Raw genomic sequence first — 72,089 nt, forward strand, 5'->3', positions numbered from 1 at the left:
AAGCATTCTTACCTGCTGAGCCACCGTGGCCCGCCCAAAAATATGTTTTTTTTTTTGCATGGGCAGGCACTGGGAATCGAACCCAGGTCTCCAGCATGACAGGCGAGAACTCTGCCTGCGGAGGCACTGCGGCCCACCCTTTTGAAATTTTTTTTTAACTTTTTTTTTTTTTTTTAACATGCGCAGGCACCAGGAATCGAACCCGGGTCCTCTGGCATGGCAGGCTAGCATTCTCGCCTGCTGAGCCACCGTGGCCCGCTCCATGGCTTTCCTTTAAGAAGAGAATGCAAAAAGCCTAAATAAGGGAAATATGCAAGGTCTTACTACTTTATCCTTATTAATTTGCGCAAATATGTATAGAAATCAATGACTAAGTCATAAAGTAAGAGTCTAAACTATTATTAATCAAATGTGTTCTTTTCAATTATGTTTTTTTTGTTTTTTGTTATGACCTCATTTATTTTAAGGACTACTTGATGTATTTTTTGGTTCATGGCTTCTGATATACAATTTTAAATACTTCTTTGTGGTGAGAGTAACAGGATTTTTAATTTTCAATAGGTTTCAATGAATTGTGTTAAAACTTTATTAAATGGTTTTCAAAGACAGGTATTCTGATTTTATAGAACCAGTTCAGTTTTATGGACTAAAACTCAGTTGCTATAGGAAGTTTTAACTTCATTATGGTTACTCAAATTTACTGAATCAAGGTCTTCTAATTTGATTGCTCATTATTAGTCACCATATACCAGATGTAGAGCCTAGTAATTCCCCATAGGTCCATGAGGTCATTTATGAAAGGAAACTATTGTTTACTACATTCATCATCTTAGTCTTTATTGCGACATATATTTCAACAACAGCTTTCTAAATTTAGCTTAAAGGAAAATGAAGTCACAAATTTATTCATTTAAAGTTCCTAAACTTAAGTTATTTTCATTTTCACAGGGCATGAAACATTGATTTTCAACATCTGTGCTCTTTGGAGATTATTATACTGGAAATAATCATTAAAGTATCATTTACCTACATTCTGCTTACATTTGTTAACTATGAAGTAACAATTTTATCCCTTTTAATTTCTGAAAAATACACAAATACATTTATGAGAATAAATGAAAACTATTTACACAGGTTCAGAAATCATAAAACCAATCCCAATTTATCCTTAAAGTGTATGAAATAGAAAAAGCAAACATTGTAAGAAATATCACAAGTTTAATTCTCAAGACTAGCTTTATATTCCCAAGTTTAACTGGACTGGCAATTTTTCAAGACACTTTCATATAAATGAGCTACTTTTGAAGACCTTTCACAAATGGGCACAAAATTAATTTTCAGGATAAGACATGACAAATGACAATAAACAATATAACATTCATGTTATTTGTCTTTTGGAATCTGATTAATAAATCACAACAGATAAGAAGGAGATTCTGTTGGTTAATTTTTTTGAATTAATTCTTATGCTACCTGAAAAATAATTAGTAATTATGATACATGTAATTTTTCTCTAGTTTTATGAGTTTGATTTTATTTTCAAAAAATGGTTAAAAATAGTAGGGATTTTTATGGTGGTTATTTTGGTGTCATTTACATTCTTATATATTAAGTTGTAAACTAAATATCTGGTTGATTATGATTAGGAGAAAGAATTTTCCTTTCTTGTATTAGAATGGGAAAAGGTCCTGGCTCAGGTACTTCCCAAACAAACAAGCAAACAAGCAAACAAACAACCAAACAAAATTTCAACAAATGGTACTGCAATAAGGGAATACTTACATGGAAAAAGAACGAAATGTGACCTCTGTATGGCAGAGGTCATACAGCATACAAAAACCAAAAATAAGCAAAGGTGTTAAGGAATTTTACTAAATAGACAAATGAACAAACAAAAAACCATGAAGCCAAAAGAAATATCCAACTGTTATCAATGGATTAAAATGGGAGAATTATATTTTACAATAACAAAAGTTGTTGCCATATACAGGCCTTTATCTTAATATATAGTATTTTTTCTAGAAAAAAGTAAAGTTACAGGATTTTTCACTGAAATGTAGCATAGAATCATATATTTACCTAGTGAAAGAAAAGAATGTTCTTCTCTTTTTGCCTTCCATTAGAAACTACCATCATATATAGCAGATTGGACTGAAATAATAGTAAAGGGAAAATATTGGCTATGGATGACGATAATTTGCAAATAAAAGAGAATGTTGCTATTAATAAAAATATAAATGGACAAGTATGGCCTTTTCTTAACACCACCAGGTAATAGTTTAAATATCTGTTTCACTCTGCTGCTATGTGACTCTTAATGCATATTTCTTCCACCAACTGCCATTCCCAAGGATCACTTAAACAATCTATGACTTCTCCACTTTCTCACAGCCCTGTCCAGCTCTGCGGTTTGGCAAAATAAGTTTTTCCCCAGTGACATCAACCTGGTAGAGCTACTAGATTTGGGAGCAGAACCAAAATGTCAACTGAGATCTCAACTTGAATCAATGAGAACCCCAAATTTCCCCAACAGGTAGCCATTTGTCAAATCAATGTTCTTTCAATCAGGCTACTTTTTTGCAATACTGGGCTGCAAAATTTTAAGTAGTTAACATAGGATGAATGGTGGGTGAAGTAATTTTCAAGACCTTGACTTTTGTCTTTCTTTTTTAAGAGCATGATCATGGATTTGCTGAAAGGTCACTGGAAAATCTTTTCCAGAAGAGTAATCAAAAGATATCTAAAAAATAAAGACTAATGCTTATCTGGAATGAAAAACTGAATAACAGAGATATGAATACTCTCCACAAAGAATGACACCTTAAATGAAAACACTTGACAGTGGGAAGACAAAAGGGGAAAATCAGGCAATGGTTCTTGCATGAATCTAATTGTTAACATAAAAATTAATATTCACTTTAACATTGTTATCTCCTTTTTAAAGGCTCTATATTTTATAAATAGCATTTATATATCACAAGGTTCAGTTTATATTATATTCTGTATACTGCACTCTTTTTGGGAAAAATAATAATTGTACTGCTCGAAGCAGCATTTGGATTTTTTTACTTATTTAAATATCTAAAACTAGGACTCATTTTTTTTCAAAATATTTTTGTTTTCCAAGAACTTTCACACAAACTGGAGAGTTATACTAAAACCACTAACTTTTAAGGATAATTTGGTTAAAGAAAATACTACATTTTATGAGTTAATATATAACTCCTGGGTTTTTAAAACAGAATTGGTATTCTTGCTAAATTCATTTTATATACCATCACGTATACATTAGTTTGCTCTAGAAAAAAAAATCAGAATTATTTTTGTTTTTTTATATTAATAATAAAAATTCTTGTTATTTTTCGACTTGCCAGCTGCAAGTGAACTCAATAAAGAGGTTCTACATAACACACACATTTTGATAAGAAAACTTAAATATCTATGTGTAGTAGCTATCGAAGGGACACCCAGAAGCTATTGCTGTCGTTCTGAATAGATCCATCTGACTTATCACTTGAAAATAAGGTAGTTCCCTAGGATCAAACACAGACAGATGTTTAAGACTTATGGTACATATTAGAGTTCAAAATGTGGTCTTAAAAGAGCCAAACTATTTAAAATGCAAAATTTTCTTTTTAAAATTCTCCTACGGAAACGTGGCTTTTACTGAAGTTTTGTCTACACTGGTAATCATTCTCTATGAGATTTGCCAACGTTTACTGTCTATCCCCACTGGAAAGAAAGAAAATGGATGTTTTCCATCTGCTGCAAAATAGAGTCAAAACAAATGTATTTAAATTAGAAACATTTGTGGCTAAAAGAGCTGTTCTCTATGAAAACATCTGGTTGCACTTTTAAGTCATTGCCAAATAAACGCATGCTGGAAAAACTATTTTGTGCCACACATGGTCACCCATGTAGATGTAGCCTAAACCTGTTTTTGTTTGAGGTCAGCACTTTATTTTACGAGGAAAGGTACAGATTTGTGTGTAGTGTTTGTTTGCTTGTTTGTTTGTTTTAACAGTGCTGCTGGAATAGCATGGAAGTTTGAACACATCTGCTTTCCTCCGGACAGAGAATGCAACCTGACAGGCACTCTTTTTGATAGATGTCAGGTAGACAATGCAAAGCTTGAAGTAATGATGGTTGTGGGACAGATCAAATAGCTACTTGTGAACAAAGACTGCCTGTGGTTTCTGGATCCAGCCGGTTCTGGTTGTAATTTTTATTATTTACACAGACCAGGAGAGATAATTAAATGAAAAGATGTGAAAGATAGAATTTCTGAGTATGTAGTGGACCAAGTTTATTTGCTAGGGTAAGGAACCCCCAAATATAAGTGGCTTAACACGATAGAAACTCATTTTCCCCCTCAAGTCTAATCAGATATTTTGGGTTGGTGGGCACTTTTCCATATTGTCGTTCAGGATCCCGGTCTACAGAGAAAGTTTGAATGATCACGCTGCAGACTTGTATGTCCCAGCCCTGGAAGTGTGTAGATTCCTCCCACATCCCATTGGCTACACTGCATGCAGCAAGGTCTCAGAGATACCTGTTAGCTGTTTTGGTAAATGCAAAGCTGTCTCTGCGTACCCAGGAGAGAGGATAAATAGAAAATTCTTGGAATAGTAAGCACAATATTTTAAGCACAATATATATAATAACATGGAAATTTCAGATGGAGCCATAGCAAACCATTTTATAATAAATGTGACTGGCCTTTGCCTCACCTCTTCACAAAGGATATCAATTACTTATAAAGTATCCTTCTGAAATTGTGTCCCATAGGCACTCAAGAACAAACCTGCTAGTGCCACTTCACCTTTTGTCTGCCAGGTACCACTATTTCTAGACATCATATACCACCTTCTTTTCCACCTATCACCAGCTCCTAATAGATAATCTCCTGTTAAGTATTATTGTATCCAAAACACACTATGCACACTTGAAGGCAAGATAGTATAGCTCTTTGGGGTGTCAAATCTGTATAATGTTCTGTTGCAAAATAGAGAGAAGGCTATAAGAATTATATCCAGGCCTTACTAATGGCATTCCCCCTTATCTCTCAGAGACTCTCATAAGACACTTCCTTCACCTTCTGCCTACAGCCAGTCCCCCTCTATATAAGGTTTAGGTACTGGTCTTAGGCCATTATAAATATCTATACACGTCTCAACCGAGTCTATGTATACATTTTCATATTAAATCTTCAAATCTAAGAGGAAGGTCTGAACTATTTGAGCTATTATTACCTCTTAATTCTCAGATGAGGAAAAGCAACCTCTGAGAAGTTAAGATTGTCCAATCTAGCAAGACCCAGGTCATCTCTCTTTGCATGGTACTATATTGCTCCATTTAAGATTCAGACAAGGCTCTCTACATTCTTTCCATTTTTTATTATATGTGCCTCATCTTAATATATTTCTTAATTCTCCCATTCCCCCTTAAATTTTCTTTCTGTCCTTTTCACTGAGAATTGTGGCATTAACTTAAAACAATCACAGAATAATGCTCTATTAAAATTCGCTGAACCCAATGGTCAAGTTCCTGTACTATTAATGAATGAGACATTCTATATATAAGAATAGATGGATGGGGATTGTGTGTGCCAGTCAAAAGGGACAAGCTACTACTTAAGTTGATCCAGTGGTTGCCATGGAGAAAAGCACAGTATGTGTTCCCAAATATTATGATATCCCAAAGGGACAATAGAAATTTGGATTCTTATGTGTACCTTCCAGATTTTTAGTTTTGGCGTTTTACTCACTGCTAAATAAAAACAAACGAAATGGATTTCTAATGGGCAATGCCATTTAACCCCTTAATTATTTTTATGGATGGAAAATACAAGATTTTACATTCTCTATGGTTGGTTGTGCTCTAGATTTAATTCCAGTGGTTCACTCACTTATTCACTCATTCATTCATGCAATTTATGCATTCCTTGATTATTTTATCACTCACTGAATTCCATCCTGTGTGCAAGGTATTGTACAAATGTTGAGAATACAAAGTAAATGATTCCTGACTTCAAGGTGCATTTTGATACAAGAAAGAGAAACAGAAAGACAATCACAGTTTTTTGATTAGTGTAACAATAATCGAAGGAATAATGAACTATCTGGGGTTGGTATTAATGATAACTGGGAGCTCACCAGGGCAAAAAGATACAGAAAGCACAGCATATTCAAAGTCTATGTGGTTTAGACCAGCACAGTACAGTTGAGAAAACTTCACTAGTTCCATATGCTATGAGTAGAAGATGCTATTGGTAGTAGAGGAAACCAAAAGCTATAGATTTGTGAGAATAAACAAAACCTGATAGAGCACTGCTCTGGTTTGAAAGAATTATGCACCCCAGGAAAGCCATGTTTTAATCCTGATCCAATCTTGTTGGAGCAACCATTTCTTTTACTCCCTATTCAGTACTAAATGTTGGAAACTTGATTAGATGTGACTCACCCAATTGTGGGTATTAACCTTGGATTAGAGGGAGATGTGACTCCACCCATTCCAGGTTGGTCTTGATTAGTTTACTGGAATCTTTTGAAAAATGAAACATTTTGGAGAGAGTATTGAGAGCATCAGAGCTACGAGAACCATAGCACCTACACAGCCAGAGACCTTGGAGATGAAGAAGGAAAATGCCCCCGGGGTAGTTTCATGAAACAAGAATCCTAAAGAGAAAGCTGGCAGACAATGTCAAGTTCACCATGTGCCTTTTCAGTTGAGAAAGAAACCCTGAACATCATCGGTCTTTGTTGAACGAAGGTAATTTCTTGGTGCCTTAATTTGGACATTTTTATAGACTTGCTTTAATTGGACATTTTTCTCAGCCTTACAATTGGGAACTAGCAATTTATTAAATTCCCCTTTTAAAAGCCATTCTGTTTCTGGTATATTACATTCTGGCAGCTAGCAAACTAGAGCAAGCATTTATATTGCAAAATATGAAATGTATAATTGTCATATCTATATTGATTAGCACATTATTTTATATGTGTGTATTTGGCTATTCATCTCAAATGCATATTGGAATTCACAGACTCCATAATAATCATCCTTCTATACAGTGACAACCATCAAAGCATTACTAATATATGCACATACTTACTTAATACTTGTTGAATGGAGATATTTGTGAATAAATTAGGTGGCTGCATACCTAAGAATATCTGTGCTCAAATTAATATATAAATCTACTCTACTTTGAAATCAGGATATTTACGCAACTCAAATAAAAATTCAATGTATGTTCCAAAGATAATGCCAACAATTAGTCCCAAAATTGCATATATTCTTACGGTCACTCTAACCTGATTAAAAATGCCTCATTTGATCATGCTTTTGATAGTATAGAAGACACCCAATATATAACAATTTTTTAAAAGCAGATTGAGGGGTGTACGGGTGGTTCAGTGGTAGAATGCTGCCTTCCATGTGGGAGACCCAGGTTCGATTCCCGGATCATGCACCACCCCACCCCCCACAAAAAAAGCAGATTGATATTCCCAGTAAGAGGACTCTATTATTTATTCTACAAAATGGTATTTTTCTGAGAAATCAAGAAAATATCTACATATAAAAAAAGCCATAGGGGATAAGGAAAACTCTTGGTAAAGGTCTAAGAAGAAGGTGAAAGGAACATACTATGCCAGGTACTCACACAAACGTGTCAGCCATTTAAAACACAAAGTAAGGATGGGTTGAAGGGGAAGCTGAATGATATATCAAAAATATGGATTGCAAGACTGAGTCACAGTCAAGAAGCATTTTTCATGTGGGAATCATATAATTCACATAGCAAATATAAATTTTAATTTACAAAAAGAAGAGCACTTGTGTTTCTTGGAGTTTGCTTGGAGGCTATTTACTCTATATCTGTTTCTTCTCTGATAGAGGCAAAAGAAGGTTAAGGAAATAACTGCACCAACTGCTACTTTGGATTTGAATCTGAAGTAATGAGGATTAAGTAACATTAATATTACTTGGGGGGAAAGGGACCATGTCATTATAATGTATGTGATGGTCAAGGCAGAAAATACTGAGTATGATTAAACCTGTGTCTCTTATACACTAGAAGCATGAATCTTCCAAAGTTCATGGAAAAGCCTTCACAGCTTAAAATGATCATAACTGAGGAGGAGAGGGAACATTTCAAAACTATTGTTCTGAAGATTAGACCATTTTAAGGAGGAAAAGGGCAAAGTGGCCAAAAGGACTTGGCTTATAGAGTACCCTCTATACTGATGATGATACAAATAAAATCATGACCCAATACTTTTCTGCTAATATCTGCTGTAATTAATGAATACACACTATGTGACAGACACCATACTCAACACAACTTAGGACATGGATACTATTATTACAAAGAAGAAAAATGAGGCTTAGACAGTGAGATTTAGACAAAGTTAGCATTTCCCAATATAATATAATAGATACTGTGGGACACATTATAGGCTTTGTGGCTATGTAGCTGGAATCCAGGATTCAAACCTAAGTCTCTCTGAATCTGGATATTAATAGCTATTTTGTTCTCAAATGTAGAAGGACATCAACAAAAATTACTAGAGTACAAAGTATCAATGCTATTTTACCCTGATATAATGCAAGTATAACTCACACTTCACAACAGTTGAACTCTATTTTGAACCACACAACCCTCACTTTCAGGTGTGGAGTCTAGTTCAGGACAATGCATTTCAGAGATGTATAGATATGCCTTTGAAGAATAACTGTATTTGCGAGAATAGTTGAGAGTCTATCACCCATAAAATAATCAGGTTTGGTGATATTCAACCTAGAAAATAGAACATTTGAATTATTAGGAATAACTATGAGGTACCTTTTAAAATTCATGAAACAATAAGGATAATTGGGATGAGGCTTATTTACTGTAACTCCAGAAATATGCAAAAGAGAATCCTGGAGGTGACTACCACAGTTCTGTCCAGCTCCATACAGTACCTTATTGTCTCATATACATCTGCTAGACTCGTCTTCTATTCATATGAAACCAAATTCATCAAGACTGTGTTCATGCATTCAGTTCATATATTTAATTGGCTTAATGAGTTCTTGTGTTACCACCATCTCAGGCAGTTGAGGGACTAGGATTATTAACATTGACTCTTTAAAATTGCCTATTTCAAACCCACCAAAATCTTTTTGAATTTTCATTTTGTGACAGATTACTTGGGTGGAACTTATTTATTGGTTTATAACTTTAAAAAGTTCAAGCCCTTAATATTTCTCCAAAGCTACATTAATAAAGAAACTTTCAAAAGAACAGTTCAGAAAAGCAAAAAGAATAAACATTTTTACTTTTTCTTTGATTTTCCTCTTTCTTCCCACTTGGTTAATATAAACACTCTCTTCAGGAAATAAAGAGGAAGATTGTCTTTCAACTATATACCTTTTCTATCAAAGGTAACTCAGCAGCAATTAATTTTTTAATTAAGACTCTGAAGGGGTTTTGGATATTTCAGAATTAAAGCCATTATAAACCCATTGATCCACCCAATGACAAGCAAAATCCTGAATGACCTTACAGTCCTACCAAAATGAATTATGAGATATGATATAAATATAACAAAGTGGGGAGAGAAGATGCTACTTATTAAATTTATAACCAAATCTGTTGGTTTGATGTCTGATATGAGGGAATTCATATATCAATAGCTTTGTTCCCCTTCTGAAGATTAAATACTAATTCGGAATCTTGTTGTTAACTCCTATTTCCTCCACAAGTTACTTAAGCCTTTGGATCAAAAGAGCTTAGGTTACTCATGAAAGAGCTGTATTTTTTTCAGACATGCAACCAGTGACTCACAGGATGAGTAACGGAGCCAGCCCTCTTCTCTCCTCCCTCCATTCCTCTGGCTCTTCCCTGTTGTGCCAGAACACAAATTGGCTGTTTTCAGCATGCCCTTCTGTTGCTTATCTTAGTTCTGACTTTCAAAGACACTCAAAAAACTTATAATTATATCGTAATTGAGCTATAATCTAGAAGGAGTTAACAGATAATCAAAGAGAAAAAAAATCTTGTTCTGTTGACCTAATGTTTGACTTGGTAATCTCATTTACTTATAAACATTTCCTTTTTCATATGTTAAATATAAATGTTAATATTCACTCAACTTGGTTAAAATATCCAAATATTTCAGAATATGTATATATATATTACATGTACATATGTGTGTATGGGTATATTGTGTGCATGCACATATAGAGAGAATTGGGTGCCCATGCAATCTTACCCTAATATATATATTATATCATGGACTCAACCATGGTATCTATATTTTGAAGCATTCTCAAATCCATTTCAATAACATAAATCAAATCCATGTGCCATTCTTTAAATCAGATTTTATAGAGCCCTGGATTAGGAAGAATGCAATACGAAAATCTTTTCATAGTTTGTTCCTTGTAATTCCCAAATAATCATTGAACCTGGCATTCTTCCAGTTATTGGAAATGCCTCTTTGAAGAAAAGAAAGAAAAACTCTCCTTATGTAGTTTATATTGTAATGAGTAGAAAGAGACACCAGGCATAATAATTTTAAAAATTGCATAGTATGTCAAAGGATGATATGTGCAATAAAAACAAATATGGCAGGGAAAAGTGGATGGGGATAATGAGGTGTTGCTATTTAAGTTGGATGGTCTAGGTAAAACGTCAATGAATAAGTAATATTTGGGCAAAAAAAAATTGAAGGAGATAATAAATTAATGTGAATATCCAGGGGAATAATGTTCCAGGAAGAGGGAATGATCAATTTAGAGCTCTTGTAGTAGCAGTACGTCGGGCAGTCTTTTTATTATTATTATTTTTTTAATTTTAGTAGCATATTAACAATCTTAAATTTCTCCTTTTAACCACATTCAATACATAATTCAGTGTGTTTGTAGCTTTCACAATGTGTGCTACCATTACGACTACCCAATACAAAACATTTCCATCATTTTAAATAGGAACCTAGTGTATTATAAGCCTTAATTTCCCATTCCCTATCCCTACCCTGTTCCCTGGTAATCTATATTCTAGATTCTGAGTCTATGTTTTTGCTTATTCTAATTGTTCAAGTCAGTGAGATCATTCAGTGTTTTTGTCCTTTTCTGGCTGGCTAATTTCACTCAACATGATGCCTTTTCAAAGGTCATCCATGTTGTAACATGTATCATAATTTTATTCCTTTTTTGTGGCCTAATGATATTTCATTCAATGTATATACCACCTTTTATGTATCCACTCATCAGTTGATGGAAACTTGGGTTGCTTCATCCTTCTGGCTACTGTAAATAGTGCCACTGTGAACATTATTGTGCAAATACTTGTTCTATTCCCTGCTTTCAGCTCTTTTGGGTAATGTACCTAGAAGTGGGATGCTGAGTCATATGATAATTCTATAATTAACTTTCTGAGGGGCTACCAAACTGTTTTTCACTGCAGCTGAACCATTTTGCAGTTCCATAATATCATGGCAGACACAGGGTCTATTTTCATTCCATTCATTCAAAGATCAAACTGTTAGTAAGCCTATCATCGTCTTGATCACTGGACATACAACCTAACTATAGGCTAAGCAATAGAAAAGACTCATGAAAAGAAATCATTACACCCCATATTACAATTGGCATAATAGAGGGTGTACAGAAAATACTGGAATAAGAGTAGAGAGTTGACTAATTCTCCCAGGGATGTTATGAATGACTCCATGGAAGAAGTGATGTTTGCAATAGTTCCTGAAGAATAACTAAGAGTTCCAAAGAAGGAAAAGAGAAAGAGGTAGTTCTGGGCATAGAAGTATATCTGTATGGGAAAAGAGATATTGAAGAGAATATTGAAAAACTAGATTTTATTGGGTGGCTGATATATGAGGAGGAAAGGGGAAATTTCAAAATGTGATATACTGCATGCTAAGTAGTGTGCACTTCCCTCTGTAGGGAGAAATTTTAGCAAGAAAATGACTTCATCAGGTTTGTAAATAAGAACTATTTGATGGTGGGTGTGGAGGATGGATTGCATCATGCAGTCAACTATCCAGGGTTGCCAACTGTTCATAAGAGACCCCTGTAGTTACAGGTATAAAGATGCTTTGATTCTTCAGGGAAGGCTTTCTAACATTACATAGGAATCTCACTGTTCATGTTGATGTAAAACAGAATGTAGAATAGGATAGGTTGTTTCCGAAAATATTCAAATCGCAATCCCATGGGTTGTACAATATGAGATTCTACAAAATTCCATTCTAGACTGAGTTATTTAATGAGGTATCCTAAAGTAACTTTAAAAGCAATATAAAATATTTGTTGAGTGCTTCTCAAATATCCTGTTCTGTGCTATTTCCTTTTATGCATTACCTCATATATTCTTCACAACAACTCTGAGGTAGTCACTATTACTTTCCACATATTATAAATGAAGAAAACGATACATAAGGAAGTTAACATCCATGCAAGAAAACCCCCCAGCTTTTATTGGAATTACGTTTGGTTTCAAGCAACTTTGACTGCAAGTGCTATACTATACTACTTCCTTGAGGATTTGGCATATATTACTATCTATGATATTTTGCTGTAAAGGCACCGCAGATATCTGAAATGTCTTTCTCCTACAGATTTTGACCTTATTCTGGTTTATGTACAGAGATCTGTTTTAGTGACTGAAGGTTTCTCATGACAAAAACTGTGAAGAGTAAGAGATTTTACCTTGCATGCAAGCTGAGGTAAGCTTTTCACAGTTTATTGGATGCTGGTAGAAGACATGAGTATCTTGGGTCAGAGAGAAAGGACATTATTACTCTTTGGAACTGCAGAAATCAGAGTGTCAGCATTCACACTGGTTTCTTAAGTCCCACATCCCACGGAGTGAGGCAGAGGACCTGGTGACACAGGTGCATGCAGTTTACTGAGTTAGAGGAGAGGAACTTTGTGCCTGGGGAATCCAAATCACTTTTAAGGGGCAGTAATTTTGCCTAATCTTTGCCTTTAGGGGAGACATTATCTTTATATACTGAACATTAATCAATTCAGCCCCCTTTACCTGAGGGATACACTATTTCTGTCTTTCAAGTTCTCACAATACAAAATCTTGGAAGAGACAGCCCAGAACAAAGGAAGTCACGTCCTAAGTTTGCAAGACCTACAGGAGGGAAGGAGACCTATGGAAAATCATCTCAGCATTTCACTCAAAGTGCACCTGGGCTAGGGATATGTTGGGAAGCCTAATCAACTACCAATGCCACCGCATATACCTGAAATCCAGTGGAAACCATGAAATGCAAACAATTCCTAGAACTGACTTGAGAATTTTATTCTTCTGTCTGGCTCTGGCTTGCAGATTTCATGAAATATTTAATAAATGTGTCTCATAGAAGTGATTTTTATCAAATCTTATATAATTATTATCCTTGATAGATTCAGATGGCATAGTTAAAGGGTGGTGCGCTTCAAAGAATTTCTCTATAAACCCTTCACTTATCTTAGTGGTTTAGACTGCTGGCAATATAATTTAATCTTTAAAGCACTATTACTATTAAATAATTTAACTTTTAAAGCACTGCGATGGTTGGATAATGTTCAGAGTCATCTTAATTCTCTTAGGAATTGAAGTGAAAATGATTTTTTGTTTGCTTGCTTGCTTGTTTTTTTTTTTTTTTTTTAACCACTAACACAACTTCATTAATCAAAGCCAATTGACCTAGGAATTATTTCAGTTTTTAAAGCCTATAAGTTTAGATGGATTTCCAGAAAGGCTACTTATTTTACAACTGAAGATCATGCAATTTCTTTTCTTTTTAATTTATTTAAAACTGATCATGCAATTTTGGATAAAATATGACATACAACATGCATTTTAAACCATAAAAGCATCAAAGTTAGAAGTAACAACAAGTCATTTGTGTTCAGGATTCCAAAGAATTGTAAATGGAGTTATAGAGAAATAGCTGTTTGTGGGAATGTTGACACTGCCACCATTTGAGAAATTCTAGATATGCAGCCAGAGGAACTTAGTGAAGATGGCTCATTAACATAAATGAAGAAAGTGGTTATGAAAAAAAGGATGACGATGTCCCAGAGAAAGTGACGTCAGCAAAAATTGTCACATTAAAGAGAATTTTGAAGATATTTCACAACATTGATATTGTGAAAGATAAAATGTTGGAAGCTAATCCAGACTTAAAAAAAGAAGAGGGTAATTTACTAAAGCACAGAAAGGACCCTTGTTCCATATTGTAAGTTATACAATGAGAAGAACGCAAGCACTGCTCAAATTACTCTTAAAAGTTTTCAACAAAGAAATAAACACTTTAATTATCAATTTAATTTAAAGTGTACAATGTAAATATGATTTTGCTGTTTTTCTTAATTTCCTTATATATTTATAACCTATAATTAGAGATTTTTTTTAATGCTTTAACAAAACTGTTTAAAGTACTGTCACAATTTTGATTTTTGCCATGATTAGGATTGTTTTCCGTGATTAGGACTTGCAGTCATTTTTTTGGTTCTGCACTACTGTGTACAGTAAGAACTGCCTTAACACATACATGTGATTGTTTATAATCTAAAGCTGTGATACACACCAGGAATTGTTCATAGGTGTGAAATAGCTTGGATATAATTTTGTAACAAAATTGAATGGGAAACATTTCTTGAGAAATAGCCTATCTTTCTATGTTCCCAGACAACACTCTACTTTGGGTACCTTTCACATAGAATTTTGTAAAAACTTCGCCTTTCTCCCCTCATTCAGCTTCTCATTGCTGATCATCCTTTCATGTGAATTGTTCTAAAATGAATTTGTGGTCACTCCCTTACTTAAAAGTAAATAATAGGAAACAGAACTGCTGTGTATTTTGTTAAACAAAAAATATTCTTTCCCTTCTACCAGTGTTCCTATTTGCCCTTTATTACATAAAAGGATAAGTTAATGAATGAATGAGTAAAGATTTAAACTGGCGAAATATTTCATATAAATTAAGGTAGCATCTCCAAAGTGTGATTCTCACATATGAATAAATGGAGAAAATTATCTACTGTAGTGAGGAAAGATAGAAAGACATATTAGAACTTCTATTTACACTTACTTTTATCTGAAATAGAAGAAGAAAATTAAGCTTTAATATGCTACTTCACAGTGCCTTTCTAACTGGATCCTCATGTCAAGTGGCTCTGTGCCACGCTGAGGTCAGAGTTGAAGTTCTAATGTACATAGACAGACGTTCTCCACATTTGCTCACTTTCAGAACGCTGCAACCATTTGCACCACATGTAAATGCAGTTGAAGTGGATTTATGTATTATATCATCTTGCTTAAACTACATCGCTCTTCATTAAATAAAAAAGAAATTTAACTTCAAGAAGGGAAGAACAATAGGACATAGGAGTGTTATGATGAATAAGAAAAAGGCAATGAGCATGCTTAACACTTGCATTAGGAAGTAAAGACTAGTTCTACAAAGAAGCCAGTCAAAAAACATTGAAAATGATCTAAATAATAGTTGCATGTGGATTTTCATGTTCGATTATTAATGATGAATCTCAACTTAAATGTATATTTTCCTTGAAGATAGTAGGTCCTGGTAGCTTGAAGACATCACAGTTTAGCAAAATGTTTAAAACTTAGCAGCTAAACCGGGAAGTTAAAATTATGCTGTATTTTTAGCAATGTTAGGGGTACATTCTGAACCTGTCAAAATTTTGCCAATTTAGAAACAAATGAACAAGAGCAAAATGCATAAGTCTATATTTGCTTGAAGTAATTATTGTTCTACATACATTGGAAAAATAGCTTAAAGAACCCATGTGAAATAGCAAGCAAACTAGAATGCATTCTGTTATCAAATATTTTGGGAAGATGTTAAGAAAATGTTAAAGATTTAAAGGAATGTGATTAGAACTAATTATTAGTTCTAATAATTAGTGGGAGCAGTTTATTCTATAGTTGGATAAAAGTGCACACACTTCTAACATGTCTAGGTTTATGATATTTGCTAAATTTTATTTCAGAAATGCAAAATTTGAGGATTTTTTTTTTTTGCATGGTAAAAGGAAAACTGCACTGCAGAAAAATTCTCCTATCATAAAATGACTACTCTAAGAAAATATATGGGGTAAAAGAAACCTAAGGGTGACCACTGATGGAATGGCTGTTTTGACCAGAATTAAAACAAATGAACTTTTAAGAATTAGTTTACAGAAATTCAATCACCTACATTATTCATAGGCAATGTATTACAGGAAAAGTCTAGCAGCTAAAGCTGTTAAGTGCAAATTAGTCATCAAAGTGGGATGAGGAAACAGATCTTTAAGAAATGTATTATTTAGTAAAGAGATAGCAAATATTGAATTTTTTTTTTTACTAATAGAATGGTGCTACCAAAGTCCTGGGACTTTGCTGCACTAAAGTGCCCTTTTTACAAAGCCACCTCCTCCTTGAAGTTTTCTCTATTTTCCCTGTTTGAAAGCAATTCTTCCCTCTCCTAAAATTTCATGTCATTATTCTGAAATATGCATTCTACTCTGATGTGCTCTAGGTATTTTTAATCTATCTATCATCTTTGTTTGTTTACAAACTGCTAGAGTGGTTCTTTCTCACCTCTGGAAGTCCTTCCAGCAACAGACTGGTGAGCACTGCCTATGGCACTCAGAAATGTGTTGACTTAATCATTTTAGGATTTGCAAATATATATGGAGTCACATTAAAAATAATCCTTTATCCTACTTACAGAACACATTCTACTAGATAAATAAGGATTAAAGAGAGCAAATAATTGACGCGACCCGTGGTACAGACGAACCTGGACCTGAGGGAGGGAGCGAGAATGGATGGGACAAGAGACACAGAGAATGGAGACAAGACAGGATTCTGATCAAGTCTCGTTTATTGAGGGCGAATCCAGGGTGTTTATACAGCAAGAAAGGGGAGGTGACTTCTATCGGGCGTTAGCAGAGGTTGGGCATTACCCTGCAGTTAAGCAACCAATCAGCAGAGACTAAATTGGGAAAGGCAGATTAGCCGAGGCTGGTCAGCTGATTTTGGGGAAGGGCAGAGCAGAAGTGAGGAAACAGAAACTTAACTTGAGTTGGTACCTAAGATGGCGTCAGACCACAGGATGGCTGGCACACTGCCGGTGCCATAAGCAGTTTCCCACAAATCATCAGAACTACTTGTCAAAAATTCTCCATATTATACACCACATCGACTCAAATATTTATAATTAGAATTGATGTCATATAATGTTCCTGGCTTTGCTGATAATCTGCTCTCTCTCTCTCTCTCTCTCTCTATATATATATAGATATATATATCTATATATATCTATATATATATATCTACTCAGAGCCTTTCAGCTCGTTGGGTATTTCTCTCTTTCGCTCTCATTCTCACTCTCGCTGTCTTTCTGTTTGCATGTGTGTTCTTAAAGATCAAAACCTAACAGCTGAATTATTTCAAGCATGATTGTATCTTTTGTAATATTTTTTACTTTAGGGTCCTCTTCTCATAAAGTAATTTTTGCTGTATCAATTCTTTATTATGCAGTAAGAAATCATATAAAGTATTCTATATTAATTTCTGACTTTTAACATTGGACTATTTTCTCTGGATATTATTTTTATTCCATTTTAGTTAAAGTACATACCTTGAAAGTAAATTTCAAGATATGCTTATTTTTGCTTTTCACGCTAGAGGTGGAGCGTAATGCAATTTACATCACAACTAAACCAAAAACAGAGCCTCCTTGCTTTCTAATAAAAGAAAAGTGATGACAATAATAAAGTAAATTAAAGCAGGAAGGATTTCCCTGAGTTTTACGATTAGCATTTTAACTATAATACAACAAACTCTTCTTGAGCAAGTGGCCTATGATAGTATACAAAATGATTTGATTTACATGATCAACTAAAGGAGGAAATTAGTCAAACTGAAATAATCATCTATGTGGTAACAGTTAAATATACTTGTTGAACAAAGGAATGATCTAAAGATGTTCATGAACTAAAGCTGGAATCTCAACTACTTCTTTCCTCAAGTCTATGTTCTGCACAGAACAAAACAATACTGAAGTGTGATTTAAAGAAAAAAACAAACTTTGTCTCAGTTTTAGATGAAATTTTCCCCTATTACAATCTTAGCGATGGATCTAAACTACACACAGAATGATTATTTATAAAGTTGCTCATTTTCATATTTTTTCTTTATATTATTTAAGAACTGTGTCTTTGGAATCTCTTCCAGTGTTTTCCCACATTGCAGCAGACATTCAGATGTTAATTAATCCAGTGAATTTGCCTGAAAACATGCTCCCAGGAACACAATTAAGTCGAGTTTATGATAAAGATGTGGCTGGAAAAGCAGATGTCTATCGCTTTCTGAATAAAACAAAGGATTTTATCATTGATGCAAGTAAGTGGATTTTAGCATTTATATTTTTATTTCCTTTGTACCTAATTCTATGTAAGGTTTAGACTTTAAACTTGTTTAGTATATTGGATTTCTTTGTCAGTACCAGCTGCAGATACTTACATAAATTAAACACAACTTCTAAAGAAGCTTCCTAGTCCTACCCTAACCCATATTTGTGATGTCCTAACAACACACATAATTTATTTAATAGGTATGGGGTTTACCTCATTCTTCTCAGAGAGGGGGAAAAAAAATCTTTTGAGTAATAGAATAGAAGATCCACAATTTTTTGTTTTATATCATCATCAAGAACTATTTACAAAATATTCTAGCCAGTGGATTGAAATTTTCCTCAAAAGGAAGTGTTAATAAGTTAAGGCAGGGAAGATGTATCCTGCTTTGTGCTCCCAGCAGCATTCACTACTTGACAAAGCAGTTTGCACAGTAGGTCCTTTGTTGGTTCAACTGGAAAAAAAAATAGGAACAGCCTCTTGGTTAAAATTAACAAACAAAAACCTCTGTTTTCATTTACAATGAATAATCCAACCAGGTGCAGTTACAAAAAGTCCTCTGAAAAGGCATCAATCTATTTTTTTTTGCATTTTTTTATTAATTAAAAAAATTAACTAACACAACATTTAGAAATCATTCCATTCTACATATGCAATCAGTAATTCTTAATATCATCACATAGATGTATGATCTATTTTCTTAAAGGGGATGCTTTCTATTTAGTATGGGATTTCCAGATATATAAAATTAACTAGACGTTAATTTTAAACTGAGGACTCAGTATAGCTATTATTTACATTTCAAATTGCTGTCCGAATGTGTATGTTTTGTCTTGTATTTAGGAAATGTCAAAATATTGCCTGACATGGCTTTTAGAAATTTAAGAAAATCCTGTGAAAACCCAGGGTCATTCACTTAACTGCTTCACCTGTGACTCAGCTGCCCATGAGAGCAAGTCCAAGCCTTTCCCACAGAGGTGAATTGCAAGTCATTTCTCTCTAACCTTTATTAACTTCCTTGACTTTCCTCTCAGTAACGAGGACAGTTCTTTAAACCTCCAAATTCCAAATGATTGTGAACCCTCTGTTTCCTCTCAACTTAGGCTCGTGATACTGAAAATCCTTCCTTTATGGGAATTTCTCGTTCCCACCTCCTCTTGATTGCTTGCTATTTGGACCCAAGATGTTTTTTTCTGTTTGATATCTATTAGAAGTGATAACACAAATCTTGACCTGAATCCCCACCCTCCTTGCACTCTCCTTACCTAACCACGTGGAAATATCTGAATCTAATTATATGGAAAACTTGTATCCATCTAAACTCACTGTCTCTCATATCCCTCTCATCCTTGGCTGTTTGCCTAAGAAGAAAGTGCCTCCAAACAAATATTTATACTCTTCTCTAGTCTCGTCATCTCCATACTATTTCAAGCTTCCTCTTCCCTAACCTGACCTTGTACTTTTTCTTGCATTCTCATACCGTTCAGTTATGTGCTCTGAAATCCCCCATCATATGGTAGATAAATAAATCCCCTCACTTACTCAACCTAGTTAGTAATATTTCTCCACCTCCTGCCTTCACTGAAATTTGCTGTCCCACGAGAACAACCACAGGATGCCTCAAGCTAACGTTTCTCATTCTCCCACACATCTCATAGCTCTGCTGAGGAAGTGGGGAGTCAGCATTCTTCTCACCAAAGCTAATAGCTGACTATTACTTGGATACTCTTTGGAAACTCCCGGGCTTGTTTGGGGCTCAGAATATTTGGCTCCTTACCAATTTTACTAATCACTCCCCCTCAAACCCTGGGGACTTGCATATATAGTTCACAGCTTTTCTCCCTACCTCAAGTTCTGCCACCATCTTTTCAATATTCACATTTACTTTTCTTCAATATGCCCTTCAATAATTCCTTCAATATTCACATTCTAGCCCATCCAGCCCCCACCAAGTACTCAATTTCTTTATCTTAACTCCAATGACTTTAAAATATACAGACTCTCAAGGCCACAGCCAGGACTTCATCATCACCCAGAAGTTTCACCTCTACCCTCTTAACCTCAGACATCTTTGAGCACAGACACTTTCTTTTCAGCTTTCTTATTCAGTTATTCCTACTATACTATTTCATCAGCAATGCCAAGGCCACCGGTCATTTCATTGATTTACTTTCTCTCTATCACTTACCTCCTCTCTTTATTTCCATTTCTGGCATTATGTCCCACCTTTCAACCTCTCTTTGACAATGTCCTCAGATAACTTGCCGTGTATTTCTTCTGTAACTTCTACCCAGGAAGATTCCGACACGAGATAGATCTAACTGTTGTTATTTCATGCTATGCTTCAGCTGATGAATATTGTTGGAGAAAATCACATGAACCAATGTATAACAAATAAGTGCCTAAATTTTACTTGGTTCAATAAACTTCCTTGTGCTTCTTCACATTTTCTCTAGTCAGAATTGTCTTCCATTCCCAAACTTGACTGTTTCAAATTTTCTTTAGTATCATCTCAAATCTCTGACTCATCTACAACTTTTTTCTCTTGTCAGATGAACTCTATTTACATATCGTTGGAAAGACATAAGCAATCAGATGAAAATTTCTTTCTATTATCACATATAGACAGTTCATTTTTATTTATTTATTTTTTTTGTAATCTACCCCTTCTTTCTATTCTCCTTGCAAAGGAAGATGTATACTTTCTTTTGTTTACTTTAATCCCCTTCAACTTTGTTCTGAGTTCCATTTCATATTTCCTGCTTATCTTGCTCCCTGATAGTGTCCTTTTCCCTGTATTTTCTCCAGCTATGCTGGTTCTCTCCCACTTTAAATAGTCTTTTAAACCTCCTCCAACTTAATAAAATCCATGCTTGCCATATCCCTCCCCATTTTTTGTCTTCTTCACTTGCCAAACATCTTTAATGAGTTCTCTAAGCCACTTTTTGTACTCCTACATCTTCTATTATCTCAGTGTGGTTTCTAATGGGTCACTTTACCAAGACTTGTCATCATACATATCAATTTTCTTTACTGTAAATATGATGCCATACTCCAGTCTTCATCTCATATAATTCTCTTTACAGCATTTAGAAATAAAAACCACTCTTTACGTTTTGAAATGCTCTCTTTTTTTATTCTGAGAACACTTTGCTAGTTTTCCCCACCTTCCTTTTTCCTTTTCTTCCTCCTCCTCTTTCTTCTTTTTGTCTTGCTCTCTTCTGCTGTTTATTTTCTACATGTTTGTATTGCTCAGGGCTCATTATGTTCCCTTCTCTTCACACATTCTACCAGAACAATCTCATCTAATTCTTTGACTTCAATTATGACATATATGCTGATGAATCCCAAATATATATGCAAAGTTCACACCATAACTGAATTCCAAATTAATACATATAATTCATCAATATATTTATAGTTACCTTAAATTCAATTATTCAAATCTGGACTATCTTCTCTCAAAACCTGCTCCTACTTCTAACTTTGTAAAAGAAACACTCTCAGGGCCAGGTGGAGCCAAATTTAGGGCACATAATCTTTAGTCCACTCAAAAAATTCCTTTGTTTTGCAGGACATCACAAACGCAATCATGCATGGTAGCTTTGCTGACATCTATCCTTTAGAAAACTGTGTGGTATGCATACATTACTGACTACTTTCTTTATCCCTTCCTTCCTCTTCTGCTCAGTCACCAAATCCAATGGATTATAAATCCTTGGTATATTTCTCATCTCCACCATCACTATCAGAAGTTACTTCACTATCATCTCCCCTCTAGGTTATTGCCGCCAATCTCCTAATTTATTTTCTTGCCTCCAAACTTCCACAATTATCTTCACACTAACTCAATATTTTTATTAAAGTATGTAAATGATCATATCACCAACACACACACCTATAACTTTAATAGCTCCCGATTGCCTTCAGGGTAAAACCCAAACTCTATAAAATGACTTACAAATCTTTTAAAATACGGTTCCTTTTTCTCTTTGCACGCACAAAAGCTACCACTCTTCACTCTGTGTTCTATACATCTGTCAAAATATACTCTTTTGAAAATATATCTCAGGAAAATGAGATATATGCAAAAGCCTTGCTTTGCCTCTAGGCCTTTACATACATACATCTTGCCTTCTGCCAAGAACGTGTTTGCCTTCCCTATCGCCTTCATCTGACCAATACCTTCACATCTTTCATGTGTGAGTTCAGATATAATTTCCTCTAGAAATTAAATCAGCATCTACCTTGTTCCCAATACCAGGCAAAAATGCTCCTGATGCTTACCTGGCAGGGGAGATACCATGATCACGAAGGTGGTTTTCCCAGGGCGAGGCTTATCCATTGCACTCCGGATGTGCTGACCCCTGCGATTTCCCCAAATGTGGGAAACTTGACTGCATAATTTGTAAAAGCCAAAAAAAAAAAAATGCTCCTGATATATAACTTAAAACCATCCTTGGTTTATTAATTTTGTTTTTTTGTTTTATATTTTACCAATTGAATCTCTTGAGCACAAAAGCTATGCCTGATTTATATCCTCACCCAACTCTTCAAATCTGCATGCCTTTTCTATCAGTTATCTAGTTCTGCATAACAAACTACCAAAAAAATGCAATGGCTTAAAACAATGATGATGTTTTCTCCTCTCACAGTTCTGTGAGTTGGCTCGGTGGTTCCTCTACATTCTTACCTGGGCTCACTCAGGAGGCCACCTTCCAAAGCATGGTCCAGTCCATGTTACCCCTGAAATGTAACGGCGTCCTCGGATTTACTCAAACCCTGTGTTTGACTTCTCTGAAGTACCGAAGCCTTCTACTGCTGTTCCTGATGACTCAGAATGGACCTGCAGGCACACGGGATAGACAGACTTCTGGTTAATATTACATTATCAAAAACGCTTCCTTTGATAGCCAGGGCCTCTACCCCACAGATGAATCCAGCTATTTCTATTGAGCCTCAAGCGTTCGATACATTTTCCATACTAGTATTGGGATTCTTTCTCCATTGTATCCCTGGTACCAAAAATAAGGGGTAAAACATCATGCCTGAACTAGTAGTGTCAAGGGAGACTCACATGATCATTCAGTCAAGTTTTAGTGATCTGATTTTGCTTGACTGTTATTGTTCCGTAAAATTGAAAAAAAAACCCTCTCTGAAAAAATTTTGTGGAAATTTGTGTAACTTTCCCACCAACACACCCTCATTCGTTCCAGAGAGACTCATTTTTTGTCTTCATTAAATCCATTAGCTAAAATTAGTTCGTATATATTTTAAAAAGATGTACCTATTGATAATTATGACTTTCCAGAAGAAAGGATAATCTTCTCTCCATAATTCTGTAGCTTTTGTGACACAGGTTTTCCTACAAAGTATTGGAAATATTTCATTATTTAAAAAAAGATTTTCTTTGTTACAATTATGGCAATTTCTAAATATATCCAGTTTTAGTGTAACTAACCTTGCTAGTAATGATAACAATCTGAAAAGCATTGTTTTAAACTAGAGACTGTGTTTTAGTGCCTTTTGTCTGTACTATTTTTTTTTCTTAACTGCAAGAAACTATGATTATTTTACATTCATGTCTTAGGCTAGTCCAGCAGGAATTAATTGCAATTTGTAGGAAATATAAGGGCTTTTTTAAGGCAGCATACTTCCATTGAAAACAGGAAATTCTTAATGATAAAGTCTCAAAATTAAGTTTACTTATTTTGAGGTGTTAGGATCATATCATCACAACGGAGATTGGATGTAAATAAATATGCAACTATTTTTTCTCTGTTAATAAAAAACAGTTATTGTAATGATAATATTATTTCTGCATAGATGGATGGTCCCTATAATCTCTAGAAATTATTTTCAATGAAAATGTTTGAAATCAAAGATGGTTTACTAAAAATAGAATTCCTGAAACATATTGAAAAGTAAATAACTATTAACACATACTATAATTTGCAGATTTTAAATGTTTTCCTTTATTAGCCATTTCCAAAAAAAATGTCTAAAAAATAAAATTGGGACTGTTTTATTCCCTTTAATTTTTTCTTTCAATTAAAGATTCAATTAATTCAATTAATGATTATTGATAATTGTGTGGTACTGGATATGTTATGTCACTGCCATGTTAGCTTCTATAAATGAAGGAGTCAAAATATGTAATTCTTGGGCAGGCAATGATGACTTAGTGGCAGAATTCTCACCTGCTGTGCCAGAGACCCCGGTTCGGTGCCTGCCCATGCAAAAAAAAAAAAAAATGTAATTCTAAATTCTTCCAAGTCTCAAAAAGGTATGTTTCCATATACTGATGGAAATTATTATTTGTGGATTTTCTCTTTACCAGGTTCTGGTATAATCACTTCAACCAAAGTTTTTAATTACGAAACTGATCCAAGAAGGTTTCTACTGATTGTTGATGCTGGAGGACTCTGGAGACGTAGTTTAACCATAAATATCACTGATGTCCCTGAAACTCCAGACTGTGCTGTTGATCACCAGTTTTCTTCAGGCACTGGTATGATACAATGTTTTCCTATGGTTTACGTTCAAGAGCTATTTATAATGAGAAAATTCAGGAATAATTCTTCAATTAGAAATACTCATTGAGTTTTCTAATGGTACAAGGTGTGTTTAAATATACAAAAACCTGTTCAGATATTCATGTATACAAGAATACATATAATCACTTTATGGGATAGTTTGAAAACAAGGTTTATTATGTAGAAATTCCCATTCCATGATTACGAGGTTACAGAGAAAAATTTTTAATTATAGAAATCGAGACTTATTATAGGAGATCTGAGTCAGGACAGAAGAAAAATAGGTAAAGCTTTGATAACTTAAAATATAAATTTAAATATTTATTTCTGAAAATGCCCCCCTAATTAATTTATTTTAATAGTGGAAAGTTCAAATAATATGTTCATTTTATAAAGAATAAATTTCTATTTTTCTTAATGAAACTGCAGCAAACTAAAAGGTTTCCAGAATAAGTCTCACTTCAGTATCTTATGTAATAAAATTCTTGAACCAGAGCATGTTCTCTATTTCTTGTTATGAATTGTTTTGTCATAATGGAAACAAGTTTCATCATACTCCATGTTTGTCATTTTCTGATAAGACACTAAATTTCAAAATTTATATATAATTTTAATGACCATAATCAACAAATATTTATAGCCCAAATTTAAGTACCAAAAGTTGTGTTAGGTTCAGGGGATTAAAAGGTGGGAAAAAAATAAAAGGGCTTTATTCTCAAATTGTTTATAACCTAGTGGAGACACAGTCATCAATCAAATAATAAAAAATAAATATAAGATTGCAATTTTTATATAATCATATAAATAAGAGATATACATATTAGGAAAGTAAATGATGGGTGTGATTGTGTGTCAACGTAAGCCCAGTCAGTCATAAAGGAAACCTTTATTAAAAAATTGATAATTGACTTTAGATCTAATTTTAATATGATTAAATATATAAGAGGAGATGGAGCAGTGTTTGATGAAGAGAGAATTAGATGTACACATATCCTGAGACAGGATGAAACATGATAAGTAAGAAGAAATGAAATAGGCTCTATAATGAATATTTAGATATGTTTTATAAATATGACTATGGATATGCTAAGAGATCTATTTCAGGTGGTTAAATTTTCATATGTCAATTGTAAAGACATTTTTTTCTTCATATTTTCCTGATGGGTCATTACTATAGCAATGTTGATATTTGTAATAACTTCCTACTTGATACTTTGAGAATATTCACAGTTTTTTTTTTTTTTTTTTTTTTTTTTTTTTTTTTAAAGGAAGGAAAGACAGAGAAGGAAGGAAGGATGGAAGGAAGGAAGGAAGAAAGGGAAACATTTTTAAACATTTTCTTGTTTTATTATATTTTGTTTGTTTGTTTGTTTTTTACATGGGCTGGGGCCGGGAATCGAACCGGGGTCCTCCGGCACGGCAGGCAAGCACTCTTGCCCGCTGAGCCACCGCGGCCCGCCCTATTCACAGTTTTGATAGCTGATCAAATGGTATTTAAGTTAATGTTTAATATTTAGAAGTCAAGAAACTCTGCTATCTGAATTTGTATTTTTTCCTTGTTGCCTTAATTTTAAACTGGTTTATGAAACTTACTGTACAAACACAGGTTTTACAATGATTATTTGGATACTTGAACTAAATATGTCTATGGATAAGCTAACTAAGATATTCATTTTTGGTGTTTCTAAGTGTATTGTTTTGTTTCTTAAATAAATATATTTTTAAAAAAAAGAAAAGAAAAACTAATGTGGCTGAGATAGAGAGGGCACTTAGTAATATGTTATTACAGCATGATTCTTGAAGGTAATAAGAGGTACTTTAAGATAGTTGATTTTTCTCCTAATAGTAATGGGAATCCTTTGAAGCATTTTAATCAGATAGGTGTTTCAAACAGATCCATCTAGTTGAGTGTTGAGAAAGATTAGAGGACAAATGTAGAAGAGTGTCAGCAACCATTATTTAAGGCCAGATAGTAAATATTTTAGGCTTTGCAGGTTAAAAGGCAAAATCAAGGATATTATGTAGTACTTATATAGCTAGGGAGAAAACAAATTTCTATAATTTCTTGGCAAAACCAGGAAAATATTGTAATAATCTTTTATTTTGTAATATAATCTACTAATGAGGAGAATGGAATTACTTTTGGAAAGAGGAGAGCAGTCGCTTAGTTGGATGAGGTTAAATAACTCACTAGTGCTGAATAGCTTTCCTTTCTTTGTTAACAAATTAGCTACTTAGAATCCACTTTGGTTGCATTCTCATTTTTGTTTTGTTTTCATTTTTTGTGAATAAATTCTGACATGATGAGATATTTTGTTTTAAATTTTTGAGTTTTTATGACCATTGAATTCCTGTCAACCTAGACTATAGTGATGAGTGCTTAGTCTTGTCTTCCAATATGTAGTACATTCTTTTAGCACAGCTTTATAATATAATACAGAATAAAACAATGTTTTGCCATATAATGCAATAAAATAATCCACACCACACCCTGCCTTAAAAGTGTGGCATTCAAAGTCCATTTTTCTCTTCTTGTTTTGACATGATAATAGGCATAGTAGTAAAAACTAATATGGCACTCAGAATGCTGTTGAATTATGACTGCACTATTGCACTTTATACTATGTGAAGTGATAAGAGTACCATGATCCCTACCTCAACTTCCCTGCTGCTGTAGCGCAAACATAGCCATAGACAAATCATAAATGGATGAGCATATCTATCTTCTATTAACACTTGCAATATGAACACTGAAATTTGAATTTCATATCAATTTAAACAATTGCAAACTTTTGATCTTTTTAATCATCTAAACATGTAAAAAGCATTCCTAACACAAAGGCCATGAAAAACAGGTGGTAAGCCAGATTTGACTCATGGGCTATAGTTTGTGAATCCCTAGAGTAGAGAGAGAGAAAGACCAGTTATCAGGCTATTCCAGTAATCCAAACTAATGATAGAGATTGACCCAGGGAAATGATGGAGATAAGGCAAAAAAGGATAATCTTGAGATATTCAAAAAGTAAATGAATCTGGTAATGAATTAAATATGAGGTGTAGAAAGGACAAGTCTGAGGTTCTGACTTGTATAACGTGCATCAGAGATCTTCAACTAAATGTGAAAATGTAGAAATTGACCATGTTTAAAGAGAAAAACCACGAGTTCAATTTTGAACATGTTGTGTTTGACTCTCCTTTGTTATATCAAAGGAGAGATTTAAGTAGGCAGTTGAGCTCAGAGGAGAGCTCTTTCCTAGGGCTATAAATGTTTTGTAATTGAAACCATGAACATGGGTAAGATAACTCAGCCAGAGAATAGAGAATTAGAGGAAAGGAGGGCACAGGGCCAAACTTTGAGAAACTCCTACACTTACTGACATGGGAAACAAGTTCAGGCTGCCAAGGAGACCAAGAAGTAGCAGCTGAGGTGGTGGTAGAAAAAGGAGAAAATGGTAAAGGGAAGAGAATGTTTCAGAGAGTGATAGTGCTTAGTAAAGTTGAATTCCAAAGTCAACTAAAATGGGGAATTTATACATCCTCTGTAGTCAATGACATGAAGATAATGATAACTAATGAACCTAAAGAGAAATATTTAGGAGAGTTATAGGGGTGGAAGCCAAAATGGAGCAGATCAAGGTAAACAGAAATAGAGATAGTATGCATTTTTCAATGGAGACATGAATATAATTAAAAGTAAAGGGGAGAATCCACTTGACTGAGAGGTTGAAGATACATGAAAGAGAAGGCATAGAGGGGGATCAAAGCACAGGTGGGATCAATCAGTCAATCAGTCTGTCTATCTAATTACTATCTATACATCTCCTAAATGTTTATACATCTAGATCTGCATTTTTATTTATATTTATGTTTAACATTTCAAAATACCCAATGCTTTAAGTTTTCAGATGGTCCCTGGAACTCCCACCACTGAAAAAAGTATTAGTAAATTGAGAATCCAGCTTATCTGGGTGTGCAGCTGAAAGGAATTTTCTTTATCATTGCTATTGAAATAGAGTACTCTGAAAACAGGTTTTATCACCTCCTGATTTGAGTAATTATAAATGTGAATTATAAATTTCCTTTGAAAATTTAGAAGAAATAAAAATTTTACCATTTTGAGGTTTGACCCATATAAACTAAAATCCATTATGCATTTCATTAAGCGAGTCAAATGATTTGAGTTGATTATACAATTAAGGAATTTTCTATATGTATATCTATCATATTATGCTCACATATTAATTTCCTTTAAAATTGTACAAGGAACATTGTTTGCATTAAGAAACATACTGTTACTGTTTTAAGTTGACACAAAAGCATTAGTTTTCTAATTTTCACCATTAAAGACAGCATTCTTTAATAGCCAATTGTACACACACACTCCAAGACAATATCAATATCAATAATGATAATCTCTATGGATATTGACAATATCAATAATGATATTGTCTATGGATGTAAATAAGAAATAACTGGAACACTGTAATAATTTTTACCCTTTCTCAGCTGCTCAAAGAGTGAGACTCCAGATCATGTCCTAGACTCTCCTCTGCTAAAAGTCTCTTGTCACAAACCCCTCTGGTCAATGAAGGCTCTTGAGCTTTACAACCAGCTACTCCCTGTTTTCCATTCCCAGTGGTATGGAATGGTGATAAAAGGTGGGCACTCAAGTATGACAGAGTGGTAGATGGAGAATGTGGTTTTTGACATGGAAACCTATAATAAAAGATTTTGCCTTATCTCAAAACTTAATGGCTATTCAAGAAACTTGCCACTTTGATATTGCCAGACAGCTTTCTCCAGAAGAACTCAGAAGTTTCATAGAGATTCCTATACATATGCAATACTTTTTTCCTGCCATAATAAGAAAAAATAGTCAACTGTGTAAATGCTGAAGGAAACCAAGTAAGATGGCACTGAATGTCCATTGGGACTGGCTGCATGGAGGCTTTTGATAACTTAGTGTGGTGGTTTCACTGTTTAGAGGGACAGAAACTCTAGTTGAGTAGACCAAAGCCTGTGTGGGAAGTGGAGAACTACATAAAATCCCCGCCCTGAAAGGTAGGAAAGAGATAGGACTGTAGATAAAGTATGCCTGGCCTCAAGAGTGTTATTACAGTGGAAGAAACTTGAGTATGTTTAAATGCTAAAGAAAAGGAGCTGGTAGTGAGGGAGTAATTGAATATGGGAGATAAATTTAGTCAAGTCCCTGAAAAAACAGAAGGGGGTTCTCCTTGATGATAAGAAGGTTCTTTCCTAATATAAAAGTAAGGAAGAAGGTGCAGATGTAAGTGGGTTTGTACATTTAATGGGAGTTAGGTGAAATATTACTAGTCTAAAGATACCTATTTACTCCATGCAGTAATACAGCATGAGCCTCTCTGGTGAGTGACAGAGAGGAACACGGATAAGCGGTTTGAGGTAAAAGGCAAGGTTTGAAATGATTATATGGTTTAAGGACATATATCTTATCATATAATTTGCTTGGTTTTTAATGTCTAGAATATGAAAAGACATAGAGATGAAATGATTTGTGGTTGTCAGGGGATGAGGAGGTGTGAGATTGGGGAATGTGAGGAGATTGGGAGATAAATAGTGTAGATATTTTTTGTTTTGTTTTGTTTAATTAGAACAGTTGTGTGTTTACAAAACAATCATGCAAAAAGTACAGGATTTCCATATACTGCCATATTAAAACATATTGCATTGGTGTGGTACATTTATTACATTTGATGATAGTGCATTTATACAATTGTAGTATTAGTCCATAAAACTTAGAGTTTACTATTTGTGCTGTGCAGTTCCAGGGATTATTTTGTTTTAATTTTTATTCTATTTACATAAACAAAACTGAAAATGTCACCTTTTGACCATAGTCAAATATATACTTCAGTATCATTTATCACATTCACATCATCCATTACCAAAACTGTTCCATTGTCCTAAATAGAAACTCCATGCCTTTTGAACTTTAACTCCCTATTTTCTACCCTAATGCCATCCCCTGGTAACCTAGAATTCTAGATTCTGACTCTGTGAGTTTGCTTTTCCAATTATTTCATACCAGTGAGATCATACAACATTTGTCCTTTTGTGTTGGGCTAATTTGACTCAACATGATGTCTTCGAAGTTCACCCATATTGTCGCATATATCAGAGCTTCATTCCAATTTATGGCTGAATAATATTCCATGTGTGTATACACCACTTTTTTATCCATTCATTTGTTTATGGACACTTGGATGCTGCCCATCTTTTGGCAATTGTGAATAATGCCACTATAAACATTGATGCGAAATATCTGTTTGAGTCCCTGCTTTTTTTCTTTTGGGTATATAGCTACAAGTGGGATTGTGAGGTCATATGGCAAGTCTATACCTAATTTTCAGAGGAACTGTCAAACCATCTTCCAAAGCTGCTGCACCATTTTACATTCCCGCCGGCATTGAATAGAAATAGTGTTCCTATTTCTCCACATCCTCTCCAGCACTTGTACTTTTTAAATTTTTTACTAGTAGTCATTCTAGTAAGGTTTGAAATGATTTCTCATTGTGTTTTTCTTTGTTGTTGTTTGTTTTTTTGACATGGGCAAGCTCTGGGAATCGAACCTGGGTCTCCGGCATGGCAGGCGAGAACTCTGCCACTGAACCACCACTGCCTGCCTTCTTTTTGTGGTTTTGATTTGTATATCCTTAATGTGTAATATTGTTGAACATCTTTTTATGTGCATTTTGGCCATTTGCATATCTTCTTTGAAGAACTGTCTATTAATACCTTCTGCTCATTTTTTTATTGGGGTTATTTGTCTTTTTGTTTTTGAGTTAAAGGATTTCTTTATATATTCTGGATGTCAAACCTTTATCTCTCTTCTCATTCTCTTTTATAAGATTCCAGCAAACTGTTCAAGACCCACCCGAATGGGTGGAGAATTGTCTCCACCTAATCCAGTTTAACAACTACTCTTGATTGAGTAACATCTCCAGGGATATGATCTAATTACAATTTCAAATATACAGACTGAATAGGGATTAGAAGAAATGGCTGCTTTTAAAAATGGGATTAGGATTAAAATATGGCTTTTGTAGGGTGCATACATCCTTTCAAACCAAAACAGTTGCCATTGTACTCTCATGATAAAGTCATTTATTGCACAAACGTTTCTATTTTTTGTTGCTTGTGCTTTGGTGTAAAGTCTAAGAAACCATTGCCTCACACAAGGAATTTATGATACTTTCCTACATTTTATTTTAGGAGTTAGAAAATTCTGGCCCTAGTATCTAGGTTTTGGATCCATTTTGAGTTGAATTTTGTGTATGGAAAATGTATATGCCATTTTCTTTACGGCATCTACCTTCAGTCTTAGGCAACTGTTGTCCCAGCACCATGTTGAAGAGATTATTCTTTTCACATTAGGGATTTTTGCCCCCTTATCAAAAATCAGTTGGTCATAATTGTGAGGGCTGATTTCTGACTCTGAATCCAATTCCATTGATCTATCCTTGTGCAAGTACTATGCTTTTTGATTACTGTGGATTTGTATTTAAAGTTTTAAGACTGTGGAGTGTGAATCCTCCAATTTCATTCTTCTTTTTCATGTTGGCTTTGGCTCTTTGGCACTCCTTACCATTCCATGTAAGTTTGGTAATTAGCTTTTTCTTTTTGCAAACTGTGCTGCTGGAATTCTATTTGGAACTGCATTGAACCTGTAAATTGATTTGTGTAGAACTGGCATTTTAACAATATTTAGTCTTCCAATCCATGAACACAGAATGTTCTTCCATTTATTTAAATCTTTTAAAATTTCTTTTAGCAATTTTTTTTAGCATTCTGTGTACAAATCCTTTACATCATTGGTTAGATTTATTCTTAGATATTTGATTTTTTTAGTGCTATTGTAAATGGATTTTTTCCTTGATTTTTTCTTCCAATTATTCGCTGCTTATATACAGAAACAGTACTGATTTTGTGTGTTCATCTGCTCCACCACTTTGCTGAATTCATTTATTAGCTTTAGGAGCTTTGTTGTGGATTTTTCTTTATATAGGATCATGTCATCTGCAAACAGGGAAAGTTTTATTTCCTCCTTTCCAATTTGGATGTCTTTTATTTCTTTTCTGGTCTAATTGCTCTGGCAAGAAATTCTATTACAATGTTGGACAGCAATGGGGTCAGTGGGCATCCTTGGCTTGTACCTGCTCTTATAGGGAATGCTTTCCTTCTTTCACTGTTAAGTATGATGTTAATTGTGGGATTTTCAGATATGCCCTTTATTAGGTTGAGGAAATTTCCATCCAGTCCTAATGTTCTAAGAGTTTTTATCATGAAAGGGTCCTGGATTTTGTCAAATGCCTGCTCTGCATCCATTGAGATGGTCATGTGTATTTTTCCCTTCATTTTATTAATGTGGTGTAATATATTAATTGGTTTTCTTATGTGGAACCATCCTTGCATACATTGCACTTGATTATGGTGTATAATTCTTTTAATGTATTGTTGGAATTGGTTTGCTAGTATTTTGTTTAGGATTTTTGCATTTATATTCATACGAGATAGTGTTCTGTTATTTTCTTTATGGCATCTTTATCTGGCTTTGGTATGAGGGTGATTTTGGCCTCATAGAATGAATTAGGGAGTGTCTTCACCTCTTCCATGTTTTGGAAGAATTTGTGTAGGATTGGTGTAGTCTTCTTGGAATGTATGGCAAAATTCCCCTGTGATGCCATCTGGTCCTGTACTTTTCTTTGTTGGGAGGATTTTGATTACTAATTCAGTTTCTTTACTAGTAAAGGGTTTGTTGGGACCCATTTCTTCTTGAGCCACTATAGGTAGCATGTGTGTTTCTGAGAATTCATCTATTTCATCTAGGTTATCTAATTTATTGACATACAATCTTTCATGGTATCCTATAATTGTCCTCTTTATTTCAGTGCTGTTGGTAGTAATACCCACCCGTCTCATTTCTGATTTTAGTTTTTGTGTCCTACTCTTTTCGTCTCCAAAAGTCTAGCTAAAGGTCAATTTTATTGATCTTTCCAAAGAATCAACTTTTGATTTTGTTGATTCTATTGATTTTGTCCTCTATTTCACTTATCTGCATTCTAATGTTTATTTCTTTCTTTTTGCTTCCTTCAGTTAAGTTTGTTCTTCTTTTTAGTTCTTCTGGGTTTGAAGTTAAATCTCTGATTTGAAATCTTACTTTGTTTTGTAAGCATTTGTTAATGTAAGCATTTAGAACTATAAATTTCCCTCTAAGCACTGTCTTTGCTGCATCCTGTAAGTTTTGGTTTGTTGTATTTTCATTTTCATTCACCTCAAGGTATTTGCCAATGTCTCTTGTGATTTCCTCTTTAATCCTTTGGTTGCTCAAGAGTATGTGATTACACTTGTGAATTTTCCATTTCTCCCTCTGTTATTGATTTCTAGATTCATTCTATTGTAGTCTGAGAAGATACTTTTTAAGATTTCAATATTTTTAAGTTTATTGAGAATTTTGTGATCTAATATATGGTCTGTCATGGAAAGTGATCCATGTGCACTTGAGAAGAAAGTGCACTGGAGAAGAATGCATACTCTGTTGTTGGGTGAAGTGTCATATATACATGCATACATATATATATATGTCTATTATCTCTGTTTGGATTAAAGTATCATTTTAAGTCATACTCTTTATTGATCTTCAGTCTAGATGTTTAGTTTTGTTTTACCACTCTTTCTCTTTAAGAGTAATTTAAATTTGGGCTCATGAAACTTTTATTCAATTCTGTATCTCTCTGTGATACTAAGGAAAGCGCTTTTAACATAATATATTTTTGGTTTTTTACACTAAGAGTGATGTTGGCAGTAATTTTATTCTCTCTGGCATGAGTTGTAGATCAACTATAGGCCTACTGTTTGCTGCTTCCCTTTCTTTTACACATAGTTTTTCTGGGTCTTCCCTTGCTTGCAACAAGTCCTCATGGGGGAGTGGTAACATGAGAGATTATTTGCTGGGAATTTTATTTTATTTTTTTACCTATCATTATGAAAAAAGTTTGGGCATGCTATGACTTCACGTTATGCTGAGTACAGTACTTTTGGGCAATTTCATTTTTTCTTCTTGTTTTTCTGTTTGTTTTTGTGGAAAACACTGGGAGATATGGTTCTGGACAGCTGTCATTATCTTCAGCTACTTCAAATCTCCTGGTTACCTACTTTAAATGTAATTACATTAAAAAAAGTTAAAAATTATAAAACAAAGATGCATTAAATTTACTTAAGGAGCTTGTTAAAAATAAAATTTATTGTAATGTATGAATTTGGTTGACATATTTATATGTTTAAGAAAATAAATTTGAACAATTTTTATTTTTAAATTTGATTTAAACTCTATTTCAAGTCTGTATTACAGTGGATAGTTAAGAAACATATCCACACGCTGATACCAATAGATCAAGTAAGCCTGCTGGGAAGTCACTCTGTCCATCTGGTATTCAGTTTGGGCGGCTTCTCCCGTAATCAAGTGTGTGAGAACTGCACCTCAGCCTGTCTGTGAGAACCAGCAATGTTTCATGCAGCTACACTGCTGGCTGCCCACGAGATAGTCTGTCTGCATATGTGTCATACTCTTTCTCCTTAAGCTATAGTTGTTCCAGACAGTGCCAGAGAGTGCAAAGGAGGAACTTATCCATCAGAATTAGGGTCAGAAAAGATGACACAAAGCCAATGGGAAAAATACAGAAAGGGAAAAAGAGTTTGGTTTCTAAAATATTATCCCAGTTGCACAATCTAATTTAATTTTTTACCAAAATATACATAGCGTGCACTTGAAGTTTTGATTCAAAGTGTTGATATTTTGTTTCACAGCCACCTTAGAAATTGATGCGGACTACCCATTATTTCAGTCCATTTATCGAGTGATGGCCAAAGATGAGGACTCTGCAAATGGCGATAGGGTGATGGTAGGTGCGCGTGTATCGTTGTGGGAAGTGCCTATATAGCTTTGACAAACAGCATTATGTTCCAGAGATATTTCTCAGGAGTAATTAATATATTTAATTGGATTATTAAAGAGAGTATAATGGAATTGACATCCCCTATAGCGTAATTTTCATGTACTGGTGGAGATGACATTGTTAGAAGAACATATATTCTTGATGTGTACAGAAAAATAATTCAAGGACCTCTAATGGAAGTAGGGGAGTACAAAGGAAGATTTCAATGCTGAGGCAAAACTATGACTTTGACTTTTGGATTCTATTCAGAATTGTTTCACTTTTCTAGCTTATTCAATGACTCATATGAATGTGATTATATGTATTTTTTGATGTCTCCGCATCCTAATTACTAAGTATCCAAATGTAAGAGACTTGCTGTTCTCATAATTGATTCATGATTGCAAAGTCTTTAGAGATTTGGCAAACAAAAAGAACCTATAAAGTTCTAACTGGAGATTTTAGTGATGCATTAGATTACAAAACTCAGCATGCTTGATTTGCAGCTGTTCATTTTAAACATGTATGCATATAGTTTACTACTTCTCATTTACTAACTCGCAGTGGAAGTAATGGAGCACTGAATGGGGGTGGAGCTGTCAGGTACCTGGGTTAAGTTATGGCTTTACCTCTAACTAGCAATATGATCATGTGGAAGCCACTTAATCCCTTTTACTCTTGATTTCCACAATTATAAGAAGAGATTGCTCTACTCTTTCCTTAACTGTCAGTGATATATATGCTGTCAACAGTCAAAGCACTCACAATCCAGGGGAATGTTTTGAAATGTTTGATTGTAAATCAGCCAATGTGAAACTGTTAGGAAATATGAAAAGATGAAAAATTTTTCCAATAGATTAAAAAATAACCTAAGGGACACATGAAATTTTGCAGAACATGATAGGGACCAGGCAAGTGACTGTTAAAATTTAGTGCTCTGGAAAACAGCTATATTGCTAGAGGCTAGAATTTGCACTAGGTTTTTAAAATGCAGAGAACACTGAGCCTTAATCAAATTTTATTTCATTTCAAATCAAATTATCTTGAGATATTTTTGAGAAGAAATTTATCTACTCTCACCTCTTCTTGGAGGTGGTGGCAAGTAGGTAAAGTAGAATGAAGAACTTAAGATAAATTGCAAACTGCATACTCAGCTGTATTATTATTTGAAATTGATTTATATGCATAATAATTTGTTTCTTAAGATTCAAATTTAGTGACGTTTATTTTATAAATTCTTAAGCAGTCATTTATTTGAAGAATCAGATACACTTTTTTTTTGAAGATTCTCTTAGAAAAAATGTATGGAGAGTTATGCAGCTCTAAAAAGAAGTACCAAATATTTTGGTTGTATTAATAAACTAAATAATTATATTGGTTTTCCTGTGTTCTGAATCAGTATGTGCCCGTGGTTTTAATACTAGTTAGAGTATAACGAAAGAATGAAATTAATCATTGTGAAAATAGAGAGAACATTTTTGCTCCATTGTTTCATCTTAATTTGCTTCCATACCATCTCATATATTTTGGTGTGAGTAATGTGCATTTTATTTTTCTAGTACACAGTTGAAACACAGTCATCTGGACCAAAGAAAGGAGCAAACTGTTTTGGAGTGGATTCTATAAGTGGTGTTGTTAGTTTGAGAGGTGGAGAATCCTTGGACTATGATGCTGGATATCATGTAATTAATGTTTTTACTTACTATTCTACAGAAGGTGAAAGGAGTTTTATAACTTTGAACTCTTTCTGAAAAAAATAAACACATAGTTATTTCAAAAGAAGAGCAGTATTTTTTGTGAGTCATTTCTAAGACTTAGTACAGTTAACCAAAAGCCTAGATTCAGTCTTTATGGTTACTCAAAGAACAGGGATCATGACTTAAGTTTTTAGATCTATTTGAAGAAGTTTAAAGAAAAAAGAGATTTAAAATGGCTTTGTAATTAGGGAATTTCAAATAAGTAAGCCATTTAAAACTTAGATCTCTATGAACATCAACTTGAAACTATTTGAACATTCATTCATATGCTGCCCCATATGGAGTGGCAAAATACTAGGATAGCCGAGGTAGGATTGGGTGTAACCCTTATAGAAGAATTTGAAATTATGTGGTAGGAAAGAAGAACACTTTCTGGTATTTCCATGAGAAAGATAATAGGGAAAGCATTGTTGGGAAGATTTTTCTGAGAGGAAAATGAAATATATATATAGAAATAAGTGAATGGAGAGGAAACAGCTAGAATGCTGTTGAAATTATCAAAACAGAACCTTTATTGATATGAAGAAATGCTACCTTAGTGGTGAATGTGTGACCGACTGATAAGAAAGATATTTAGGGCCTGATGACATTCTTAACTCCCCAGAAAGTAGATCATCCTAAAGATTAAGTTTGTCATTAGTTTCAGTGCATTATATTTTGAAATTATGACTGAATGTAGAATTCATTCATTTTCTTTTTGTTCAATTGATCTGTCTTTAGATCAATTTATATCTAAATTTAGATCAACAAATATCATTATATTTATTAATATAAATAAATGAGAACATTTATATTTCTTTTAGCTACCTAGATGAAAAATTTTAAAGCTATTCATAATTTGAGAAAGCAAATGAACAACAACAAAAACCAAACTCTAGTGGCAGATATATTGTAAGGATATAAGCATATACATAGTTATTACAGAATTGTATATTGTGCAGTTCTTTACAACTCTTTTACAGGTTTTCCAGCTTTCATTGAGAGCAACAGATACAACAGGTTTGTTCTGCCAAGGGACATTAATTATCATCATTAGAAATGTAAATGATGAGAAGCCTCAATTTGAGTGAGTACATAAATCTCAAAGTCTAACTATGGGAGAATGAATGGCTAAGTAATATTTTCACATTTATTATAAATAAAGATTACCTAGAAATGTAGGAAACATGTTTTGATGTTATGCTAAAATATATATATCCATATTCATTGCATATGCTGACAGTAAGTAAAATAAGTGTTAGAAAATGCTGAAAGCATTTGCATAAGTAACCAAAATCGCATTGTGATAATCATCCACAACAAGGTTCACTATGTCATTCAGTCCCATATTTCATCCTCTAGCTTTCCTTCTAGTGATAAACATGACCCTAAACTTCCCTTTCAACCACAGTCACACACATAAGTCAGAAGTATCCAATTCTCCCAGCACTGTTTGTTGGAAATACTATTCTGTTCCACTTTCATGGAATTGGCATACTTGTCAAATATTAATTGGCCATACTTGGAAGCACAATCATGCACTACCATCACCTCTATCCATCTCCATTTACAATCAAACTTATTAAAAATTGTGCACAAATTAGGTCTCAGTTCTCCATTCTTTACCCTCATTTTACCTCCTGATAACCTATATTCTACATTTTAACTCTATGAGTTTGCTTATTATAATTAGATCATATTAGGGAGATCAATACAATATTTGTCATTTTGTATCTGGTTTCTGTCACTCAACATAATGCCCTCAAAGTTCATCCATGTTGCCACATGCATCAGCACTTAATTCCTTCTTACAGATGAATCATATTCCATTGTATGACTATATCATATTTTGTTTATCCATTCATCGAGTGATAGACACTTGGGTTGCCTCCATCTTTTGGCAGTTGTGAATAATGCTGCTATGAACATAGGTATGCAAATGTCTGTTCATATTCCTGCTTTCAGGTCTACTGGGTATAAATGTTGTATCAGTATTGACAGATATATGACAATTCTATACCTAGTTTCCTGAGGAACAACCAAACTGTCTCCCACAGCAGTTGCACAATTTTTCATTTCCATTAGCAGTGAATGAATATTTCTATTTATCCACACTCTCTCCACCACTTGCATATTTCTGTTTTTTGTTTCTTTCTTTGTTTTTAATAATGGCCATTCTCGTAGGTGTGAAATGATATTTCATTGTGATTTTGATTTGCATTTGCCTAATAGCCAATGATGTTGAGCATTTTTTATGTGCTTTTTTTTACCATTTGTATTTTTTTATTATTTTTTTTTTTAGGAAAATGTCCATTCAAGTCTTGTACCCATTTTTTAAAACTGGGTTGGTTGTCTTTTTATTGCTGAATTGTAAGATTTCTTTATATATTCTGGATATTAAGCCTTTAATTGATATGTGGTTTCCAAATATTTTCACTTTCCTTACACAGATCTTTGATGCACAAATATATTTAATTTTGAAGTGGTTCCATTTATCTATTTTTTCCTTTGTTGCTTGTGCTTTGGGTATAAAGTCTACAAAACCATTGCCTACTATAAGATCTTGAATATGCTTCTTACATTCTCTTCTAAGAGTTTCATGGTCCTGGCTCTTATAAAATGTCTTTGATCCATTTTGAGTTAATTTTTGTGCAAGGCGTGAGATAAGGGTCTTTTTCATTCATTTGGATGTGGCTGTCCAGTTCTCCCAGAACCATTTATTGGAAAGACTATTCTGTCCCACTTGAATGAAATTGGCAGACTTGTCAAATATCAATTGGCCATAGATGTACGCATCTATTTCTGAACTATTAATTCAATTCCTTTGGTGAATATATTTATCTTTAAGCCAATACCATGCTGTTTTGACTACTTTAGCTTTGTAATATGCTTTAAAGTCAGGAATTGTGAGTCTTCCAACTTTGTTCTTCTTTTTCAAGATATTTTGGCTATTCAGGGCCATATATCCTTCCAAATAAATTTTATTATAGGTTTTCCCATTTCTGCAAATGAGACTGTAGGAATTCTGATGCAGTTATGTTCAGTGTGTTAGTCAACTTGGATAGAATTTACATGTTAATGATATTTAGTCTTCCAACCTGGAATACAGAATGCCCTCCCATTTATTTAGATTTTCTTTGATTTTTTAGGAATGTTTTGTAGTTTTCTGTGTACAAGTTTCTACATTCTTCATAATTTCTTCCTAGACATTTTATTTCTTTTTAGTTATTATAGTAAATATAATTTTTATTGATTTCCTACTCAGTTTGCCTATTACAAGTATACAGAAACACAGCTGACTTTTTGCGTTCATCTTGTATCGAGTCACTTTGCTGAACTTGTTTATTAGCTCTAGAAACTTTACTGTGGATATTTTGGGTCTTTAAAATATACATCATGTTATTTGAAAATAGTGAAAGTTTTACTTATTCCTTTCCAATTTAGATACCTTTTATTTCTTTTTCTTGCTGAAACTGCACTAGCTAGAACTTCTAGCACAATGTTGAATAACAGTGGTGACATGGGCATCCCATCCTTTTCTTGTTCAAGATTTTAGAGACAAAGCTTTTGGTCTTTCACTATTGAGAATGATGTTAATATGGGTTTTTCACATATGTCCTTTATCATGTTGAGGATGTTTACCTTTATTCCTATTTTTTTAAAGTATTTTTATCAAGAAAGGATGCTGTGTTTTGTCAGATGCCTTTTCTGCACCAATAGAGATGATTATGTGGTTTTTTTCTCCTTCTACTTGTTAATTTAGCATATTATGTTAGTGATTTTCTTGTGTTGACCCACCCTTGTGTACCTAGGACAAAAACACACTTGTTCCTGGTGTATAATCCTTTTATGTATTATTGGATTCAATTTGCAACTATTTTGTTGAAGATTTTAGCATCTATATTCATTAGAGAAATGGGTCTGTAATATTGTTTTCTTATAGTATCTTCATCTGGCTTTGGGATTAGCCAAATTAGATAATGAGTTAGGTAGTGTTCCCTCATTTTATTGGAAGAATTTGAGTAATATTGGTTTAATTCTTCTTGGAAAGACTGGTAGAATTCACCTGTGTAGCCATCAAGACCTGAGATTTTCTTTTTTGGGAGGTTTTTGATACTGATTCAATCTTTTTACTTGTAATTGGTCTATTGAGGTCTTTTCTTCTGGAGTCAAATAGTTTGTTCGCATATTTCTAGGAATTTGTCCATTTCATCTAATTTGTGGCATACAGTTGTTCACAGAATCCTCTTATGATCCTTTTTATTTCTGTGGGTTAGTAGTAATGTCTCCACTCTCATTTGTGATTTTATTTATTTGCATCTTCTCTCTTTTTTCTCTGTCAGTCTAGCTAAGGGTTTGTCAATCTTGTTGATCTTCTGAAAGAATCAACTTTTGGTTTCATTAATTCTCTCTATTGTTTTATTATTCTTTTCAATTTTTTTCTGCTCTACTCTTTGTTCTTTCCTTCTGCTTGCTTTTGGATCAATTTTCTGTTTTTTTCTAGTTTCTCCAGGTGTGCAGTTAGATCTTTGCTTTTAGCTCTTTCTTCTTATTTAATGTAGGCATCTAGGGGGCTATAAATTTTCCTCTCAGCATTGCCTTCAATGCATCCCATAAGTTTTGATATGTTGTGTTCTTGTGTTCATTCATCTTGTAATACTGACTTCTCTTGCAATTTCTTCTTTGACCCTATAATTATTAAGAGTATGTTGTTTAACCTCCATATATTTGTGAATTTTCTTGTTCTCCACCTGTTATTGATTTCCAGCTTCATTCCATATGGTCAGAGAAAATGTTCTATATAATATCAATCTTTTAAAATTTTTAGACTTGTTTTGCCATCCAATATGTGGGCTATCCTGTAGTAGGAGCCATAAGTACTTGAGCAGAATGTGTATCCTGCTGCTTGGGATGCATTGCTCTGTGTATATCTGTTAGGTCTAGTTCATTTATCATATTATTAAAATTCTCTGTTTCCTTATTGATCCTCTGTCAAGTTATTCTATCTGTTGATGAGAATGTTATATTGAATCTCCAACTAATTTTGGAGACATGTACCATTTCTCCTTTCAATGTTGCCAGTGTTTGCTCCATTTATTTTGGGGCACCCTGGTTAGGCATAAATACTTAAAATATTATTTCTTCTTGGTGGGCTTCCCTTTTATTAATATGTAATGTCCTTCTTTGTCTTTTACCACAGGTTTTCATTTAAAGTCTGTTTTGTCTGAACACTTGTTTCAGACCATTCTTGGCTGTTCACTAGCTGCCCTGGAGGATGAACTGAGTCTTAAAGCTCCCTACTCTGCCATCTTCCCCTGCAACCCCCATTGTCTTTTTTTTTTTTTTTTTTTTTTTTTTTTTAAAGGAAAGACAGAGAGAAGGAAGGAAGGATAGAAGGAAGGAAGGAAGGAAGAAAGGGAAACATTTTTAAACATTTTCTTGTTTTATTGTATTCTGTTTCTCCGTTTTTGTTACATGGGCTGGGGCCGGGAATCGAACCGAGGTCCTCCGGCATAGCAGGCAAGCACTTTGCCCGCTGAGCCACCGCGGCCCGCCCCCCATTGTCTTTTAATAAATAAATTAATGTTAAATAATGAGACAGTAGACCTTAAAACATAGTTTACAACATTTAAACAATTATATTTCCATCAATCTCTAATTTATAATCGAAGTATTCAAATATGTTTGCAATTATGAATATCTACTAGATATTTTCTGTACTTCACAATGTAGTAATGAAGTAGAATGAAGTTCTCTTTGATTAGTGAAGAAAAAAGTGGTGTTCAACTAACTTTCCTTATATCAATAAGTTGTATGTCCAGAGCTGACTAAGGAGAGTAATTCAATGTTTGGATCCCCAAATTCACTTTAACTGAAATGATCTGAGCATTCATTTGTAGCATATATTGAAGTTTAGTCTCCTCCTTATTTCTGGTGCTAGTTGCCTTACCTATCCACCCTACTTTGTAGTGGATTCACCATCAACTTTTAGGAACAATTTTCATGTACATCCATGCCTTTGATAAGTATGACCTTACTGCTTTCACTTATTTAGTAGAGCTTAATGGTAGATGTTGTAAGCATACCTATGACTAAAATAAGGCCTTAAACAATTTTTTAATCCTTTAAGAGACATAGCAGATTAAGTAACAATTAATTACACAGAGAAGGAAATGATATTTAAAGTAGTCCAGAATGTAAATATTATGAGTTATATTGTGTGGTGTAAAGGAGACACCTCATTAGATTCTGGTGGCCAAGAGGGTTGCTCACAGCAAGATATCATCTACTTACCTCCCTTTTCCTTTGACTTTGTATTCTCTGAGGACTTCCTTGAACCTCGTTCCCATTCTTACAGTTAGTCTTTCCTTCTCTTTAAGCCTGTAGAAATGTTTTTACGTCTATCACACTATATTATAGTTACTGATATCTGAGTTCCCTGCTAAAATAGGATCCTCAAGGATTGGAGCTAAGGCTTAGTCAGATGTGTATAAATTATATTAGCACACATAAGTAATCAATAAAATGCCTGATGTCTGAGCAGAATGCTCAATGAGAAATGAATTCAAATTTCAGAAATAGTCTATACATTTATTAAGGACTTTTAAAAAAGTATGACTTAAAAGAGCAAGAATAAGAAGTATTTGTTTTAATTAATAAGAACTGTCTTCAGAGCTTGCTTTGGACATCATTTTGCTGTACCAGACAACAATATGAAAATGAATTTATTCATCCCTGTGTTCAATTGCCAACCACTCCGTGCATTAGATATATGGAATAATATAGGTGTGCTAATCCATTCAATTTTTGAATTTTCACCTCTTTGATGTCATTATGGTTTTGATGTCTGGGATGATGCCTGAGATTAAGAGATTAAGAGTTCTTACTTCTATAAAACATCAAGTAACTTTACTGCAAGTGGATTCTTTCAACATTTGAATAAGTTTTGAAAAACTCCTAAATTCTTGACAATAGGGAGATCGTATTATTAAAAATTCAAAAAAGTTTTGATTATCATAGCTTGATAAATATGTGCATATGAGTTTCCCTCTTCAATTTTTCATCACTATATACTTTTTTTTTTCTTTAGGCCATTTCCTTTGGATTCTATTAATGTGACTGAAAAGAAAATTGTTGGAGAAATTATAGCTAGAGTAAAAGCCACAGATCGAGATGAAGATAGCCACATCACTTATTCCTTTAAAACTCAGCAAGCAATGTTTGATTTGGATCCTGGTGAATGTTATATACATATTTTTACCCTACTTTGGTTAAACATTCACTATCTGATCTCTGCTCTTCTTTTATAACTTGGGTTAATAAAACTACCTCTTCAAAATTACATTAAATATGGAGAAGAAAACGTATTAAAAATGTGACATTTAACAGTTATTCTTTTCTTATCATCAAAATAACATTCTTGTCAAAAAGTGAATAGTACTTTACTTTTATAACTGGCTGATGTCTTTCAGAATAATTAATATAAATTGTGAAATCCTTGTAACTGATAAACAAGTCCTATCTCCTTTTTTTTTATTTGTAGAAATTGAAGTCTCAATTTCTCTCAGAATTTGATTAGTTTTATGGATAGATTTCTGCTTATATGGACAGAATTATGCCTCTGAAATATTTCTCTGTTATGGCCTGTCACAGCTTCAACCAGAGAAGCAGAACCACTAGGAGTGTCAGCAGATAGATGGATAGATAGATGGATAGATGTGTGGATGGGTAGACAAGTAGGTAGACAAATGGATGGATGGATGGATAGATGGATGAATGGATGGATGGATGGATAGACAGACAGTTAGACAGAATGTGTCGTGAGTATTATAGAATAGAATTTGATGCAGGGAATTGTCCTTACACAATGGCGAAAGCTAAATAAGCAATTTCTGTCAGACTGTTGTTTCCTTGTCTGATGTTGGAGTTTGAAAGCTACAAGGCAAGCATGGAGGTAAAGATTAATGGCAGAATGCAATACTCAGAAGAAGCTGTAATCCCACTAAGAAGGACTGAAACCATGTTAGTTATTGCTTCTGCCATTGTTGGTGTGGGTGTCTGGAAGAAAGTGTGGTCTTTCATCACAGGGCTGAACACACACACATGTTCCAGAAGTCAGAGAAGCTGAAAAAAAATTCAGAGGTAGGTAGAGCAGCTGCAGGTCTCACTGCTACTTCACTCCAACATGTGTGAGACAACAAACCAGTGGCAAAGTGTGTAAGAAACAAAATGGCTACTGCTACCCTTTGATCACCCACACTTGCCAAGAATCCCCCTGGTGGCCCACTCTAAAAAAATGACACAAGAAAAAAATTTGGGAAATACACTTTCACTTAGCCAAAGTGGAACATTACAAAACCATCATACTGGACATCTCATATTAAAAGATGATTTATTTGAATCCCCAAATTTCTTCACAACTTATGCATCAACCATCAAAATGCAAATATCAATGGATAATAACATTAATCAAGAACAATTTGGAAGCTAAAAATGGTTTAGGAGGGAGCAATGACTTGTGTGAGTAATGAAGATGTTCAAGATAGAGTCAACATAAATGATATGAGAACAAAAAGGAGAAATTCTTGGAGGGAAGCTAAGTGGTGGTATCAGGGATGGGCAATAATCTCCATTTTCATGAATTTTCATAAATTGGACCTTAAGCTCATTTTCCAATGTTGTAGACAATAAGATCAAATAAAAGCAATGAATGATTAGGATTTTAATATGGTTTGACTAGTTTTCCATGCTCAAAAAAAAATAACATTTAATTTTGTAGCTTCAGTTAAGTGAGGAAGCTATCATTGTAGTAAATGAGTAACTGGTGATATAGAAAATTAGAAGGAAACAGTAAAATAATTTTTAATGTTTAATTGTATTTAAAATGTAAGTATAAAGAAAACAGGAGCTTTCAAGGGAAGTTTTTCAGTGAATGTAGAATTGTTACATATTTTTCTCATGCACTATAGAAGCATATCAAGCTAATTAAGACTCCTCAATATAAATAAACATATGATTAACTTTTCAGGTTTGGTAATTTTTCTTGATTTTATCTCTTTCCACTAGTCACAGGCATAATCACACTTCTTCAGTCTTTAGTCTTGATAACCCAAATAACCCCCAAAGCTATTCTTTGGAAATTGAGGCCAGAGATAATGGAAATAATACCAGCACCTATAGGTTTACAATTTTTGTGGAAAATGTAGATGATCATGTGGTCTGTGACTCAAGTTTTTCAACTGGAGCAGGTATGTCACAAGTCAACTGTATTGATAAAACTCATGAAACAATGATAATTTTTTTTTCAGTGAAACCTGGGTATATGGTTTCTTTTTTTTTAATTTTTAAAACAGAGAAGTAGATAAAATAACTGAATAAGGTGACAGATATAACATTTGCTCCAGTAAAGGAAAAAAAATGTATAGAGCTACTGTAATACAAATGAAAATCCAATGATGATGCTTTATTTCTTTATGTGGCGGGTTGGCAGTAGGGAGAATTCCAAAATTACCCAAAGTTTATCTATAACATATGAAGTAATATGTAGTTTCTCTAATTATTAAAGACATGAAAATCAAACCAATGAAATATAATTCTCACCTCTGAAATTGGCCAAGATTTAAAAGTAATTGGGGGAAAATGCAGTGTTGGGTCCAGCAAAACATATTGAGTCTTACAATGTTTGTTGTCATTACCTGAGTGTTTCTGTTTGTTAGCGTTCATCTTTACAGAAATATTGTAGATATAGTTGAGGTTTATGTGGAAAATGTATAACAGCATAATATATAAAAAGACTGACATGACTATGATGGAAATTGGTTAAAAGATAGTGTATCCATTTTATGAAATATTATTCAAACATTAAAAATCATTTTTTAAGAAATAATAAGCATAAGAGAATATATGATATAAATCTGTAAACACAGTTTGCCTAAATTTGTTGGATGTAATGTAATGATATGTGATATAACTAACTATAAACATGTACAGCATTTAGTATATAATAAAGTTTATCTTTATTTGTAGGATTATAAGAAATTATTCTCTTTTTCCCCCAAGTTTTGATGAACATTGTCTCCTCTTATTTTTAACATATTTTTTAAATTAAAAATTCTTGTCTTGATTATAAAAGTTCAGTTTCTTGAATAAGAATCATTATTACTCCTAATAATACCTGCTCATTTCATCAATATTCTTACTTTTAATGGATACTTGCTTATAATGGATTTTCAATTATACATCTTGAAGTAGAATAGACATTTAAGGAAACATAGATAGATATACTATGAGTACAACAGATGTGTTCTTGAAAATTTCACTGCATTCAAATAACATAAACTAAATTTCATTACTTTTTACTTCTATTACAAAAGAAGACATTCATAATATATTCATTGGAATGACTGCATCATTATCTGTGTATAAATAATGAAGTATGCTGTTCTCCTTGGTCCTGCTCCATATCACAACCTCATCCTTACATTTATGGGGGTGGGAATGGGTGGTAAAGATCTGAAAATACAAACTATTTAACATTTGCATGTCTTTGAGGCTTTGTATGTGGTAGGATCTCAGAAAATACAAGTTAGCTTAATTTAATTTTCGTTGTGTCAACTGGAGCTCAACAATTATGTCTGCTCTGCTATACTCTCCTTTTCTTTCACATCCTTTTATTTCTACCCTTACTTGCTTATGTCATATTAAAACTCTGTCTAGTACTTTGACCTTCTCTGACTCCTTTGCTTCCTGTTTTAGTTTCCTCATTGCTAAAGCAAATGCCATGCAATGTGTTGGCTTAGATAATGGGAATTTATTGGCTCATGGTTTTAAGACGAAGAGAAGTTCAAAGTCATGTCATCACAAGGCAATTCTTTTTCCCAGAAGACTGTGGCATTACATGACTGGCTACTGGAGCTCTTTGGGTCCTTAGCTTTTTCTGCCACATGGCAATGCACATGTCAGCCTCTCCTGGCTTCTCCCTTCTCTTTCCAGATTTTCATTGATGATCAGCTTCTGGCTGCTCCCTCTGGCTTTCTTTCTCCGTGACTTTCCTTCTAAGGTCTTCAGTAATATGGATTAAGACCCATCCTGCATCAGTTGAGTCACACCTAACTAAAGTTTCCTCATCAAAAGGCCCTAATTACAATGGGTTTACACCCACAGGAATGGATTAAGTTTAAGAGTATGTTTTTCTAATGTACATTGCTCCAAGGCACTGCACTTCCTATCCCTGTTTCTACTAAGAAAAACTACTCAACTACCTGGGAGATAATAAGAGGAAAACAAGCATAAAGATGAATGGACTCTAAATGTAGCCACATCTGTCCCACTAGTTTATTTTCTATAATTTGTTTTAAAGATCCTACTTAGAAGAACTTCATAATGCTGGTAATAAAGCACTTCATTTTCAGGCAATAATCTATTCCAAATGTCCTCTTTACCTATTTTAAGAACATTTAAAATATTATTCAGTCCTACTCAAGTGTTTAATTAATTAATCTTCTCATCTGTTTCTCAATCTATCTCATCATCTATTTGTCTACCTACCCAGCTCTAAAGTTTATCCAACTTCTACTACTTCTATTTGTTTCTAAAGTTCTTTATTAAGGTTTTCACAATCCATGTATCAATCAACGTCATAATCTTTACTTTTCACTTTTATTGCCAGCCTTATAATCTATCTTCAGAAATGTCCTCAGTTTTTTTAAATAGTTCAGAATATATTCTTGTTAAGTAAGAGTATAAACCTTTTAAATCAATTATATTTTTTCAATATGTATGCTATGTTTTAAGTAAAACAAGTACTGAAACAATAAAAAAAAATAGCAAGTTTCAATAAAATAATCCTTTTTTTCTTTTCTTCGGTGCCTGCCCCTTACTGTTCACTATGTACCTGCCACCATAATCATTTTCTCTTCTCCATTTTTAAGAAACATCAATCTGTTTGAAACTCAAAACTCCCAAAACACACACACACACACACACACACACATACATGTTACTCTGAGCCAAAACATATCATTTGTTATGCACAATAAATTATAAGAATCAGGATTTCATCTTAAAAGGACTTGTTTGTAGAAGCTAAGTGTATGAAAGAATGACTTCCTACGTGAGCCTTGGCAATAAGGTAGATTATAAATTTGGTGTTTGTGAAAACATTATAGTTTGGAACACTTTGACACAATTTAACTGATGGTCTTTATAATTTCCCTTCTGTTTCCCACAAATTATAGAATGTTTTAAAAGATACACATGTACCCCAAAGTGGTCATTCTGTCCTGGTTTCTACCACATTGGCTGTCCAGCATAACCTGCTAGGGCAGCGAGAGTAAGATACCCTTCTCTTCCATCACGGAGGCTTGTGGCCTTTGGGGCAGAGGAGTAGAAGCGAAAACAGCACTTTCAAGAATAAGGCAACTCTGAGGGTCTCTGCGAGGCCGCATTCCCCTCCCCCTCAAAAAAATAAAAGAGAGAGACTGATGCAACTTTCAGGTGGCTGATGTGACAAACACCTACTCAATTAATACGTTTAATTATACAGTTACCTTAATTAAACAAAACAAATAATGAAAATATAGGGTATTTTTTAACAGGTTCACTCTCTAACAGAGGTTAGAATAAGCAAGACCATTCATATAAAAACAGCTCAATAACCTTAGAACTAGTCAAACAATATGAGGTTTTTGCATGTAGGACTACTATTTACTTTATAATGCAATAGTTACTGGATTTGCTATCTAAGATTCAAGTGCACAGAAAGCAAGAACGTTTTCTGTTTTTTAAAAGTAACACTTGTGGAATCATAAAGCAGGTAAAGAGACTTCAATCGTCAAAATATCAGTGCATTTGGGTTATCTGGTTCTGAGATTAAAGGGAATCATAGCTGGTGACATTGGAAGGAAGATAAGGAATAGTGATTGAAGAAAAGAAAGTTATATTTATTGAGTTCTTATTATGAAACAGACACAATGTGAGATGCTCTGTATGTGATATTTTATTTAAATCTCAAAACTGTTCTAAGGTTGGAAACGTGCCTTAATCCCATTGTACAAGTGAGAGTACTCATGGATCAGGAATTCAAATCCACTTCTTTCTGAATGCACAGCCTGTGCTTTATTTTTGGTACATTTTTGAAGGAAAATATAAAAAACTTCAATGATATGAAAAAAGGAATAGAAAGATGTAATCATAATTTTAGAGACCATGGATGTTGTGCCAGATACTGAGCAATTATAGCCTGTTCTACATACAAGCCCAAAATTTAATGTAAAAATATGAAACTGACTTTCTGAAATATGAGGTTTAATGGAATAAATGTGCATTTTTTTCTGAAACAAGTAACATTAAGAAAATTATGATAGGGAGAAATACAGATTGAAAACTTATGGCATCAATATGAAGTAAGAGGTGGCAGAAGAATATTGAAATTTAAATCAGTGTTCATGGTTTATGCATTTGTATAGGCGTTTCAGTGTCTGTTCCTGAAAATGTGCCTGCATGTGCTTTTATATATATGATCCTTGCAAGAGATCCTGACGCAGGACATGAAGTTGAAGTAAGTGTTTTATAGTCATCTGTTTATTTTATTCCAACTTTCATTAAAAAAAAAAAGCAAAATGCTGAAATTTTCAGTGACCAAAAATTATTTCAACTGGCTTTGAATTAAAGTGCTCATGAAGCAAGAGAAGGAATTTAAACATTTGAATATAGTAGTATAGAGTAAAAATGCTATGTTTTGAAAATGAAAGCAATGAATCTTCTAAGGTGGCCTGAAAGCATTTTGGAAAGCTATAGCTTACATTTATTCGCATTTATCTGTTGACATTTACACATGGTGATAGAACATTCTTTCATGTTTCATAGCCTTTTATTCGTCCTAGATTAGGCAGATGTTCTTTATTATACACATAATTCAGTCATGGATGTTCTAGATCTTCATATTATTTCTGTTTTCATCAATAATTAATAAAGAATAGAGAATTAATAAGGAATAAATGACAAAAAGCTTATAGATTAAGAAAGAATAAAGAAGAAATACAAGATAATTCATCTCTGTATTTTCCCAGAACTTTTTATGGTCTATATAAGACCTATTTTTTAAATATATTTTTAAAGAAAAAAATGTTGAGAATATCTTGAAGCTAAAGTTTGGGAAACAGCTCTCTAGAGAATTTAGTCTCTATATGATTTTTCTGGAGACATGAGTATAGGAGGCATTGATTAGCATTCCAGTTACATTTTTTGCTCATGTGAATTTTAGACTGTGAGAACAACCCAGCAAAAAATTAATTCCTGGTTTATCATATTGAGAAGATTCACCCTGTGTATGGGTGTGTGAGCAGGTAGTGGGTGATAAGATCAGGTTATGCGTTGCGTGTGTGTTTGGGTGTATGTCAGTGTATTTGTTTGGGTTTAGGCCAGGATGTATGAATGTATGTAGAGTGTGGATGCTATGTGAATACCAGTTTATGAGTTCACATGTATATTCTCCATAACTGAAATCATTTTAATATCTGGATTATATTATACAAATCATTGGAGAAGAAAAACAAAAACAAAACTTGGAAAATGATCCTTTTATAAAAAATCCAAAACTATAATAACAAAAGAAGGAACAAAGAAAATATTTTTCCATAAGAACCTCTAACTGGATTTAAGTCTGACACAAGCCAAATTTTGTTGTTCGCTGACAGAAAAAATAAAAGTAAGTTAATATGCCCATCAAAATCGCTATGATGTCTTTTGGAAATGACATTGGATATAATGTCTCCCAGGTTTCATTGTCTTGCCTTTGGCCAGAATCTGGATGTTAATTTTTTACGATCTAATTTCTTCACTAAATCTTTTTCAAATTCTTTAATATTCATCTTGAAACTGCCCCAGTAATAAGGATGGATGATAACAAAAGAAGAAGAATATGCTGATGCTCGTAAAACAACATTTTTGTCCAAAGACATATTTTATTTTGCCATACAAGTCAATACAGAGATGAGAGCAAATGGTTTCTTCCAAATAATACATTGCACGTGCCTTCTTTAGATACACTTCCTGAGCATACAAGAGGGAATGACGTTTTTATTGGAAAAATCTGTAAATTCAATGCTAGAAAGTAAACTAATTGTGAAACCAATGACAGCTGTTTATCAAAATGCTCTAATATTTAAATATACAAAACTTTAGAGAAAATACAACTAAAAATATGAAAGACTGTTCGGGTTGTTTATAAAGTCTAGGACTGAAAGAAAATTCAGCTTTTATTTTATGGACATTGTCACAAAATTAATTTTGGTTCAGATCTTGCCAAATAATTGCATCAAAATGGTCATTTCAAAACCCATGTTTTCTCAGTCATGTATTAACCATTGTGTGTATGTGTGTTTTTCTTTTTTTAAAGTTTTTGATATTAAATTCTTCAGTTAATGCTACTACATACTTTGCTTTGGATTCACGTAATGGTGTCATTTCTAAAACCAGTGAACCACTTTTGGACTCTGAAACAAATTCTAAGGTGAGAATTAATATGAATGTTTACATTCAAATGATGAATATCTTTAAATACTTTTCAGTTAAAATAATTTTTAAACACTAACCAAAATTGAAATAAATTTCAATTTATATAAGTACACTTTCACATTCATCTAGTTCAAAGAGCAATTCATTTTAAGAAAATAAATTTAGAAGCTATTTCATTTATTTTACTATTTCATTAGGTTTTCTTAAAGTATTATTTGAATTGTTGTGGTGCTTCTTACATTATGTATAGAAGGTAGAAAAGAGATTGTCTCCATATTCAAAAGTCTAAAACTGAGGCAATGTTCTGGATAATTAAATAACATTATACATTTTATAATCTTGAATTGTTTGGAGAATTATCTCTATCCTTAGCTTTAGCTTTACTTGACTATAGATACCTGGCCCTGTTGTTGTTGTTATTAATTTTAACATAATTTTATTGATATATGTTATATATTCACACACCTTGTAATCACCCAAAGTGTACAATCAATGGTTCACAGTATCACCATATAGCTGTGCATTCATCACAGGTGACTTTTTAAATTTTTCTTTTGAAAAATAACATATATACCAAAAAAAGGAACAAATTCCAAAGCACACTGCAAGAAGAGACTTCAGAGTTTGTTATGGGTTACAATTCCATAATTTTAGGTTTTACTCTGAGCTATTCCAAGACACTGGAGACTAAAAGAAGTATCGATATAATGTTTCAGCAATCATACTCCTTTGTTAAACACTACTTTCTCTGTATAACTCCACCATCTCCTTTTGATCTCTCTCCCACTCTCTAGGGGCATTTGAGCTATGCCCATTCTAACTTTTTCATGTTGAAAGGAGCTGTAGATAATAAGGAATAGGGGGATGGAACTAGTTGATGTTCTGGAGAGGCTGGTACCTCAGTATTTCAGGAATCATCTGGTCCAAGAAGCCAAATGGAGGTTGTTGATTTTTGGAAAATAATCCTACCACATGGAACCTTTGTAGACTCTCAAATAGAGCTCTAGGTGTTCTTTAGGGTTGGCAGGGCTGGTTTTGGTTGGGCTTTGGCAAACTATGATAGGTAACAATGTCTAACTGAAGGTTGCATAAGAGTAGCCTCCAGAGTAGCCTCTCGACACCATATCTGAACTCTCTCAGCCACTAATACATTATTTGTTACCCTTCTTTCCCACCTTTTGGTCAGGATGGCATTGCTGATCCTATGGTACTTAGGCCAGGCTCATCCCTGGGAGTCATATTCCATATTGCCAGGGAGACATTCACCCCTGGATGTCCTGTCCCATATAGGGGGGAGGGTAATGATTTCACTTGCAGAGTTGGACTTATAGAAAGAGTGAGGCCACATCTGGGAAACAAAAGTGGTCCTCTGAAAGTAACTTTTAGGCTAATCTATATGTAGGTTAAGCTTCTCCATTGCATAAATAAACTTCACAAAAACAAGCCTTAAGATTAAGGGCTTGGCCTATTGACTTGGGTGTCCCTAGTGTTTGCTATAGATTCAGGAGTTTCCATAGTGGTGAAGTTTATTACTTCCATATTTTTTTCTCCCACCCCTCAAGGGTCTTTGCCAGTATAAGATTCATACTTTTGAAGTAGTTCATGCAAGAACTTATTTATATTTGTAGTGTTAATCGGTGGGACACATGGGTCTATACAACCCCTTTCAATCATGTTCACCTTCAGTATGGCAATATTACTTATAGGCTCACTAATGAACTTGCTTCACTTCTCTCTATTCCCTTTACAATTAAGTTCAACATCATTAGCTAATCATTTACCCATCTCTGGCTTCTGTGACTCTCTAGATTCCCTAAATTCTAATTCTAATTCATTTTTATCTTTACCATAGTCATAAAAGCAGAATCATATAGTATCTATCTTTTTGTGTCTGGCTTATTTCACTCAGTCCTATGTCCTCAAGGTTCATCCACCTTGTCATGTGCTTCAGGACGTCATTTAATTTTATTGCTGTATAATATTCCATTTTATGTGTATACCACATTTTGTTAATCACTTGTCTGTTGATGGTACTTGGATTGTTTCCACCTTTTGGCAAGTGTGAATAATGCTGCTATAAACATATCTGTGCAAGTGTCTTTTTGTGTTACTGCTTTCAGCTCTTCTGGGTACATACTGAGTAGTGGTTTTGCCAGGTTACAGTGCAGCGTGATGTTTAGTTTTTTGAGGAACTGTCAGAATGTCTTCCATAGTGGCTGTACCATTTCATTCCCACCAGCAGTGCATAAATGTCGAATTTCTTCACATCTTCTCCAACATTTGTAGTTTCCTGTTTGTTTAATAGCAGTCATTCTTATAGGTATGAGGTGGTATCTAATTGTATTCTTGATCTGCATTTCCCTTATAGCCAATGAAAATGAGCATCTCTTCACGTGCTTTTCAACCATCTGTATTTGCTCTTCAGAAAATTGCCTATTCATATCTTTAGCCCATTTTATAATTGGATTATTTATTATTTTGTTGTTGAGTTGTATGATTTCTTTATGTATACAGTATATCAAAACCTTTACCTGATATGTGATTTCCAAATATTTTCTCCCATTGAGTTGGCTGCTGCTTCACTTTTTTGATAATGTCATTTGAGATGCCAAAGCATTTGATTTTGAGGCATTCCCATTTGTCTGTTTTTTCTTTTATTATTTGTACTTTGGGTATAAAGTTTAGGAAGCTACTTCCTATTACTAAGTGTTTAAGATGTTTTCCTACATTTTCTTCTAGGAGTTTTATATTACTGATTCTTATATTTAGGTGTTTGAACCACTTTGAGTTAATTTTTGAATTGGGTGTAAGGTAAGGGTCCTCTTTCATTCTTTTGGCTATTGATATCCAGTTCTCCCATGACCATTTATTGAAAAGACCATTTTGTTCCAGTTCAATGGATCTGGGGGCCTTGTTGAAGATCAGTTGACCATAGGTTTGGTGGTCTATTTCTGCACTCTCAACTCAATTCCCTTGGTCTATACTCTGTCTCTGTGCCAGTACCATGTTGTTTTGACCACAGTGGCTTTACAATAAGCTTTGAAATCAGGAAGTTTTAATCCTTCCACTTTGTTCTTTTTTACGATGCTTTTAGCTATTTGGGGTTTCTTTCCCTTCCAGATGAACTTTAATAACTAGCTTTTCCAAGTCTTCAAAGCAGGTAGTTGGAATTTTGATTGGTACTACATTGAATCTGTAGATCAATTTGGGGATAATTGATATCTTAACTACATTTAACCTTCCTATACATGAGCAGGGAATGTCTTCCCACCTATTTAGATCTTCTTTGATTCTTTTAGCAATTCTAAGTAGTTTTCTGTGTACAGGTCCTATATATCCCTGGTTAAGTTCATTCCTAATTACTTGATTCTTTTAGTTGCTATTTTGAATGGATTTTTTTTCTTGATTGACAACTCAATTAGGTCATTGCTTGTGAATAGAAACATTACTGATTTTTGCACATTAATTTTATATACCACTACTTTGCTGAATTTATTAGCTCAAGTTACTTTGTTGAAGCTTTCTCAGGATTTTCCAAGCATAGTATCATGACATCTGCAAATAATGAAAGTTTTACTGCTTCTTTTCCGATTTGGATGCCTTTGATTTCCTTTTTCCTGCCTGATTGCTTTAACTAGAACTTCCAGTACAATGTTGAATAGCAGTGGTGACAGAGGGCATCTTGTCTCATTCCTGATCATAGGGAGAAGGTTTTCAGTCTCTTACCATTGGTATGATGCTGGCTATGGGTTTTTCATACATGTCTTTTACCATATTGAGAAAGTTACCTTTGATTCCTAACTTTTGATGTATTTTTTATCAGAAAATGATGTTGAATTTTGTCAAATGCTTTTTCAACATCAATTGAAATGATCATGTGCTTTTTTCCCTTTTGATTTGATAATGTGCTGCGTTATGTTGATTGATTTTCTTGTGATCGCCCTTGCATTCCTGGTATGAATCCACTTGGTCAGTATATGATTCTTTTAATGTGTCATTGGATTAGATTTGCTAGTATTTTGTTGAGAATTTTTGCATCTATGTTCATTAGGGAGATTGGTCTGTAGTTTTCTTTCTTATAACATCTTTACCCAGTTTTAGTATTAGAGTGATGTTAGCTTCCCAAAATGAGTTAAGTAGTCTTACTCTTTCCTCATTTTTTTTAAAAAACTTTGAGCAATTAGTTCTTTTTGGAAAATTCCCCTGTGAAGTCATCTGAACCTGGGCTTTTCTTTGTAGGAATATTTGTGATGACTGATTGAATCTTTTCACTTGTAATTGGTTAGTTGATATCTTCTATTCCTTCTTGAGTCAGTATAGCCTTTTCGTGTGTTTCTAGAAATTTTTCCATTTCATCTAAGTTGTTTATTATGTTGGCATATAGCCATTCATAGTATTCTTTTATGATTTAAAAAAAATTTCTTCAGGGTCCATGGTAACAGCCCCTCCTCTCATTTCTGATTCAGTTTATTTGCATCCTCTCTCTTTTTATCTTTGTCAGCCTTGCTAGTGGTCCATCAATTTTACTGATTTTCTCAAAAAAACAACTTTTAGCTTTATCGATTCTTTCTATTTTTCTTTCATTCTCCCATTCATTTAACTCTGCTTTAATCTTTGTTATTTCTCTTCATCTATTTGCTTTGTGGTCAATTTGCTGTTCTTTCTCTAGTTTCTCCAGGTAAAGAGTTGAGTCCTCTATTTTTGCTCTTTCTTCTTTTTTAATACAAGCATTTAAGGCAATAAATTTCCCACTCAGCACTGCCTTTTCTGCATCCCACAAGCTCTGATATGTCATATTCTCATTTTCATTCATTTCCATAGTTACAATTTCTCTAGCAGTTTCTACTTTGACCCCTGGTTGTTTAGGGGTGCATTATTTAAGTTATATGTATTAGTGAAAGTTCTTGTTCTTTGGTGGGTATTGATTTCCAGCTTCATTCCATTGTGATCTGAGAAAGTGTGCTGAATAATTTCAGTGTTTTTAGATTTATATAGACTTGTTTGTTCTCCAGTCTATCCTGGAGAATGTTCCATAAGCACTAGAGAAGAATGTATATCCTGGTGTTTTGGGATGTAAAAACCTATTTGTTAGGTCTAATTCAATTATCAAATTGTTTAAGTTCTCTCTTTCCTTATTGATCCTCTGTCTGGTTATTCTACCTATAGAGGAGAGTGGTGTATTAAAGCCTCATACTATTATTCTTGGAACATCTATTGCTCCCTTCAGTTTTGCCAATGTTTTCCTCATGCACTTCATAACTCTTTGATTTGGAGCATAAAAATTTGTGATTATTTCTTCTTTGTGAGTTGTCCCTTTTATTAATATATAATGTCCTTGTTTATCTCTTATGATGTTTTTACATTTAAAGTCTATTTTGTCTATTATTAGTTTAGCTCTCCTGCTCTCTTTTGGTTACAGCTTGCATGGAATATCTTTTCCATCCTTTCACTTTCAATCTATTTGTATCTTTGGGTCTAAGATGAGTATCTTGTAAGCAGCATATAGCTGGATCATATTTCTTAATCCATTCTGCCAATCTGTATCTTTAAATTTGTAAGTTTAGTCTATCAATTTTCAAATTTATTACTGTAAAGACATTTCTTGAATCCACCATCTTATCATTTAGATTTTATTTATCAGATCTATATGTTCTTTTCCTTCTTTCTCTTTTTATCCTTTAACTTACCCTCACTGTACTCTTCAATTCTGTGCCCTCCTCCAGGCCTTCCTCTCCTGTTTTTTTTTTTTTACCTGACAGAACTTCTAATATTTCTTGTAGGGCTGGTCTCTTGATGACAAATTTGCTCAGTTATTTTTTTTGTGAAAATTTTAATCTTTCCCTATGTTTGAAGGACAGATTGGCTGGGTACAGAATTCTTGGCTGTAAGCTTTTCTCTTTCAGGATCTTAAATATATCATACATTGCCTTCTCACCTCCATAGTACCTGTTGATTAGTCCAGACTCAGTCTTATGTGGTTTCCTTTGTATGTAGCACATGACTTTTCTCTTGCCACTTTCAGGATTTTCTGCTTCTCTTCAACATTTGACAGACTGATGTGTCTTATAGTAGGCCTATTTGGATTTATTCTACTTGGGGTTTGTTGGGCTTCTTTGATTTGCGTATTTACGTCTTTTATAAGGGTTGGGAAGTTTTTCCCCATTATATCCTCAACTAATCTTCCTAGCCCTTTACTCTTTTCTTCTCCTTCTGGGACACTGATGATTCTTATATTTGTGCACTTCATTTTGTCCATTTCTCTGAGATCCAATTCAAATTTTTCTATGTTTTTTGCCATTTGATCTTTTGTGTGTTCGAAATCAGTTGTCCTGCCCTCTAGTTTGCTTATTCTTTCTTCTGATTCTTCAAGCCTGCTAATGTTTGTCACTAGTATATTTTTGATTTGGTCTACAGCATCTTTAACCTCTATGATATCTGCTATTTTTCTATTTATTCTTTCAAATCCTTCTTTGTGCTCTTCTAGTGACTTCTTGATCTCCTTTATGTCATTAGCTAATTAATCCATTGATTTTATTTGGTGGCGTTATATGAACATGCTTGATTGGTTGTTCCAAACTCTGTGTCTTCTCTGGTATTTTAATATGGTCATTAGGATTGGCTATATCTATCTGCATCTTTGTATGCTTTGTGATTTTCTGTTGCCTTTCAGGCATGTAATTATCTTGATAGGGTACTTTGGAAGTTGATTTCCTTCAGTAGTCTAAAGTTTTGTCTTTGTGGGACAGGTGTGGAGCAGGACATGGAGCATAGGGTGGGGAACAATGGTGCATTGATGGGTTGTGGCACAGGCATAGGCATGTTTGAGGGGCTATGCTGGTGCCTGCAAGCACAGAGTATAGGGTGCAGGGTTGGGGGGGTGGTGTGGGAGCCATGGTGGTGGAAAGCAGCCTGAGAAGGCTTTGAATTACAGGCGCAGGATGCGGCATGGGGGACACAGAGGCACAGTGGAGCAGGAGGCAGATTGGGGGGGGCACTGTGCAGATGCATGGTGTCTGATGTGTCGGCAGGATGTGGGTGTGCACATGCAGCATGAGGGTCATGAGTATCAGGGGTTGGGGTGCAGGGAGGGTGGGACACAGATATGCCCTTGTGTGGGAGGAAGGGGTCCAGGGAAACCCGGATGCAGATGCACACATGTATATGGTAAGGCGCATGTCAGAGGGGTTGGAGAGCATGGGTTGGAGTGTGGGGCACATGTGTGCATGTTGTGGGGTGGGCGGGGCCCTGGCATAGGTGCACAAATGGGGGTGGTCAGGGGTTCCTACATGCACAGGGTTGGGGCTGTGTGGCATGATGCACACCTTAGTATCTGCCAGGTGCCAGGCATGTGCACGGGGAAGTGGAAGACCAGGCGGGGGTGCACATATGTGCAAGGCATGGGGTGCTGGGTGCAGGGGTTGAGGGGTCAGTACACAGATGCAAGGTGCCAGGATGGGCAGAATGTGGATATGCGTGTGCACAGACCTGGTGAGACAGGAAAGGGTTTTGAATCTTGGTGGGCTGGGGGCAAATGTGGCTTGGATATGTGGGTAAGCACTTGCATAGAGCTGGGGGGTGGGCTGGGGTGCACGCTTGTGCAGGTTTGGAGGATGGGATGCTGGTGTGTGTCTGTGCAGAGCTCAGGAGAGGAGCAGTGGGGATGGGTACAGATGTACAAGTGAGCACTTACAGGGGGCAGGGGGGAGGGTGAGGGAGTGGATGCAGGTGCATGGGTCCCAGAAGAGGTGGGACAAGTGTGTCCACTTGCCAGGGAGAGGTAGCAGGGGCATGGTGTATATGTGCACATGTATGATGTGGGGGGAGGTGGGGATGCATGGATGGGGTTTTGGGACAGGAATGCTTAGAGCACCAGGGGCGGGGTTGGGTGTGTAGGGTGCAGTGTGGGGGTGGGGAGTGCAGTTCAGTTGCATGGGGTGTTAGGGTGTCATGGGGTGGGTTAGTGCATGTGGGTGTAGGGGTTTCAAAGAGCACAGCTTGGCTTATTTCCCAGTCCCCACCTCCCTATCCGTACACTCCTGAGGGCTCTGGGCTTCTGTTTGGAAAGGGGTGCTAGGCTGTTTGCACTAGCTGGATGGTATTCAGTTGTCTGCCACTCAATAACTCACCTTTTGCTACCAAGGCCTCCCTATGTTGTGCAGAAGATCCTCTCAGATCACTTCACACCCTGAAATCACTAGATGGATTACTTTTCTGTCACTTCTCTAGCTATTCCTTGGAACAGGGGTAAACTGAACCTATACTATTCCACCATCTTCCCAGACTGTCCAAGTATTTCTTTTTAACATTATCATAACTGGAACGTGCCTATATCAACTTAACAAATATTTTGGTAAGAACTTCACTCATTGTTTGAGAATTAAAAAAAAAAAAAAAGCAAGAACTATTTTTTCAGGACATCTCGTTAGTGGCTTATGATTTAATTCACTCTGATATTGTAGGATCGATCACTTCTCACATAGTTTAACTTTTTTTTTTCAAATGTGAGTTCATTTCTTTTTTCTATTCACTCCTGAACAAAGAATTTGGCCATTTTTATTTCTTTATTCTTTCATACAATTCTCAGGACTAAGATGCTTTTTAATAAAAATGTCTCATTGACATTTTGATGTTAATGGGATTGAATTCATGTGTTATAAAGGGGAGAACTGACGTCTTTATCATCCATATATCTGCAGATTCATTCATTAAGTTAGAACTTCATGTAAACCTTTCAATAATATTTTGTATTTTTTTCCATAAAGATCATCCCTAAAGATCATTTTTAAGACATTCTTGAATTTCATTGCTAATATGAATCTTCTGTTTGGTCTTTACAGGTATATTAGAAATAATGAATTTGTGTATTTTGATTTTGAAAACAGCAACTTTGCCAAATTCTCATATTGATTCTAATAATTTCTAGATAATCTTTAATTTTCTGTAACAGTCATAACATACTTGTGAAAAATGCAGTTGTTTCTTTCACTCTAATCCTTAAATCTTTACATATAAAAAATGTGTACATATATAAACATATACATGTATTTATTTATTTATTGTGCCTCATTTTCTGACAAGAACTTCCAGAACAATAGCTACTAGAACTGATAATAGCAGACATCCCTATCTGGTCATGACTTTCAAAGACATCGTATACATGTTTCAACTTTAAAATGGTGTTTGTTGTGCAGTGTTAGTAGACAATCTTTGTCAAGTAAATAAAGTTTCTTTTATTCTTAGTTTGTGACTTTTTATAAGGAATTTGGAATTGAATTATATAAAATTTCTCCATCTGTTGAGATGTTATAATTTCTTTTGCTCTTCTTTTATCTCTTAATGTTCCATATATATTTAATATATTTTCTATTACTATATCATTCTTGTGTTTTGGGCATAAAACCTACCTGATAACAGGAAATTTTCAGTATAGATTACTGATTTCACTTTGCTAATATTTTATTTAAATTTTTCAGAATGCAATCTTTGTTGTTAATGTTTTTCTCTCTGCTCACAAAGCTCAGCGGGGTTTGTTTGCTCAATTATTTTTTTTTCTCCCAATGTGAGCTCAAGTTGTTTGAATTCTTTGTGGATAGAGTTCAGGGATTGTTCCTCCAAAGGGACTCCACCTAACATCCCTAGGGTGTTAGGCTTCAGGCAAGTTTATATATTCATTTCAAGGCTTGGGAATTCTTGGAACAAATAGGTAATATAGTCTGAACTATTTTGAGTGTCTTTCTTTTTTCTCTCTTTCCTTGCTTTGTTTTGTTTTTCTTTTTATTTCTGCACTTCTAGTATTTCAACAAATTTAAACCCGATATATCAAGCATGAATATTTTCAAATATAGTCAAAGTTTCATAACACTTGGAAGGCAGCATTAATTACAGATATCTAAATGATACAAGAGGTATCTCTTTTCAGCAAATGACCTTAAGGTGTTTTCAGAATGACTCTACATTCTTATTCTTTCAAGTTTTAAATTTTATTTCTAAAGTTTTTTTTATATATATAATGGAAATAGCATATTTTGAGCACTCTCTCTCACACACACACAAACCCACGTTGTGTCTTTTACTTTTTTAGCATTTCCAGATAGTGATCGCTGTGAGGAACAGAGAGAACCTGTCTCTGGAATCATGCATTGGCACCATCACTGCAAACACCCAGAATGTTAATGATGACAGTCCTGGTTTTACGTAAGCACTGAGTAATCTAAATATTTAAATGCCAAGATTTAACCACGGACACATTTATAAAGCAGTGTAAATATCAGTGTTTTGCTTTATTTCCATTATCAGTTTTCTCACAAATATTCAAAATGATCTAGAAGACAAAACTTCCCTGGGCTTGGTGTTACTGCCCTTTTAGTCAAATAGTGGGATTCAAACTCACACTTTGTGCTTAGAACTGCAGAAGTGTCTTTGTTGCTGGAAGAAGAATGAACAGATCCTTATTTTCCTGTTGTTTATCAGAAATAAGTAAATATAATATTATACTATACAAAATGCACATAGATACAGTAATATGCAAATAAATGTACCCATTAAAGAGAATTAAGTCTTTCATACTTTACGATATGTAAATACTTCCAAACATATATGAAATAAAAAAGTGAATGCAAACATGTTTGAAGGATGTTGTTATATGGAATGAAGCATAATTTACTCTCCAGGAGATGGAGTAGAATTATGTATGGGTAAGATCAAAGTTTTAACTTCATTTTATAATATATTTAGTCCCTAATATATGCAACAATCTATAGTGAAAGATTTCTTTAAGGACAGGAGCTTAAAACTGTCACAAAATATATGTTACATGAAAATTAAAATATTTGTTGTGTAACAGAGATGAAAAAAGATATTTGTTTACAATGAGTGATAAAAATCTCTTGTGTCTTACAGATATATACCAGATGCACCTATAAATATTTATGAAAATCTGCCTGTCGGAACAAAGCTTGTCAAGTTAACAGCAACTGATAGAGACATAGGGGACTCAGCACACTATGAATTTTTAGGTCCCCTAAAAGAATTTTCTATAAATGAAGGTATTATAATTTTTGTTGCTTATTATTATTTCATAAAATGTAACAAAATGTATTTTCACTAATTAAAATGAGCTAGTTAGAATGAACAATCTTTAAAATATCCAGCAGCATGTCTAGCATGCTTTTGTGAAATAAAAAGTGATCACTCCTTTCTTCACAGAAGTGTAGAAATCTGACTCCAAGGGATTCCAAACACATCAGGCCCATAGCGATGTGCCCAGGCATTTAGGTTCTACGAATTTTCTCTAACAAGTGAACTTTCCCATGGAAACCAGAATATCAGTCAATATAAATTTACTATTTATTCTATACCATACGTTCTCTAAAGCATATTCCCTACCTTTTGGGCTTGTAGTATCATTATCCCATCTAACCTAATGCCTGGAGAGGAACTGTGATTTATCCAAGCTAACACAATTTCTGTGACAGAACCTGCACTGGCATCCAGAATGCTTGACTATGACACTTGTAACTCTAAACACATTCTGTATTATCAGAAATTAAGACTTCATACTTGTTGTGATAAGTAGGAGGTGGATAAAAAGGATTTCTGCAGTTATCATGAGGCAATGTACATTTCCCACCTGTAGAGAGCAGGGGAAAATGTGCACTAGTTGTTATATCAGTAGATGGAGGCTGTGTAGGGAGTCAGAATTTGAATGGGTGGGGGGAGGTGATCTTTGGAGGGGAGGCTTGAAATGGCAAGTAAGAACTCAATCAGAGAGTGAAGATGCTCCAGCTGGTAATGAAGGGAGGGGAATCGTAGCAGAAATAGAAGATTTTTTACATACAGGGAAATTGATAGCTTACATAATTGCATTAAAGATAAAGAGAAGTAAGTTATAAAGGCAGAAAATGAGATAACTTGAATGAATCCTGGGTGGACGAATTAAAATTGAAGGTACATATGCATATGTGGTTCAAAGGATAAAGGTCATAAACTCAAAGAAAAATTGAAGAAGAGTTCTTGATTGAAGGATACTAAAGAGACATAATAACATATGATTCTAAACTGGATCTTTTTGCTATAAAAGATATAGATACACACACACACACAAGTTCATATATGTAATACATGGTGATATAAATAAAAATTGAGGTTAAATATATGTATATATGTATACATACATTTATTCTGTAGCTCTGTCTATTGAAAGTGAAGAACTCAGGAACAGTGATACCACCATAGCAATGAGTACAACAAGTACCCATATCTTGATTTCTAAATATCACTTTCCCCTATAAGAGTTCCTTGAAGAAATGGCCCTTTCTGAGACAAGAACAGTTAAAGCACCATGAGCCTGAAATATCTTGCTGTGATAGAAAGCAAGACACATTCAAAGAATGAAAAGGACATGCAAAAAGACACATACGTCAGCTTGAATTATCTCATCCTTCTCAGCCAAGTCAAAGACATATGAACAAGAAATAAATAATAGTAGTGGCAGATAAAACCCATTACGTAAGACAGAACACCATGAGTCCATAGAGATATAAATACATAAATTGACCATTTGATGGGGAATAGTATACATACAATTTCCCACAAAATACTCATTAATTGCAAAGGGTAAAATAGCAACTTTGGAGGGAATAAAATTGTCAGAACCATCTTAATCAGATGATTAAAGTGGCATCATCAGTTAGTGAGACAAACTGATAGCATGTAATGAGAACACATCATTAACTTCTGTGATATTTAAGCCAAAGCTGCATAACCTGAATCTAATCATCAACACATATCAGGTATATCCCAATTGAGGGACCTTCTACAATATTACCAGCCTGTAGTCTTCAAAGGATAAAGGTAATAACACTCAAAGAAAAATTGAAAAAGTTCTTGATTGAAGGAGCCTACAGAGATAGGATCACATGTGATTCTGAACTGGATCTTTTTGCTATAAAAGATATTATTAAACAACTGGTGAAAAGTCCATGGGGTCTGAATATTAGATATAGTCATCTATTGATGTTAACTTTCTGATTTTTATATTTCTTTTGTGGTTAGGTTAGAGAATACACCTACTTTTAGGAAATGCACATTAAAATATTTGGGCATGATGGAACTTCATGTCAACAACCCACTGAAATTGTTCAGGAAAAAATATATTTTCTATAATTTTGTAATTATTTTTAAAAAATAATAAGTACAGAGTTAAAAAAGAAATGAGGAAGGGGAAAAAAGATGTGGATAGATATAGAAGATAGAAAATAACCAAATTTTAAGCCATATAACAAAAATTCATGAAGTAGAAAACAAAAACAATGAACTATAAATATTTAAAAGTATACTTCAAAAACCTTTCCTAAGGGTGGACCACGGTGGCTCAGCAGGTAGGAATGCTTGCCTGTGATGCCAGAGGACCCAGGTTCAATTCCCGGTGCCTGCCCATGTTAAAAAAATGAAAGAAGATTTAAAGTTACATATTGGAAAGGGAGATTAATTTCCTAGGGAAATCAATCCAGAATAGCTGAATCTGAGACATATTCTTGTAAAATATTAGATGTTAAAGAAAAGACAAATTTTATTTGAACCCTAGGCCAAAAATATCATTCATTTATTAAACAGTGATAATCAAAGAATAAACAGACTTATCTATAGCAACACTTTTTCCAGAGGTTACCAAAATAACATATTTAGGAAATTCAAGGCCACAAAATGAGTCAGAAATTTATCTAACTTAAGTGACCTCAGAGATAAAAATGGCGGATAAAATTTTAGGAATATGCAAGCACTCAGGAAATAGTGTTCCCTTGCATTCTTCCTGCAAATCTACTAAAAATGCACTTCAGACAACTAAAATAACCGGAGAGCTAGCATCATAAGAAATGACGGTGAACATCAAACATATTATTTACCTATAGAAGTAAAAATAAATAAAAGAAAAGAAATGAGGAAAGAAAATAGTATATTACACACAATGATTGTATGTTATCAAATATATAGGTACCATAAAATTATTTAAAGACAATCCCAATTAAAATATCAGTTTTTGTTTTTTGTTGTTTTTGTTTTTCTCTTTGCATGGACTCCTCCCTCTTCCTGTGGCCTGGAGCTTGAACAACAAAAAGCATGATAGCAGGAAAAAAAAAATTGAAACAGAAGAGCAATGTGGGGAAACTACCCATAATTAATATTAAAATATATTATAATGCCTCTGAGTTTGAAACACTGTGGTACTGACAAATGGTTATTCAGACGGAAAAACAGATCAGAATATAACATTTTGACACGTTTAAATGATGGAAATGTAGTATTCAGTAAAAAGGTAGAATGGATTGATGTTCTGCAAAATGGTCTTGCACTAACTGGATAGCATTAGGAAAAAATAACCATTTTCACTACACCAGAAAAAAACTCCAAGTGGATTAAATATTTAAATGGAAAAATGAAGCCATGTGATCTTAGAAGAAAAATATGAGTTAGCTACTCTATAACCTGGGAGGAGAGAAAACTTTTATAGCTATGATTCAAAATCCAGAACTTGAAAAAATTCAAGTTCAGGTATATCATCATCATAATTCTCACAACAAAACACATTTTTAAGGTGAACAAGCAAACAAATGAAAACCCCATAAGCAAAACAAAAGTATAGATGAGAAACTGGGAAAGTATTGGCTATCAGAAAAGAAAAAGCTAATAACCATTTATGAAAACAGACTAAAGATAAGGACCAACAGTTTAGAGAAGGAAATCGCAAATGACTCTCAAGCATATGGAAAGATGCTCAATCTTGCTCATAATAAAATTGAAAATGAAGACTACACTAAATTTCTGTTTCTAATCAATAAAAGTGGCAAATATTCTTAAATTTGACATCCTCTTTCGGTAAGGGTGTGGGAAAACAGACCTTCACATGCACTGCTGCAAGAATGAAAAATGCTACAATTCACTGAGGGGAATTTGGCATAATCTGACAAAATTGCATATGCATTTACTTTTGACCCTGAAATCCCATATCTAGAAATCTATCTCAAAATATATTGACAAAAATATAAAGACATATGGACAACTATACATTGCAGCATTATTTGTAATAGTGAAATTGGAAATATTCATAAGGGACTGGTAAACCCACACAATGGAATATTACGGACCTACAAGGAGAAATGAAAAACCTCTCTTTACATTATTATGTAGTGATCTTCAAGATATAACAAGGAAAAAAGTGAAGAAATGTATATAGAGTCTTAATGTTCCTTTCAAGGAAAGAACACACAATTACATAACAAACTTTAAAAAATGATGGTGGACACTATAAATTAAAAACATTTAAGAGACATATCAACCATTTACAAAGTGTGGACATTATTTGTACAATGATTTGAAAAGCAAAAAAAAAAAAACTGTTATAAGACAATCTAGGAAATTTGATTGGATACTGGATATGCCAAGAAACTAATTTGATGTTTTTAGCCCTGCTGAAATCATCATAGTTTTATTTTAAAAGAAGAGTCCTTCTCTTTCAGAGATAAGAAAGTATTTATACAATGAAATGATATGTTGTTTAGGAATTTTTTCAAGGTAATCCAAGAAGGGGATAAAATAAATGTGGCATAAATAAAATTACATTAGCCATGCATTATAATTATTGAAACTAGTGATGCATGCACAAAGTTTTCACTTTTTATTCTTTCTGATTTGGTATATGTGTGAAATGTTTTCTATAAAAAATTGTTATATCCAGGAAAATATAGCCTCCATTATAAGAGAAACATAATGGATATTTTTAACTGCAATGATAGGATATATTTTTTAAGAAACATAATTTGAAAAGTGGACAAAGCATACTAAAGATATTAATAAGTTGTCACTGTGTGAACCCTACTTCTGTTACACTCCCCTCCACCCTCCCCCACCCCCAGATACACATGTCTGGAAAGTCTCCTTTTCCATCACTATTGGAATTTAACATCTCTCACCCAGTCTTCAACACTGACACTTACCCTGTACAAACTTGCCTTGTTCTCACATGTGGTTTTGTTTCTTGATGTATTATACCAACTGCCTGGAGAGTCTGAGAGTCTGTTTAGTTCTTTCTCTTCTTTGACTCCTCCTTTCTAAGAACTCTCTCCTTATCACCTCATGCTTGCATTTCCTGTGTTTGGGCTAAGCTTAAACATGCACTATGCTCCACCTCGCTCCCCCCCCCCACCATAATGGTTTGGTATCTCCTCAGTTTAGAAGGCTTCCTTTCCCCACAGTTCCACCACTGTGATTAGTTTGTGGGCTTTATCAAATCAGCAACTGTTTTTTTTTTTTTTTTCCCCATTATTTTATCTCTGGCACTTCTTTAACCATGCCACTTTTTTAATTCACGATTTATTCATCTTATAAATGCTGAACAAATTTTCATCTCCCTGCCTTTTAGATTCAGGAGACCTCACAATTGCCTACCCTTTAGATTATGAAGATGCAGCCACACCACATTCATGGGTATTATATTTTAGAGCTTATGACAATGAATGAGTGCATTCCACAATTGGGACACTTACAGTGATTCTACAAGATGTAAATGACAATCCAACTCAATGCACACAGGATTTTTATATGTAAGTTACTAAAGGAATGGTTTGGTCTTCAGGTTTTGGTATAGAAGAAAAAAGGGAGAGATATTATTAGGTAAGTAACACTCCATGCCTGGAATGAAACAAAAATCCTTCATTACCTCCTTACTATGTTTTTAAAAAATAAGGAGCTTTTCATCTTATTCTTCCCTGTTACAAGTGGATTTTCTTTGCTTGGTTAATAAAATCTTAAAAAATAAAGCTAAAAGGGACTCCAAAGGATAATTTTGTCTACTGCCTTGCTTTCAGGGAAGTAAAATAATGATCATATTTTAAAATGATAGATTTGTATAAATCAAGGTTAAAATTCATTTTGAAATTTTACTGACATTAAAGATAGTTGTAAAGCACATGCAAGTTTGCCTGCCTTGGTCTTGCTTTTTAAGTACATAGAGATTAAAAATGCAGGTATGATACATTATTGCCACTATACAGATGGAGCACCTGAGTCTTTAAGAGTTTATTTACTCCCAAAGCAGTGGACTAGATTGTGAAACCCAGATTTCCTGATCCTTAGTATGTTGTTCTCTACATAATACCAGATTGTTCAGTAAATTATTATCCAAACATGGAAGTATTTTGGTAACTTTCCATGCTTTGATATTCCATCCTCTATGGAAAACCATAGAAATGTTTTTGGTATATTATTTAATGGCAGAAGACAACCTAGATGAAACCAAATTCAACAATATGGATTTGAGAACTTCTATATTTCTGCAAGTTGAGCAATAAAGTTCTGTTCAATCAGAATTATCATTACACAAGACATTATGAAAGTTTTCTGTCCTTCAATTGCTTATCTGACTTATAGCAACACTTTATGAATATTGATCCAGGCATATATTGGTCATTTTGTAGTAATAAAACATAGTTCAAAATATACATATAACTCAGTACCTTCACTGCTGTACTTCAAAAATCAACTTTTAATTTGTAACTTTTTGCTTCAGATGTTTTGCTAAAAAAAACAATAAAAGCAGATCTAATAAGTAATAATTCTGTAGCAGTTACAGTAGTATTTTGCTTTCACTTTTTATTCCAGCTTGTAGTCTACAAATACTTGTTGGAGTAATATTAGAAATTTTGTTTTCTAGAGCATTCTTTTGGTTAACAAATTAGACAACACACCTTTTATTGCATTATTTTTCCAGACCTAATGAGATATTTTAAATACTTTACATTAGAAATACACTTTTAAGAATTAAAAAAATATGATTATAACTGATTGTATTAGTCAGGATATTTATCACCAGTTACTATAATCACAAAAACCTTTTAAAATTAGTAGATAAATCCAATAAGCAGTATGCAGAATGTAATGCAGATTGGGAGGTTCTACTGCATGTACTTGATGCTATGGCTCAGAGATCTTGGCTTATGGGATTTTATGGCTTTGCCATATTGATACCCTTGCCTCCAGCCACACGGGGAGAGGAGAGAAAAACATGTGGATAGTACCCTAAATATTTAAATAGCCTCACCTAGAACTGACACACAGCCTTTCCACTTGCAATCCATTTATCAGCACACACCACATGGCTAGCTGGAGGAATTATAGCGAAATTGGGATATTTGGAAGAATATATGAATATCGGTAAGAATCAACAATCCAAGTTAATTGCTAAATAAATTTAGTAAACAGTTAATAAACAGTGTTAAGTGGTAACACTATTTCAAATGAGCTATGCATGGAACAGGTCAAAGTGTTAGTTCAAGTCCAATATCAATTTAAAGAAACTCCTAAGAATAAAACATTTTTAATAACAAGAAAACAAAGAAAATCATACTGTATATGGAGGCAAGAGGACAAAAATTTATTCTTCTTTCAATTAATCATTAGCCTGTAGACTTTTAATTGCCATTTATCATCTCTAGTTTTCAGTTTTCTCATTTTCAAAATGGGGACAATGATAATTTGTATGTCTAAAGAAAAAAACCTAAGCCAAGCTATTTCGGGAGATCACTTTCAACTTTAAGATTTATGAATATAAAATTGTGAATTTGAGGTATAAATTGCCATTTTGTTCAATGATAATATATTTGCATGTCTTGTTATATTTCCTGCTTATTAGTTTATTAATTCAACATAACTGCAGCTCATTTCCCTAGGCATTAGCAAGGATGCCAAATAATTTCTTATCTTGCACAAATTTTCACCAACACTATGAACTTCTTATTGGCAGGAACAGTTTTTAAAAATATGAGTACATCGAAAAGCATCTTTTCAATTAAATTTTATCATTTACCTAAATCTAGATTAATACGCCATGACACATTTTTTCTCGTATT

At 34.0% G+C, this 72,089-nt stretch overlaps 1 pseudogene; it reads left to right on the forward strand.

Moving 5' to 3' along the window:
• The first annotated feature begins 22,708 nt into the window (after positions 1-22,708).
• LOC143653141 (U1 spliceosomal RNA) lies at positions 22,709-22,862 on the forward strand (annotated as a pseudogene).
• The last annotated feature ends 49,227 nt before the right edge of the window (positions 22,863-72,089 follow it).

The sequence above is a fragment of the Tamandua tetradactyla genome, chromosome 1 (assembly GCF_023851605.1).
Source record: "Tamandua tetradactyla isolate mTamTet1 chromosome 1, mTamTet1.pri, whole genome shotgun sequence".
NCBI lineage: Eukaryota > Metazoa > Chordata > Mammalia > Pilosa > Myrmecophagidae > Tamandua > Tamandua tetradactyla.